The following is a 70,802-nucleotide window of genomic DNA, read 5'->3' as shown; positions in this document are numbered from 1 at the left end:
TGAACTGCGAGATCGCAGAAAAAGAGAGAATAAGCTGACTACTTACTAGAATACAGTTGTGATTTCCACATACAGAAAAAATTAGCTTACCCAAATGAGGTCTTAGTCGGAAGGCAAGTAGATTACTTAGTCAGTTTAGAATAGTCTTGAATATGTAACAAAAATTCATCTGAACCCAGAGATTAAGAAGATATATACCTTATACACAAGAGCATCAAAATCCTTGCACATAAATTTGAACAACGTTTTCGAATTCTCCGGGCCAGGAGCAGATCCAAAAAATTTGAGTAGCTCCATACAGAAAGAACTAATTGACACATCTACAACTAATAGAAGATAATATGGGAAATTAAAGAACTAGAAAAAACAATTTTGTCCCCATAGGAATATAATCCTGCAGCAATAGCTCCCGCCATTGCAAGACCAAGTACGGCTGATTTTTCACAACCACGAGCAGCCAGAAAAGCAACAGTGCTCCATAGTGTCTTATCCAGAACTGAGTCAAGGAAAGTAAGGACAACTCTTGCAAATTAAAAACATAACAATTATGAGATGATGCTGATCTTTGAAAGGTTTAACCAAGTAGCAAGGGCTAACATCTTTTATATCGATAGTCAGTACGACCATAATTATACCTGTCCTACAAAATACCTGATCCATTTTACGTCATTCCTTGATCAATGGGCCAACAGGGAAATCATAAACAAGTTTTTCCTTTAGATTCTTCAAGTCATGTTGCGTTTCTGAATGTCCTGAATCCTATAAAGAAAGGAGGCCATAAGGAAATCAGAACAGATTAGTGCTCGAAACACAATATTCACATCCACTTTTTTTTAGCTTTGAATGAATAAGTATTACTGAAAATTGTTAAAGTGGATGGTACATATGAACTTAAACTACTATGTTATGTCATTATGTAATCCGAATTAAAGACTATATCATGATAAGAAAGATTTTGCATCTGTTTTTTTTTTTTTTGAAACTTGATTGAATTCATGAAGGAAAAAATATACAAGGGAAAGAACAGGAAAAAAGAATGATAAAATAAACGACAGACCGGGGGAGTATTAACGTTGCATATTAACTAACTATACCCCCCCAACTCGAAACAAAATCAAAATAGGAGTAGGGTTTAGCCCATCCAATATGTCTACTCCAGGAAAATAGAATTCCTAGGACGTCTTCCTTATCCACTTCCATACTCTTGATCGAGTCCTTAAAAATCCCATCGTTTCTAGCCTTCCATATAGACCAGCACACAGCGTATGGAACGTTATAGTATCCCATTAACGTCCTACTCCAACGATATAGTATTTTTTTGAATTGTTACTCCAACGATATAGTATCCCATTAACGTCCTCTACTTGAACTGCACACTCCATGTTTGAATCCTTGAAGATCTTACTATTGCTATCCTTCTTTCTAGACTTGGGCCACTGTTCTATTGCATCGTGAATGATTACAGGTTGGCTCCAGGTAGTCTTCCCCAATCTAATGAAGTACTTCCGTAGGTTGTAGGCGAGTTTACAGTGGACAAACATACTAAAATAAAAGTTCACATCTAGCAACTACATAAAATCAGTATAATAACTGCAATTCTTGTTTTGGGAACGAAGCATACTCAAAATAAAAGTTGAAAACGATATGTTGGCTCAGGTACAATTTTGTTGATAAAAATAAACTAAACGAATATTCCTATAGAATTCATCTAGAACATACAAACTTCAAAAACACAATCACTAAGGAGTAAAAACTCACCTCCTCAACAGGAACTGGTTTGATTGATCAAATGTGTGATGAAATCGGTAGCAAATTCAACTCATCGTCCATAACAACACAGGCTTTGCACGACTTGTAAACAATTCCATTAATGATAATAGTTGACAGGTAATGTGCAAGAAAATCATCTGTAGAAAACAACACTTTTAACAGCGAAACAGAGAAACCTCTATATATGCTGATATACATATATTATACAACAATTTCTATAATATAATGTACGTTATATTATATAAGATCAATTAAAGCTATAACAACCTGCACATTAAAGAAACCCTCGATGTAAAAAGGCTGGATTCATGGACGAAAGTTTACGAATGTAACCACTCACTTGTATATATACCTCATTTCCTAACAATATTAATTCAAAGTTCCAAAACAGGAGTTGTTTCTTCTGCTATAAGAGTTATTGACAATTCAGCAACTATTTATAAGAAAATATTTTGAATATACACTTGATAACCTTAGATCAAAGATAACCCCCAAATACCAGGCCTACAAGAATTGTTTCGTCTGCTATTGGACCTGCATTTATGCCAGCGACCTTAAGGACTAACAGACTGCCTTTTATCGACAGTGTACCTGCCAAAATTAATGAAAAATACAAAAATAGGAACCTGTTTATTATTAGATTAACTAGGTGTAATCAGTTCTATATCTGCTCAAACTCAAGTCTCACCTTAATAGTTTCTGGGCATCTTCCATTGCAACAACAGATGAAAGAAGTGTTTTGTTCATACACCTCTTTAAAATGCTTCATGCAACTTCTTTGACAATAATACTTATAAAAAATGTTAGGAAAATTGAACCTCAGCGAACCCTTTTGGCACAAAGATGCCTCTTTTCGGTGTCATGCTTCCATCCAACACGACACGAAGTTATCCCTTCGCTCCCCCCTCTTATGTTGGTCGATCTTCTATGGAAGAACCACCCGCCCACAAGATTAAGTCATTATCAGATCCAAAATCGTTCTAAAGCCAGAAGCATACGAGAAGAAGGCATCCACACCACAGTTGTAATGGTAGGACTGTAAATGCGTTCTTCCTAGTCATATTTTAGCAAACCCCCAAACACGTGTTCTTCCTAGGCATCCGCACCAATGATAATAGCTCATGACATGCATAAGGTTGATAGAGATATATGAACTAAGAGGAAGAAAATACAAAAACCAATATCATAAAAGGGACGAAATACCTGTGACCAGAATAAAAGATACCTTAGCATATGGCGGTCTGAGATTTGTATCCATCTCTGAAGTACGGGAATGTATAAAAATATAGCTGCCAGTAAACTCTGAAGCAAGTATAACGAACTGCCGTAATACAGAAGATGGTCTTCTAGACTCTGCCCTTAACCTTTTCTGGAACTGTACGGTATGATGCCCTTTAACTTGCAAAAATATCCCTGCGAAAAAAACAAGAGAACTTTTCATGTTCCAATTATTATTCCTCTAACTAGGATAAAAATTGAAGCATGTTCAGAGAGACCCCTTCAGATACACCACGATTAACACCATAAAGTTGACCTGCTAAAACGACCCAACCACAGATATGAACGCCGCAAGTAGGCATGTCAACTGGAGAAAGTTGACTCTCTGCATGTAAAGATTTTCGTTTTTAGTTCAAAGAAGAGCGCTACCAACTGGAGAAAACAACAATCACTACATAAACATTTTCAAATTTTAACGCCAGGTTGAAATATCCTGATGCCCAACACGTCCTGAAGTTACGCGAAAGCTGCCACACCCACTAACACAAACGGATACCTAAGCTTCTGTAAAGAAAACCAAACGAGAAGAGAATCCACATAAACAGTAGCTGAAAATATAGATCATGTTTAAGTTTCTATATTGACATATCTGATACATGAATACAACTGATATTACTGTGTCACGAAAACTTCCTTGGAAGCCACACAGCTGGGGCTCTACGCTTCCGTCGAGAAGGAAATTTGATAGGGTGTATTGTTCCCCCGATGGACATAAGAAAAGCACGGATAGTTGGTCTTCGGGTAATCGATATTCCGAAATAGTATTAAAAAATACGATTGTTATTTAACGGATAAACCATCATAGGGAGTTATAAACCACAACTATGAAGAACAATATTGTGGAATCTATATAAAAAAAAAAGTGCAAACCCACTTGGGAGCAAGCCAAATAAAATCTTCTTGAATTAAGTCCAACTGGAAGATCTTGGGAAAACCAAACGAATTTGGCATGCCCGAACAATTATTCCTTCAACAAGGATAAGAATATAAAAACCGAGTTAGGAAATACAGCACCTTCTTCAAAAGATGAATTCATTACTAACTGGAAAGGATAAAATTTGGAGGCAAATTTGAACGGGCACAAAATCTTGTGTAAGGAAATGTCCTCACTAGACACCCATTTGTCCTTGAAACCAATAAAGAAATTTAGTAGTACAGTTTTCGTGGGGGCACAGGAAACACATGGACAACTGATCTACAGATATTGCATCATCCTGAAAGTATTAAGTTCAATAAATGTCATTGAGCTAAATAGGTAAACCCTCAGAGAAGTGTAAACCAAAAATAGGGAAGAGTTGTGCAATATATGGATAATAAGAAAAACTCCTCGTATCAAACCAAATCACGTCTCCTTGGAGTAAGTTCAATTTCGTTCCCCATGAAATCACAGTGACAATAGGAATAAATATTCCATCACAATAACCCCTCGAAAGGGAAAACAAAAGTTGATAGTTTTCATTTAAAAAGATCCCCCAAAAACTGAAAGGAAAAAAGCTAGACTATGCAACCACCTTCTGAAAAAGAACAAAGCCTGATTTCTTCATACAGAAGAACATTGTGACACTTATTATATCGCACATCTTTTTGAAACTTTATTTTATTTTTGAATACAATAAGAGAACTGTTACATCAAGATGAGATATTAAACAGTACAAAATGCATTGCATAACCTAGACTCCCTTCAGGTAAAGATTTATGTTTTTTATTCCAAAAGCTTCCAACGAAAACAATCTACAAACAGACACATGAAGTGTGCTCTACCAATGTAGAGTGGTAAAGCATTACGAAGATATCAAACAACACAATAAACCTTCCGATGACCAATATGCCATAAAGTTACGCGATCCATACCGATCAACAAGAATGGATTCAGAAAAATTCATGTTCAAGTTTCTATACGGACATATTTGACATAACAGATAATTAATGTACATATGAAATGTAAACCATTTTCACTTACAGTTTGAAGTAGCCATCGAAAATAGAGAAAACTAACTGATGCAGAGAAGAAGCACAAATGGAGCCAAAACAGATATATAACACAAGATAATGACATGGCACAGACAAATAAGAACCACCATGAAGAATTCCATTGTAATGGAAACTAAGTAGGTCTAAGATAAGGACCATTCAACAAACAATGTGGGTCTAAGCTAAGATCAAGCAAAATTTCAACAGTAAAACTCGCAAATAAATTGTATTACATTACTAGGTCCTATATCAACAAGACGACATCTCTGCCGCGAGAAACAAACCCTTTAGCACACCTTCAAAAGAGGAACGAAGAAAAAAAAAGAGAAAGCAAGGGTAAAGGACCTGGCTACAAGCTTCCACTCCTGCTGAGACTGGACCATAAACGAGCCTGCAGATCCTCATCACATCAAGAGAAAGAGAGAAGAAAATGGAAGAAATACCTGCTGGCCGCTGCTGGAGTTCGTTCAGTTCGTAGAGAGAGAAAGAAGGAGAAAAAAAGCCGTAACAGTTCTATTTTAACCCCAAATTCTAAATACACACCAGTGTTCTCAACTCGTACGCATCAAGGCGTACCGTCCCGACTCGTACGCTTCGGGTTAAGAATGCGTACGAGTTGAAAGTGATGGCCAAAGCGTGCGACTCGATTCGATTGGCTTACGCTCGAAGCGAAGCGCGCCTCGATGCGTCCGCTTCAGTCGCTTTTTCAAACATTGGGCCCAAAGAGACAGCCTCCTATCACAAAGATGCATGTGAAAAAGACAAAAACAAATACGTTCAAGAAGATCCGGAAGAAAGAAACAAAACCGAAGAGGGAAGTACCTCATTCACATAAACCAAATGGAACCCAGCCCTCAAATTGATCGCCACCAGGATACGAGAGAATATGTGAGTACTGCAAGTTCCTCCAGAAGTACTCAATACATTCATTGTGGCGTCACAAATCCCTGGGAACATCAGATAATTTTGATGCGTTAACTATAACTTCTCTAACAAGGATAAAAATGAAAGCACATTCAGGAACCCCCTTGACACAGTTAACTTGACGAAGTTGACCACAATCCTCCTAGCAAAACAATGAACTATGGCAGAACAAGACTAACCACCCCATCACGAGATCCCTGAGAAGAACAAAAATAAATTACGTCTTTCAATTGAAGAAGACCGCCCTGTGAAGAAAGGAAAAGAAACACTTAGAGGGAAGTTCAATCAGAAAATCCCCGTCACCCCTTCTATATCTGCACAACTAACACATCCATAAATAAAGAAGAGAACCAAATATGATTTCCTTGGAGTAAGTACAGTTCGAAGATCCTTGGGAAAATCAGATGACTTTTGCATACTCCACTTATTGCACATTTTGAGGACTGAAAAGATATATAGCAAGGATCTTAGAATATGGAAAGCTTGAAAGCAAAAATAAAATAAAAACTAATAGTACTATCTTTCCGGGAGACATGAGAGAACACAGACAATTGGTTATGGATAAGACAATTCCTGAAATTATAAAATAGAAAAAATAGCATTGATCAAAATAGATAAAAAGATAAGGCCTAAACCCTGGTAGAGAAGGATAAACCTACAATATGGAAGAGGAATGTAGTAAACCCTGTGTAAAATAGGAGATCCTCTTGAGGGAAACTAGATCAGATCTCCTTAGACTGAGGCCATCTCAAATCTGCCTACGCAAAAATAATGAATTTCACATGCTTCAATTGTTGTTCTTCTAGCAAGAACAAAGAAGTCAAAAGACAGAAAACATCTTCTAAATTGAAAATTCATCATTTGTCAAAAAGAACAGAATCTTAAAGGCCGACTAGGAATTGGAAGCAGAAAATAAGACAACAGTTTTCCTTCGTACCAACAACTAACACAGCGAAAAACCAACATGTAGGCCTTGTTAAGGGACAAAAAGGTATAGAAAGCACACTAAAAATTGGCACTTAAAAACCAAAAATTAACAGTACTATATTCCTGAGGACATGAGCAAGACAAGGACGACTGGTCTTTGCAGGTGAAGCAAGTCAAAGACGCATAGACGGGAGATACTTGGGAACATGCAAAAAAAAAAGTAGGAGTTGCAACCAAATTTAAGTTGAGACAGAAATGCCCCTTCGTCCAACTGAAATTGGAGGCAAACCCCCTTCCGTCAAAGAAGAATAATGAACATTTCTCTGCAGAGCCCAGATGTGTAAAGTGCCAAAAATAAAGAAAATGACGCAAGGGAACAAAAAAGTATAGCAAATGCCTCAATGTATGCTAGTTAAAAGCAGAACCAGACAAAAGAAATTGAGAAGGTATTGTTCCGCAGAAGGTTCAATATTTTTATGGTATTGCTCACTCCACCATACTGATACACGGGAATCTGATTTTCGGATATTGCAGGTTCCTGTGAAATATTAAATAAGATTCAATATTTTTTCATTTGGACTGAAAATTAGGAATTAAATCCGCCACAAAGAAAAGACTTTTATAAACGTCTTAAATTAGGATAACTCCTCGAAACTAAACCAGATCACGTCCCCCATAGAAAATTCGTCCAAGCTGCAAATCCCTAGGAAAATGCAATGAATTTTGGGTGCGTTACTTATCATTCCTCTGTATTGAAGGAAAAAAACAGAAGCGAGTTAAGAAAGCCCCCTTCACACAGTTAACTTTCGAAGCTGATCCCTACCATCCTAGCCAACGGATATACTCAAATGACTACTTAGAACAACTGGAAACACCCTAACGGAAGAAGAAATAGAACACTTCGTAACCCATTACCTCCCCAAATCAAGTGGCAGAAAAATACTAGCATTCCCATAACAAAGATGCCTGTGAAAAAGACGAAAACAAATATGTTCAAGAAGATCCTGAAAAAAGAAATGAAACTGACTGAAAAAGTTCAATGAGAATAACCCCATTCACAGGAAAACAAATGACCCAGTCCTCAAACTGATAACCACCAAGACACGAGAATATATTTTGAGTATTTCAAGTTCCTGAGGAAGTATTAAATAGATTCACTGTCTCGTTGCAAATCCCAGGAGAACACCCACAGGATTTAAGATCTAAATTATAACTTCTTTAAAAAGGATAAACAATTGAAAATCAAGTTCAGAAGTCCCTTCACCCGGTTAACTTGACGAAGTTGTCCACTATCCTCCTAGAAAACCAATGAACTATGGCACAATAGGCCTAACCATCGAGATCCCTGAAAAGGAGAATCAAAAATAAATTATATCTTTCAATTGAAGAGGTCACCTTGTGAAGAAAGAAAAACAAACTGAAAGAGAGAAGTTCAATCAGAAATCCCCTTCATAGAAAAAAAAAAGAACCCAGGCCTCGAAGAACACCACAAGTGCCGGTTCCTGAAAATGTAATCAATGTACTCACCCCTTATATATATATGCATAACTAAAAGTCTCATAAACAAAAATAAGTAAGTAGACTCACATGGAACAATAGAAGAAAAATTCTGCGAGGTTGATGAAAAATCAGAAACCCCCTACGAGAAAACCAAATGAAATCTCCTTGGAGTAAGTCAAATTCGAAGATTCCTGGGAAATCAATTGAATTTTGCATGCTTCAGTTTTAGTTTCTCCAACAAAAGGATAAAACGTTTTAGTCATCGCGAAGGAAAGAATTTAAGAGGCAAGTTAGGATGAAACTCCGTAGACAAACCTTGCTTCAAAGAAAATTTCTCCTCCGAGGACTTAAATAAACCAACAAATAACAAAAAAGAAGACGGCGAAGGGAATCAACGATCTTAAAATACGACAAGCTATAAACCAAAAGAAATTCAATGCTACTATCTTCCCAGGGAAATGAGAGGACCACAAACAGTTGGTTATGGATATCACAATTTTGAAAGTATAACATGGATAAAAATGTCATTGATCAAAATAGATAAAGTGATAAACCCTTGTAGAGAAGGATAGACAAACAATAGGGAAGAAGAATGTAGTACAACCTATGTGAATTGGAAAACCCTCTTGACCGCAAACAAAGTCAGATCTCCTTGGAGTAAGGCCAGATTAAAGTTGGCTACGAAAATCAAAGGAGCATGTTATTCCTCTAGCAAGAAGGAAGTCGAAAGAGAAAAACGTTTTTTAATGGGAACTTGTCAATTACTGGAAAAAACAAAAGTTTAGAGGCAAACTCGAACGATACCCCAAGCAGAAAACAAGACAACAGTTGTCCTTCGTACCGATACCTAACACAGCGGAAGACCAAACATGTTAGCCTTGGAAAGGAACAAGATGCCATAGAAAATCACTTAAACTTCACCTAAATACAGAATCCTCAGGAAAACAAAAAACCCCAGCTAGAATAATCTCTTGAGTTCTCCACGGAATGAGAAGGAAAAACAAACAGGATTTATAGCAAACCAGGTAGATGGCAAAGGGACTTGCAAATGTTCCTCATTCCAGCTTCAGGTCATGAACTACGGACAGCACCAACCGCTTCAATACATATTCCTAAAAATAAAGTCAAAAGAACTGTTGTATAACGCTTAGTGTCATTGGAGTTTGTCCAAGCGGCAATTCCCTCGAAAATGAATTTCTCATGCTTTAATTATCATTCCAATTCCTACCTCGACATAACAAACTGCATACACCACATCTGAAACAAATATTCATGTTAAGCCCCTCAGAAATTAATATCCATCTAGAATAGTTCTAACTTACATTTAAAGTAGCCAATTACAAAACAAACTAACTTATGCTAAAATAGATAATTATCAAAAGATAACCTAACTACTAGAACATCAAGCACGTGAGGACTTAATGATACAAACAAATAAATCACCACAAAGTCTTCTACTGCAGGGACACTACATGGAATCAAACATGAGCACCAGGAGAATACCAAAATAAAAACCAACAAAGAAACAAGGTTAAAGAACCTGGCACAAGTTATTATCCCGCTAAAAACGGATACAAACCTGCAAATACTCATCACAGCAGAAATCCACAAAAAAGGTCCACTAGGCAGCAAATAACTTCGAAACGGAGACAGACACTTAAGAAAGCCATCGAGCCTTATCTTCCCCAACCAATAACATAACTCAACATACACAAATATAGACAATGTTCTTTGCAGACAACCGACCAAGATGAACAAAGTCCAAAACATGTAAACAAAGAAACCTAAACTACAACAACTAATGTTTTATATTCAAATAAAACTTGGGCAAAAGACCCCTTCGTTGAATTGAAACTTGACAGATTCCCCTTTCAAAGAAGACACTGTAGCTCTCTGCATAAACATGATTTGCCATAAAATGCCAACAATGAGAAACGGGTCAAGGCAACATGTTAGAAAAAAACATAAAGCAAATTTCTCAATCTATGCTAGCTAGAGAATGCAAGAGAATAAAAGAATTTTCAGGTACTATTTCTCCCAAAGGGCATGATGGAAGAACATAACCAGATTTTCAATACTACAGATACTGAAAGAAGTGTTTGAATAAGTAATTCGGATTTAGGAAGTAACACCCCTACGAAGAAGAACTTATAAATTAGGAAAACCGCCTCTAGAGGAAAGTAAATGATGTCGAGTTTGAGTTTGTGGAAGTTGCAAATCCCAGGAAAACATCACATGAATAAGAGCAATGGAAGAAGAGGCATTCACACGGTTAACTTGACAAAGTCGACCAACCGTCCTCCTCGCAAACAGATAAACTCAAACGAGAACTTTGCAATTGAATGTTTTGTAAATTGTAACCCATTGCCTCCCCAACATTAACATTGCAGAATAGGATACTCCCGTCACAAGACCCTTGTTAGGAAAGAAAAATATTATGTCTTCCAATTCAAGAACCTTACTAAAGAAAGAAAAAAAGGATCTGAAATAAAAAAGTTAGATCAGACAAGGAATTTTCGAGAAAACAAAATAACCTCACCCTCTAAAAGAACACCGCTAGGACAGAAGAAAATACTCGAGTACTGCAGGTTTCTGACGAAGGATTAAATCATTAAATAGATTCCCCATTTCTGTATTTGCATAAACCTTCCCAAAATCAATAGTAAGGAAGAAGATTTCTATGGAACAATAGAAGATAAGAAAAAAAATCTCAGTTCACAAAGCAAGAAACTGACTCCCTAGAGCAAGAAGTCCAACTCTCACATCCCTGAGAAAAAAAATGAATTTTGCATGCTTTAATAATTCCTCGAACGATAAGATTGAAGCAGCAACCACGTTAGAAGGCAGAAAACCCCTTCTCAACACAAACAACTCTTTAGTTATCGAAACAGTCAGAATTTTAGAGCACAAGGGGACGACAGATTCTAATTAACAATGACAAAAAGACTAGATCATGTTGAAATTTCAAAACTAATATGGACCTAACTAGATTACTAGACATTGGCAATTACAAGCTCAAAACTTCACATTGCCGGAGTCAAATATGGTTGCTGCAGAGGTACAATCAAAAATACCTTGGGGGTGGCAAGTTCATGTGGAGGCACTACCACAACATTCAGTCCAACTCCTACCTCGACATAACACACTTCTTAGTGCATACACCATATCTGAAACAAATAATACATGTCAAGTCTGTCACTAAATAATATCCAACCAAAATAGTAATCACTCACAGTTTAAACTTTAAAGTAGCCAATTATAGAACAAACTAACTGATGCAGCAAAAAAAGCACAGATGAACCCAAAATAGATTAATAATAAAAGATAACAACCTAAACATGAGGCTAGTGAGGATTTTATGATACAAATATTTTTTTTAAATACTTTGAACTTTATGATACAAACGAATAAATCACCATAAATTCTTCCATTGCAGTGGCACTAAATGAAATCAAACCCGTGCACTAGGAGAAGACGAAATGAAACCAATCAGAAACCCAAAGAACCTGGGACAAGCTATTATCCCGCTAATAATGGAAGCAAGTCTGCAATACTCAACGCATCAGAAACCCACTAAAACTGGTCCACTAGACAGCATATAACTTCGCAACGGAGACAAAAACTTAAGAAAGTCATCTGGCCTTATCTTTCGGAACCAATAACTTAACTTACCACACACAATACAAGACACATACGAACAACGAATTGAGAAGAGACGTCCAATAGTTCTTTTACTCTTGGGATACGAGCCAAATATAAATAGTGGTTGTCCAAATTCTATGCCCTGAAAATAGAAGGAAGCTGTATGCTTCATGCTGAAAATAGATATGCAGCACAAAAGAAAAAATTTGAAGTTAAAACATTTCGAGTCTGAAACTAAAATCTACTGGAAACATACAACTCTCACAGCAATGAGAACAAAAACTCACCGAGATTGAGCAGGACCCATAAATAGGATGCCATGGGAACTCCAAAAGTTTCTCTTCTAGAATACGTTGTATCAACAACATCTACCATAATGCAATTCCCTCAAAATACACAATGAAAATTATGTAAATTCAACTTGAATGAGCATAAACAAAGAAGAAATAACAAATTTCCACAGAAGCAACTTGAACACCCTTCATCGATTTGAAACTTTAGACAGGTTCCCCTCTCGAAGAAGACATTACGTTTCTGTGTAAACCTGATATACCATAAAAGACCAACAATTAAAAAACAAGTCCAGGCAACATGTTAGGGACTGAAAAGATGTAAAGCAAATTTCTCCCTGAGGGCACGAAAAAGATTAGATAGGTATTAGGATTTAGGAATTAACACCCCCATGAAGAACTTATGTAATATAAATCAGGAAACCCGCGTTTGATGGAAAATAGATCATGTCCAGTTGGAGTTTGTAGAAGTTGCAATCCCACGGAAGCATCAAATGATCTGGCAAGCGTTAAATTATTTCTCTAACAAGGACAAAAAAAAGAAGTGTGTTCAGAAAACCTCCTTCACAGAGTTAACTTGACAAAGTTGACACTCATCCTTCTAGCAAACAAATAAACTCAAATGAAAACTTGGAAATTGAATGGCTCCCTAACGTTAACATGGCAAAATAGGACTTTTCCGCCCCAAGACCCCGAGAAGAACCAAAATATATTGTCTTCCAATTCAAGATCACCTTGGTAAAGAAAGAAAAGAAACTGAAAGAAAGAAAGTTAGATAAAATTAGGTATTTTCAGGAAATCAAAAGAACACCGCTAAGACACATGAGAACACTTGAGTATTGCAGTTTCCTGGAAAAGTTTAAACAGATTCACCATTTCTGTATTTGCATAACTAATACCTTCCCTAAATAAAAGTAAGGAAGGCTTCTATGGAACAATAAAGGAGAGAAACAGAAAACTCAATTCACAAAACAAGGTGATGACTCTCCAGAGCAAGTCCAATTGTCATGCCCCTGAAACAAAAAAAATTAACTTCGCGTGCTTTACCAATTCCTCGGAGAATAAAAATCAAAGAAGCACCTTAAAAGGCGAAAAGCCCCTTATCAAGATAAACAACTCATTAGTTATCGAAACAGACAGAATTTTAGAACCCAAAGGGGACTCGACGGGACAATACCTTTTAAGAAAACAAATAAACGTCTCCTTTAAACACCAATCACCCTCGAAACCGTAAAACTAAGGAGGACCTCACATGTTAAGGGAATGAAAAGATAAAGCAAGATTCTAAGACATGATATGTTAGAAACTAGAAGTTGTGAAAGATATAGAATAGTGCATTGTTCCCTGAGGACACGAAAAAGCGAACATCCTCATGGAGAATGATAAAACCAAAGATGAAGTAAGAAATCCATTTAAAATAGGTCAACCCCAGTTGGATGACAACCAAATAACTTCTCTTTGGAGTAAGTCCAATTTGAACATCCCTGAAAAAATCAAATGAGTTTTTACATGCTTCAGAATTATGGCACAATTGGCCTAAATTATAACTTCTTTAACAAGGATAACCAATTGAAAAACAAGTTCAGAAGTCCCTTCACCCGGTTAACTTGATGAAGTTGTCCACAATCCTCCTCGAAAACCAATGGACTATGGCACAATAGGCATAATCATCGAGATCCCTGGAAAGGTGAAAAAAAATTTATTATATCTTTCAATTGAAGAAGACCACCTTCTGAAGAAAAAAAAACAAACTGAAAGAGAGAAGTTCAATCAGAAAACCCCTTAAAAGAAAACAAAAGAACCCAGGCCTCGAAGAACACCACAAATGCAGGTTCCTGAAAATGTAATCAATGAACTCACCGCTTTTATATATGCATAACTAACAGTCTCATAAACAAAAATAAGGAAGTACCTTACATGGAACAATAGAAGAAAAATTCTGGGAGGTTGATGACAAATTGGAAACCCCCTACGAGAAAACCAAATGAAATCTCCTTGGATTAAGTGAAATCGAAGATTCCTGGGAAATAAATTGAATTTTGCATGCTTCAGTTTTAGTTTCTCTAACAAAAGGATAGAACTTTTTAGTCATCGAGAAGGAAAGAGTTTTAGAGGCAAGTTAAGATGAAACTCCGTACACAAAACTCTCTTCAAAGAAAATTTCTCCTCTGGGGACTTAAATAAACCAACAAATAACAAAAAAGAAGACGGCGAAGGGAATCAACAATCTTAAAATATGGCAAGCTACAAATCAAAAGAAATTAAATGGTACTATCTTCCCAGGGGAAATGAAAAGAACACGAACAGTTGGTTATGGATATCACAATTCTGAAAGTATAACATGGATAAAAATGTCATTGATCAAAATAGATAAAGTTATAAACCCTACTAGAGAAGGATAGACAAACAATAGGGAAGAAGAATGTAGTACAACCAATGTGAATTGGAAACCCCTCTTGACCGCAAACCAAGTCAAATCTCCTTGGAGTAAGGCCAGTTCAAAGTTAGCTATGAAAATCGAAGGAGCATGTTATTCCTTTAGCAAGAAGAAAGAAGAAAGTCGAAAGACAGAAAAACACTTTTTAAATGGAAAACATGTCAACTACTGGAAAAAACAAAAGTACAGAGACAAACTCGAACGATATCCCAAGCAGATGTCCTTCGTACCAATACCTAACACACCGGAAGACCAAACTTGTTAGCCTTGGAAAGGAACAAGATGGCATAGAAAATCACTAAAAATTCACATGCAAGACACAAGACTTTATAGCACAATTTACCTCGTGAAAAACACAGGATTACAAGAAGAATAGGAGTGGCTATTCCATCACGAAGATACCTCGCAAAGAAAATGCATAAACCTTCACCAACTTTTCATTAAAAAAGATCATCCTTATCCAAAGCAAGAACAAAATGAAAGAGGAAAGCTAGACTACAGAACCCCCTTTTTGAGCAAACCGAGAAAGCCCAGTCTTTCAAATAGACACCGACTTCCCTGAAAAACATCGAAGAACTTTTTATAATTTATATTGCATATTCCAGTAGTAACACAGAATAAAAAACACGAATAATGTGCTAAATATGACCAGGGTGTATTTTAGACTAAGAGCATTCAACAGACAGCGCGACACCGTCAAGTGGAATTTCTAAATGCAAATTATTTCAGTAAGTTGTCTTACTCTACCCAAGCTGAAATGGAACGGACAATTATCAATACGGTTCACAACTTCATAATATGATCTTGGTATTTCCCAGAAAAAAAGAAAAAAAACAAATTCTGTAATACCTTTGGAAGGCAGAAAAATAAACAAGGAAACTAGGGTATAGAATCCGGGCAAGAATTACGAGCTGCCGCTAAAACTGGAAAAGGAACAAGACTGCAAATACTGATAACATCACCATTTACACATCCACTAAAACTAGACCATTAATCAGCATACAACTTAGAAACAGAGTGCAACCCAAAAGGTAACCTCAATACACGATTGTAAGAACACATACAAACTCAATTCGGTGTACAGAACAATACTAGCCATCCCATAACGAAAATGCCAGCTAAAAAAACGAAACAGACCTGCAAAAGCAGAAAACAAACTCAATTCAGTGTGCAGTTGAATTCAATGTATAGTTGATTCGAATGACAATTGAAGTTTCAAAATTGCATAAATATCATAACTACAGAAGCAACCAACCGACCAAGAACGAAAATCCAGCCTCATATTATACTAAGACAATCTGTACCACCACATCTGAAACAAAAAATGTATGTTAAAACTCTTTCGAAATAAACATTCATCCAAAACAGTTTTTTCACTCAGGATTTGAAGCAGTCAATGACAAGAGTAACAAATCAGAATATCCACATGTGAGTACCTTATGATACACACAAATACTAAGCACCATAAAGGATTCGAAAAGTATAGTATCTATAGCACCAGGGTATATCTTAGATGAGGAGCATTCAACAGACGGCACGCCACCAAAATAAGATCAAGTTGACTATATCCGAACTCCATCAGTAAGTTGTATTATTGTACCGAGCTTAAATGGTCAATGTCGATTTAGTTAACATCTCCATTAAGATCTTCATTCCCTAGAAAACATATCCCCTGACACATCCAGAAGGCAGAAAATTAAACGGAAACAAGAGTAAAGGACCTGAGCACGAACTCCCGCTAAAACTGGATAAGCAACAAGCCTCCAAATACTGACACAATCATGATACACCAATCCAATAAAACTAGACCTTTAATTAGCATAAAACTTAGAAACAAGGTGCAATCAATCAGGTAACCTAAATACACATGTCGGAACAATTACGATTGCAAACTGACTGGACAAAAGAAATTTACATGGCCCTGCTCCACAGAAGGTTCAATATTTTTGATGATATTGCTCCACAAGTATACATGGGAATTTGAATATCGAACATTCCAGATTCTTGAGAAAAACTAAATAAGATTAAACATTATTGTACTTGACAGAAAATGAAACCAAGATAGAGACAAGGTTAAAGAACCTGGCGCAAGTCATTATCCCGCTAAAAATGGATACAATCCGGCAAATACTCACCACATCAGAAATCCACAAACAAAGGTTCACTGGGCAGTATATAACTTCGAAGCGGAGACAAAAACTTAAGAAAGCCATCGAGCCTTATCTTCGCCAACCAATAACATAACTCAACATACACAATTACAGGACACATACGAACAACAAATCAAGAAGAGATATCCAGATGTTCTTTTCCCCTCAGGACATGAGCCAAATATTGATTGTGGTTGTCCAAATTGTGTGCCCTGAAAGTAGAAGGAAACACACTGAAAATAGCTATACAGCACAAAAGAAAAAATTCAAAGGTTTAAGGTTTCCAATCTAAGACTAAAATCTACTGAAAACATACAAACTCTCTAAGAAATGAGAACAGAACTCAACGAGATTGGCAGAACCCATAAATAGGAGGCCACAGGAGCTCCAAATGTTTCTCTTTCTAGCTTAAGGTTAGTATGGAGTATGGACATCAGCAACCACTGTAACGCAAATCCAAAATAAAGTGAAAATTGTTTACATTCAGCTCGAGTAAGCATAAACAAAGACGAATGAACAAATTTCAACAACCAACTTTTATAGGAAACTCCCTCATGATAGGCTGAGTCATGTTTCGGAGCAGTTTCTACTCCTAAAATATGAAGGATCAAGATGAATGCTGGAAATGACTCCCTAGAATACGAAGGTTCAGCTTGAAATAGAAAACCCCCTTCAAAGAACCAAGACTCACATGTATCAAAGCCCTATAAAACAACCGACCAAGTCCAAAACATGTAAATAAAGAAACGTAAACAACATCGAATGCTTTATATTCAAATAAAACTTGGGCCAAAAGACCCCTTAGTGAATTGAAACTTGAGACAGATTCCCCTTTCAAAGAAGACACAGTAGCTCTCTGCATAGACATGATTTGCCATAAAATGCCAACAATTAGAAACGGGTCAAGGTACCATGTTAGAAAAAATACGTAAAGCAAATTTCTCAATCTATGCTAGCTAGAAAATGCAAGAGAATAAAAGAATTTCCAGGTACTATTTCTCCCAAAGGGCAAGATGGAAGAACGGAACCAGATTTTCAATACTACAGATACTGAAAGAAGTGTTTGAATAAGTAATTCGGATTTAGGAAGTAACACCCCTACGAAAAGAACTTATAAATTAGGAAAACCGCCTCTAGAGGAAAGTAAATGATGTCGAGTACTGCAGGCGTCTGACGAAGGATTAAATCATTAAATAGATTCACCATTTATGTATTGGCATAACTAAACCTTCCCAAACTCAACAGTAAGGAAGAAGATTTCTATGGAACAATAGAAGATAAGAATATAAACCTCAGTTCACAAAGCAAGAAACAGACTCCCTAGAGCAAGTCCAACTCTCACATCCCTGAGAAAAAAAAATGAATTTTGCATGCTTTAATAATTCCTCGGACGATAAGATTCAAGCAGCAACCACGTTAGAAGGCAGAAAACCCCTTCTCAACACAAACAACTCATTAGTTATCGAAACAATAAGAATTTTAGAGCAGAAATGGAACTCGATAGGACAATACCATCCAAAAACACGAATTAACGTCTCCTTAAAAGTTAAAACCCCAGTAATCCTCGAAACAGGCAAATAATACAAACAAGGACATGGACAACTGGTCTCTCGGTAGAGGATAACAATATGGTACAACTCCTCATAATAGGTCACAACTCGTTGGTCTTTGGGAACCCCTTGACGACAAGCCAAGTCACAACTCCTTGTAGCAATTCCATTTTAAAGACCCTTGGAAATGTCAAAGAAATTTCCAGGTTAAATTGTTATTCCTTTAACAAGAATAAAAATCAAATAAGCATGTGAAGAAAATAGAACACCTAGTTTAGAGGGAACTTTAGAGGCAAACTCGAAAGGAATCCCAGATAGAGAAGCCCCTCCAAAGAAACCGTATCCATTAGACACTCCTCGTCCTTGAAACCAACAAATAAACACAAGAGGTCTGCCGACTACATATGTTAGGTAATGAGAAGACATAGCATGATTCTTAGAATATGGCAAGCTAGAGACCAAAAAGGAAATTTAGTTGTACTCTTTCTCACAAACAACAATCCATGGATATGTACATATTATTGTAAAGTTTTTGATAAATCAAATGTTATCAATCAAGAAAAGGATAAACTTACGGTAGAGTTGAGTTTTACATAATCAATGTAAAATAAGAAAAACCCCTCGGGAGAAAATCAAGGTATATCTAGGATAAGTCTAGTTTACACTTCACAGGAAAACAAAATGTTAAATAAATATCGCACGCTTCAATTACTATTCCTCTAACAAGGATAAGAAATTAAAGAAGCAAGTTAAGAAGACTCATTCAGATACAACGGAATTAGCTCCTCATAGTTGACTCCAATCCTACTAGCAAACAACAAAGCAGAATAAACCACATAAGAAATTACCATGGAGGGCGAGGCGTTTGTGGAGGAGGGTTCAAAGGCTCCGGAGTCAATTTCGGAGTTTTCGTGTCTTTCATGTCTATAGAGAAGCCAATCAGGCTGCAGATTTCCTGTCGAAGATGAAGCTTGGACCAGGGGTGACTGACTTGAATATTAGTCAACTTCCGGTGGAATTAGTCAATATCGTTAATGCGGACTCTAGAGGTACAGTGAGAATGAGGAAAGGGTGGGGCTAATGAGATGATGTAATTTGACTTCCTTGCTGTTTTTTTTTATTTTTTTTTATTTCTTATTTCTTTGTACTCGTTTCGGGCTTCTCCCGCTTATAAAAATAAAAAAAAAGCAGAATAAATACTTAAAACTACTAAAAAGACCACAAAAAAATGCAAGTAGGTTTATCAAAAGCCACCGCCTTCCCCATGATAATACAGGAAGATAAAGAATAGTTGCTCCTGCTCCATATCAAAGATCCACCCTGAGAAAGAAAATGGCACAGAAATTACCAAAATTGATTATCTTGAGCAAATAAAATAAAATTCAACATGAGAGTCAGATAGAGTCAACCCCCTTCTGATAAAAGAAGAAAGCCCAATCTTCCTCACAAAGACGCTTCTTTTCCTATAGAACATCGTAGAACTTTTTACATTGCGTACTTCGAAATTAAGAAACAACTAAAAAAAATCTAAAACAAATGACGCAAGCGAGACGCCCTTCGGCCTTCACGTCAACATTTCAATTTTTGATTCCATCCCGTGAATATAATCTACACCGGCTGAGTAACAAGAAATGCATTACCAACAGGAGAAAACAACAATCAAACCAAGGACATTTACAAATATTCACTCCCAGACAGCTCTGATTCAGCAACAAGGTGACATATAGTTTCCCTCACTGCTTCAACTGACAAAGAATTTGTGCATTCCCTGAATAGCAATCAGATCAACCATAATTTAGTTCATCAGTCGACCAGCTATTGACGGTGATCCTAATGTGGATTGTATCATGAACACAACACTCATCGACATCAAATCATCTCCAAACACAGTGAGAATAATCAATTCCAACCCATCCTCAAATTGTTTGAAATACTTTTGTTAAAGATGTTGGTAAATTTTAGATGGACACTGAAACAAAGGCAGCCATCCCCATATCAACAATCCGTTAATCAGTGTGGTATTCCAATGCATTATAAAGATATCTAAGCAAAACAATAAACATTATAAACCCCAACAACCAAGATGATGTTCTAAATTTATAAAAGAAGCAATACCCAAGTTATCTCAACATATTCTATATTAACCGTGAAAACCACATGGGGACAACAGATTCTAATTAACACTAACAAAAAGACTAGATCATGTTGAAGTTTCAAAACTGATATGGACCTAACTAGATAACTAGACATCGGCAATTACAAGAACAAAACTTCAAATCGCTGGATTTAAGAATGGTTGCTGCAGAGGTAGTACCAAATGCCTTGGCGGTATCACAACAATCATTCCAACTCCTACTTCGAAATAAAACACTACATACCCACATCTGAAACACATAATTCATGTCAAGTCTTTCACCAGATAACATCTAACAAAAATAGTTCTCACTTGCAATTTAAAGTAGCCAATTGTAGAACAAACTGATGCAAAAAAAAAAAGCACAGCTGAACCCAAAATTGATATATAATAAAAAAAAATTAACAACCTAACTAGACAACAAGAAAATCAAGCACGTGAGGGCTTTGTGCTACAAACAAATAAATCACCACTAGACAGCATACAACTTCAAAATGGGGACGAGAACTTAAGAAAGTCATCTAACCTTATTTTTCGGAACCGATAACTTCACTTACCATACACAATTACAAGACACATATGAACGGCGATCGAGAAGTGATGTCTGAATGTTCTTTCCCCCTCGGGACATGAGCCAGAACAATCAATTCCAACCCATCAAATTGGTAGATATATTTTTGTTGAAGATGTTGTAGATTTTAGATGGACACTGAAATGAAGGCAGCCATCCCCATATCATCAATCCTGTAATCACAGTGTGGAATTCTAAAGCATTATAAAGATATCTAAGGAAAACGATAAACCTTCCGAACTTTCCAGAACCAAGATGATGTTCTAAAGTTATGCAAGCAGCAATGCCCGGTTATCTCACTAAATTCCATATTAACCGTGAAAACCACGAGGGGGCGACAGATTCTAATTGACAGTAACAAAAAGACTAGATCATGTTGAAGTTACAAAACTAGTATGGACCTAACGAGTTAACTAGACATCGGCAATTATAAAACATCAATTCCCTAGAGTCTAAAATGGTTGCTGTGAAGGTAGTATCGAATGCCTTGGCGGCAGGCTCATGTGGAAGAACTACCACAACAATCATTCCAGTTCCTACTTCGACATAAACACTGCATACACCACATCTGAAACAAATAATTCATGGTAAGTCAGTCACCAGATAACATCCAATGAAAATATTTCTCACATGCAATTTAAAGTAGCTATACATAGAACAAACTAACAGATGCAGAAAAGAAATACGGATGAAGCCAAAATAGACGAAGAACAAAAAATAACAACCTAACTAGATAACTATAACATCAAGCACGTGAGGACCTCAAGATACAAAAAACTAAATTACCATAACGTCATCCATTGCAGTGGCACGACATGAAATCAAATCTGGGCACCAGGAGAAGACCAAAATGAAACCAAGAAGAAAACAAGAGTGAAGAACCTGGGCACAAGCTATTATCCCGCTAATAATGGAAACAACCCCGCAAATACTCATCGCATCAGAATCCCACTACACCTGGTCCATATAACTTCAATACAGAGAGAAAAATTATATAAAGTCATGAAACATTATCTTCCAGAACCAATAACGCAACTTAATACAGAAAACTCCCTCCATATATACCGATTACCGAGCCGTTTTTCAGAGCAATTTCTAGTCCTAGAATATGAAGGATCAAGATGGGTGTTGGATAACAGACATCCCCTTAACATTTCCTGATATATTTGAGGCATCTTTTACTTGTTGGTGTAGAAAACCCCCTTCAAGAAAAAAACAAGACAGTGTAAACCTAATACACTGGTGAGAAAAGGAGAACTAGAAAGATGGTCTTCACTCCACAAAAAAAATTCAGTGGAACAAGCTAAGAGGATTCAGATAGAAGGTATACAAGAAATACGAAAGCTCCACTTTCTGTGAGGAGAGCTCTTCCAGACCCAACAGGCACACACCCTGCAAGTATAGCTAAGGAATTTTTAATATGATTAGGAAAAAAGGTGGATAGAGAGTAATCTAAGCTTTCAGAAAACCCCCTAATAAGAATTGAGGCACTGTTGTATGTAACACATTTCCCCATTAGACACTTCTCGTCCTCGAAACAAACGAACAACGCAAAAGAGGACTGCATATGTTGGGTAATGAAAAGATATCCAAAAAGGAAATTATAGATAGTACTCTTTTCCCACGAAGAAACCATCCATAATATTTGCTGATTTGCATATTAATGAAAAGCATGTAACCACTCACAGAAAAGGATAAACCTACTGTAGAGATTAATTTAGGTAATCCATGTAAACTAAGAAAATATCCTCACGAGAAAATCAAATTATATCTTCCTAGGACAAGTCTAGTTTAAAGAAGAAGGAAAAATTAAATAAATATCACATGCTTAAATTATTATTCCTCTAACAAGGATAAGATAGCAAACAAGAAAGCAGAATAAATACATAGAACTACAAAAAAGACCACAAAAGCAATAATGTTAGTAGATTTATCAAACGTGACCGCCTACCCCATGATAATACAGGAAGAACAGGAATAGCTACTCCTAGTCCGTGTCAAAGATCCTCCCTGAGAATGAAAAGGAATAATGTTAGTACATTCATCTGGTTAGTGATGTACAATTGATGCACCCGAAAGGTTGCACACCCAAGAGGAGGTATCAAGTAGGAACAACCCTTGGTTGGAGTGGTAAGAGTTATAATCTTCCACCTAGAGGTCAAGGGTTCGAGGCACACGCTGAATAATTCAAAAAAAGAAAAGGAACAAGGATAAACGGGGGGGTTTTATAATCGAAGAATCAACAAAAAAAGAAACCAAGATGAAGGTCCGGCTAGCTCCAAGCTACTGCCCCAAGCGCGTCCGTGCTATCCCTCGTGTCGTGAAGTCCCGTGCAACCCGTGCGTTGAAGAATCGAGCAGCTAAGTCCCGAACTTGCTGCCCCGTGCTGGCTGTTCGCATCCCATGGTCGGAGCTATTGTTCGAACGAGTTGCAGGACGCGTCCCTGCTGTTCCCTTGAGCGTGCCTGAGCAGCTCGTGTGTGGTCGTTCCCGTGCTCCTCTGCCTTGTTCCGAGCTGCTGTCCGGCCAAGCTTTGGCCGACCTACTTCGCTCTTTCTCTCTAGCTCTTTCAACCCTTCAAAAACTCAAACCTTAGAAACCCTCCTTTTCTCTCTCTTGCTTGGTGAAGAAGATGATGAATAGTAGATTGGATAAGATCCCTCTTTGACCCCTTTCTCTAACTTGTATCAAACCCTAGACTTAGTCTATAAGACCATTTTGAGTTGGGCCATAAAGAGGTTCCTCTAAAATCTCTACTCCTTTCTTTCTTCTTCTTTTTCTTTGTGGGCTTTTGGCTTGTCTTTGATTTCAAATTAGGAACAAAGAAGGATGCCTTCAAATAAAGACCTTGGCTTCTTTCTTTAATATATTTCTCGTCCAAACTCCGAATCGAATACCGTTTTCACCGTCGGACTCGTCATTGTCTCTACTTGTCATTTGATTTGATTTGGTATCTTTTTCTCTCGTTTTCGGCACATGAAATGATAGTGATAATTCGCCCTCTTTATTTTAAATTACATGTTTACCTCCAAAATAGGTACCTAACATGAAAAACACATAAAATATTATTTATAATACTCGAACAAAACTAATTAGACTTAGTTAGGCTCTCCAAATGAGATATTTTCGTGTCACATCAACAATACATTAACAAAAGTTTTAGGGTAAACAATCACCATGATCTTGTTTGCACGGTTTAACATTTTGTGGCCAAATTGGTTGTAGTGTTATAATTCAATCTCAAGATCTGGTCAATATACCTCCAAGGTATACCTCTAGTTGATAATCATCTTACAATCATTTACTAAATTCTTAAACAAACTTTATTTGTTGTCGAGAAATCATTATTTGTGTTTTCAATATCACATGTTCATTTGATTAATGTTTTACCAAATGACAAAAACTATTTATTATTAAGCGATTTTTTTTATGGGCTAATATAAAAGCTCATAAAATAAGCTAGATGTGTACCCACACGAGGCCAAAAACAGACTACAAAGCTCACATTTATAAGGCAAAAATGACATACCAAAGATAATTATGAGGCAAAGTTAAGTTGGTGCAACAAGTGGTCCTGATTCATTGGAGTTTTAACATTATGGTTGAATTCATTCTAAGGTTTAATTGATGACAATTATTTTGAAGACATTAAGTGGTGGATTAAATTGTAAAGTTAGTAGTTTGTGGCTAAAAAGTTATTAGGATGAATTAATGAGGTGTTAATAACAATTGATACTTAGACTATAAATAGAACATCTTTGCAAGGAAAAGGAGCAAGAGAAAGGGAATAGAAGTTTCAAAGTCTGATTTCCATTTGGAGTTCTAGTATTTTTTTCTTTTATTCTGCTGATTTATTTTCACATATGAGTAGCTAATTTCATTTGAGTTGGGGTTGTCTTAAAGCCCTAAACATGACTTCACTTTCTTAATCTATATTTGGTTTGAGTCTCATATTGTTAGATGATGTCAAATTCACTACTTTAAATTATGAAAAAAATCGGGCAACCTTGCCGTAGACCTCGCTTCCCATCAAAATAACTATGGGCTTCACCATTAACCATAATCGAGAACTTAGACGTAGTGAAACAGGCCCGTATCCATTCTATGAATATCCTTGGAAAGTGAAACTTACCAAGGAATGAGAATAGTGAAGACCAACGAACTGTGTCATACGCCTTCTTAAGGTCAATCTTAACCGTACACCTAGCCGAGACGTCTGGTCGGTGGTAATTCCGAACAATCTCATGGGCTAACATGATATTGTCCTGAATAGTACGGTCATAAATAAAGGTTGATTGGTTCGGGCTGATCATCGAATAAATAACTCCCTTCAGCCGTATAGTAAGAATCTTGGTAATGCATTCATGTAATTGTGAGAGTAAGAAATCGCGGGTCAAGAAGTCAGCTGGACCGGGTCGTTGATCGGATATCGAACCTCCACCTGTTAATAATTTTGCGGGCACCGACGACGTCTTTGGGCTCAACCTGTGACAAAAGAGATAACAACGCACGTGACCGTGAGGTCTTAGGGGACACCGGGATGGTGTCGGCCTAAGGGGGCTCCGACGGTCAAGTCAGTAAGCTTGCAAGAGAAGTAAAAGGTACGTAAACGATGTCCTTGGAAATATTACCGCTGGTTGGATAATGGTCGGAGCTTAGGCACGACTCGTAGGTGGCCGGAGCTCGCGCTTTACGGATGAATGACTTGATTGGAGAGAGAATATGACAACCTAAGATGTCTGTCCTTGAGTGAAGCAGCTCTGGAGTGGTTTGCCTTATCCAGGGGTATATATCGTAAATAAGTGGGGAGCTTTAAGGACCTGACTTTGTAAATATTCACGTGGGTGAGATAAGGAAAGCCTGACCTCTAGGAGAGATAAAGAAGCCTGCCTACTTGATTCGTCAAGAGAGATAATGGTAGGTCGCCCTTCCTTGGTTGTCAGGTCGCCCAAGAGAGAGAAAGTAATGCTCGACCTTCTTTGGTTGTCAAGTCGCCCAAGAGAGAGAAAGTAATGGTCGACCTTCCTTGGTTGATTTGTATCAAAGAGTTATAACAACCATGAGATCTCGAGGAGTTCGTCCTGAGAGTATTGGGGCATCACTTATAGATTATGCTCAGAAAGTTCTTATGAAGAAATCAAGCCGCCTTCGGAGTTCTTCGGTTCAACCAAAAGACGATATTAATGGTTCATTCGATCATGAACAAAGACTAGTAGTTGTGATTTGTGTATCTTTTATTGTTAGATCTGTTATCTATCTCTTTGGTCCCTCTTTCATCTTTCTATTTCTCTTTCTTTGTTCTCTCTGTTCTATTTCTAATTCTCTCTCCATTTTTTTTCTATAAAAGTCATGTAGAAAATAATAGATTTGATTCTTAGAACCCTCGATTTCTTTATTTTTTTTGTTTATGTAATTCTTTTTTTAGAGAGATGCGTGTGTAATTTTTTTTTTTTTGCATTGATGAGCAGGGAATAAAGGGCCCAGACCCAGAACAAGAAAAGAAAACTCAAAAACACAAGGAAAAACACAAAATCAAAACCAGGAGCAAAAGCCCACTAAACAAAAACCACTCATCAAAAACTCAACAAGCAAAATGACCCAGCAGCTACTCCCAACTCCTCCTTATCCTCACAGTGCCCTTCCTGTCCTCATTGATCAGCCTAGCTAAGTCCACAGGAATACTGTCCTTGTCTAGCTCATACTCAGAAACAGGTCTCAACTTAGCCAAAAAATCAGCCACACAGTTCAGCTCTCGAATAACATGCTTCACTGTGCATTGCTCAAACTCAGCCCAAAGACTCTTAACCTTATTCCAAACTTGCCAAGCTATCCAAGGGGGTAACTTCTCAAAGTCAGAGAGAAGCCTAAACACTGTCATAGAATCAGTAGCCACCAAAACTTTAGGAAAGTGATACTGTCTAGCAAGTCTAAGACCCAATTCAATGCCTTGAAGTTCATGAAGAACAATGGTCTGACATGGTGCTGTCCCAGCCCCTAGGCATAAGACAGATCCCTCCTCATCTCTAATCACAGCACCATAACCAGCAAAATCCCTATCTAGGGATCCATATGAGTTAAGAAGAACCCAAGAGCTAGGAGGAGGCTCCCACTTGAAACCCCTACTATGCTTTCTAGTGAGCTTAACAGACAAGTTCCACTGCTCAGCAAAGGCAATATTCTGGGCAGTAGCTTCAATCCTGCACTTCCAAGTTGCAGCTTTAATCTTCACCTCATCAACAATCATGGTATAGATGGCAGCAATAGTGAGATTTCTCTGTCTGAACACTCTATTATTCATCTCCTACCACACATGGTATAGGAAGGCACAGAAGATCACCCTTCCCATTCTGGCCATAAGGGAGTCACCTTTAAAAGCTTCAAGACACCATTCTAGCTCAGCATCCAAAGTGGCCAGACCTTGTCTATGACAACCCAGAGCTGCTAGAAGTTTACCCCAAAGAGCTTGAGCTAGAGGACATTGGAAGAACAAGTGGTCAAAAGTCAAAAAGTTAATTATTCAATTGCATCTGATAAACGCGATTAAATACAATCAAATTTGAATTCTCTCACCTACCAATTCAAAGGGTTAAGGAGAGGAAATCCCACAAAGTAATCCCATATGCTTCTCCTTTTACACTTTATGGGGACATTATTTACTTTGGGAAATCAAATCCAAGCCTAATCTTATAACTTGATTGAGAATTTCAGGAAGAAAACTGAAAAATCAAAGCACAAGAGATACAAGTCATGGTCAAAATTCGAACATGAATCTATGAAAAGACACCCACAGTTTACTTGGAAAAAAATATTATTGGATGATAGATAGAAATCTGGTTTCCTATAGGTGGACTTTATTGGGTTCACAATTTTATCTTTTTGGAAAATAAACAATTGTACTATAGGGAATGGGGGGTAATCTAATGAGATATTGGGAGAATGGTCCATTAAGCTTAAGACAGTGAGGCTTAATTGGGCTCCTCTCTCTAGAAGTCTATCTTTATCTCTCTAACTTGACAGAGACCAACTCAAACTTTGCTTTATAATTGTCTTTGTTTAGTGTTTGAGGTTGGCTTTGAGCAACAAAGCAAGGGGCCAAGACAGAGGAAGAGAGAAATCTATGCTTGAGTTATACACAAAGTGCATTGCACTAAAAAAGTCATTGGACCAAGAAAAAGATAGGCTAAGGGAAGCAACATTGGGGGAACAATAACACCCTTTTCTTATTCATCTTGTTTCTTACTACCCATTCTTTCTCCCTCACCATTGGCTTTTCTTTAGCCCTAAGTTAACTATTTGTTCCCCTCCCATCTTCTCTATTTATAAAAATTAAAGGTCTAAGTAGCATGAAAACTTGTAAAGATATTCATGAAAGAGAGCCAACTAAATCCAGCAACCGAGAGTGCTACAGTTGCTTGGAGTTTTAGTTAGAGTTTCACTCGATACATTGACAATACTATTATGTATTTTTTTTTAAAATCATTGTGATTTAAAAAAATAAGTATATGATTATAAAGATGTCATATTACTTTCTGATTGAAATTTGGAATAAGACTACGAGCCTATATGCAATTTGTAATTCTTTTTTGCTAAGCTTGATTGCTTGATGATCCCTGAAGTGTAAAAAAACCTTACAAAAATTCCAAAAGAAAATTATGAATAAATTCAGTTTAATTTATTAATATTTTTAATTATTTTTGTGAGGGTAAGAATTTGCGGGTCAAGAAGTCAGCTGGACCGGGTTGTTGACCGGAAGTCGAACCTCCACTTGTTAATATTTTTGCGGGCACCGACGACGTCTTTGGGCTTAACCTGTGGCAAAAGAGAGAACAACACACGTGACCGTAAGATCTTAGAGGACGCCGGGATGGTGCCAGCCTAAGGGGGCTACGACAGTCAAGTCAGCAAACTTGGCAAATAATGAATAGGAATTATAAACCAGAGTTTGAGCTATCGAGTTAAATACGTTTCTTGAGCAAGACGGTTGTGAGGGTAGGAAATCGCGGGTCAAGAAGTTAGCTGGACCGGGGCGTTGACTGGATGTCGAACCTCCACCTGTTAATAATTTTGCAGGCACCGACGACGTCTTTGGGCTTAACCTGTGACAAAAGAGACAATACCACATGTGATCGTGAGGTCTTAGGGGACACCGGGATGGTGCCGGCCTAAGGGAGCTCCGACGGTCAAGTCAGTAAGCTTGCAAGAGAAGTAAAGTGTACGTGGATATTAGCCCTGGAATGTTACCGTTGGTTGGATAATGGTTGGAGCCTAGGCACGACTCGTAGAGTGGCCGGAGCTCGCACTCTACGGATGACTAACTTAATTGGAGAGAGAATAACGGCCTATGAGGTCTGTCTTTAAATGAAGCAGCCCTGGAGTGGTTTGCCTTGTCCAGGGGTGTGTATCATAAATAAATGGGAAGCTTTAAGGACCTGGCCTTGTAAAAATTAACGTGGGTGAGATGAAAGCCTGACCTCCATGAGAGATAAAGTAGTCTGCCTTCCTTGGTTGTCAGGTCGTCCAGGAGAGAGAAACGTAGGTCGACCTTACTTGGATGTCAGGTCGTCCAGAAGAGAGAAACGTAGGTCGACCCTTGAGAAAGCCTTGTTTTTGGAAGGGTCCCGCACTTGACAGGGGTCCTGCACTTGGAAGGGTCCTGCACCCGGATGTTAGATTGTAATTGTATTTAGGTGAGAGGAAGGAAGCTCGATGGTTGCTCAGATGCTTACTCTGTATGAGAGAGAAATTGGATGTTTGTATTGAATCTGTACTCGATGTGTTTGCCCGGAATCAAATGATCCACCGCTTTAGATGGGAATTGGATGAGGCTTTTGTGAGCTGTATTTCGTAATCACCAGATGATGCTAAACAAGTAGTCAGTGAATTCCCTCAGGATCAGATGGTCGAGTGTATTAGCCCAGAATTCGATGATATTAGAGTGCTTGATAGTGATATCAGTGGAATATGAGTACGTTCGACGATAACCAGATGATCGAGTGTTTTTGTCCCCAATTCGATGATCTGCATCATTCTTGGTTCCGTCATTTTATAGTGTCTTGAGTAGACCGTTGCCTGATGATAGTTGTCATCCTTAATGGTTGTAGCGCATGGGTTGTCACCATTAATACGGCCTTCGTAACCTCTGAACGGACATATCCGGGATATTGTCTTTATGAATGACGGTAACGTCTCTCCAACGGATACAAGATGGCAGGTTCGCTGTGGAGATGAGGGATGACCTCTTTATCCAGAGCTGGAAGTGGTTCACATATTTCAGCCTGGTGAGGAGGCGAGGGCGGACCTCTTCCTCCGGAGCTGGAAGTGCTTCTACACTTTGGCGTTGCTTCGGGGTGTCCGAAGATAAATGGGTCTGGCCCATTAGTCATTGATTCATGGGCTTGGTCACCGTCTAGGCCCATAAATCATGGATTTCTAAGAACGCTCCTGGTGACGTATTTTGGCCCATACAATTTGTCCCCCACTCTCATGGCTTATATGTCGGGTGCTATTCATGCAGATTTTCTAATCGAGGCAGGCTCGTGAGGCGGGACTCTTGAGGTAGGACTCGTGATGCAGGACTACATATCCAGGCGAGGTATTTACCGGGTAGTCATATACTTTTTAATGAGGTAGGCTCATGAGGCAAGACTACATATCCAGGCAAGGTATTTACCGGGTAGTCCTGACATATACTTTAATGAGGCGGGCTCATGAAGCAGGACTGTCAATCAAGGCAGTCCTGACATAAATTTTTAATGAGACGGGCTCACGAAGCAGGACTCATGAGGCGGGCTCATGAGGCAGGACTACATATCCAGGCAAGGTATTCACCGGGTAGTCATATACTTTTTAATGAGGCAGGTCCGGAGCTCCTGACGAGGCGAACCTAGTGCTCTTGTCGAGGCACGTTGTGATGTTATCAAGGCAAGGCTTATGTGCACTTGACGAGAGGGTAGGACTACCGATTAAGGCAGGGTGTCTGCCTGTAGTCCTGACCTAAATTCTTTAAAGAGGCAGATCCGGAGCTCTTGGCGAGGCGGACCTAGTGCTCTTGGCGAGGCACGTGATGCAGGGCTGTCGATCAAGGCAAGGCTTATACACCGAGTGCACTTGACGCAGACTTAGTGAAAGCTACTCAAATCGAGGCAGGATTGTAGAGTAGAGCTACTGACCGAGGCATGGCTTAAAAGCCGAGTGCTTATCGATCGTAGACTTTTAATGAAGCCTGCTGTAATCAAGGAAGGCTTGCGAAGCAGGGTTACAAATCAAGGCAAGGCTTATACGCCGAGTGCTTCTGATCGTAAACTTTTAATGAGGCGGAGCTGGTGTGCTGATCGAGGCACGGGCAAGCTTGTCGATTCAAGGCAAGGCGAGTTTGCCGAGTGCTCTTGGTGTGGACTTAGCTGATTTTCCAGGGTGTAGCTCCGCCGATGAATGCCTCATATCCATAAGGGTAAGGGTATTACTCTTTACAGACACATATTGTTTGCCTCTTTTATCCAAAGGGTAAGGGTATTACCCTTCACAGATAATTTATATTATACCTGCATTGTGTTTGGCATGGCCAAAGCTCGTAACGTTTTGGAGAAGCGTGGTTGCCTTGTTTGAATACTCGAGTCAGTGTATGTTGAGTGTCATAACGCATTTGAAATCCGTGGAGGATGACTGTCCATCTGTCCCCTAGTCTGAGCTTAGAGCTTGAGAAGGTCTAGGGTTAGACTAAGTTTTGTGGCGTTGAAGCCCTTAGTCTGCTTTGCATAGACAAAATATGACTTGAATTGAAACATCATCGTTTTTTAAATAATGTTGTATTACAAGAGAAATATTCATGCGATACGAGCAGTGTCGTTTTAGTAAAGATCTTTTGACATCAAGACTTTTACATGTAGGGACGCGAGTAAAACCGAAGTCTGAAGCAGTGCAGAGCTGGCTTGCAGAACTGAGCTGACTTTGGGCGGAGTTAGGGTCTGAAGCAGCGCAGAGCTGGCTTGCAGAGTTGGGCTGACTTTTGGGCAGAGTTAGGGTCTGAAGCAGTGCGGAGCTGGCTTGCATATCTGGGCAGTGTGCATAACCGGAGTCTGAAATAGTGCGGAACTAGCTTGCAGAGCTGGTTGTCTTCAAGTGGGGTAGATGCGGAGTTGTGTTTATCCTTGTTTGTCTCTTGGAGAGATAAAGTGATGTCGCCGACTTTTGTTTGGCAAAGTTGTTGTTGTTTCCTTCCGCTTGTCCCCCAGTCGGAGCCTGGCTTGCCTGCACACCCCTTAGTGGGGGGGGGGGGGGGGGGGGGGTCGTCGATGGCATAGCCATCGACCTTCCGGCGCCCAAGTCAGTAGGTGATATAAAAGATAAATGACAACTTAGTGAAATTGGGTTGGAAATAATACCGTTTTAGGTGTCTTGCATTCCAACTGTTGTTGATGTCCAGACCTTCCTGTGAGCGGAGCTTGTATGCTCCCTGTCCCACTACTTGGGTGATGAGATAAGGCCCTTCCCGAGTGGGAGCTAGTTTGCCTGCTCCTGTCTGCTTGGTGTTCTGAAAGACCTTTCGAAGTACCCAATCCCCAACTTTGAAGGATCTGATTCAGACATTTTTGTTATAGTGAGAGGCTGCTCTCTGCTGGTAGACGGAGTTTCTGATAGCTGCCTTGTCTCTTAGTTCATCAATTGTGTCGAGGTTATGGTTAAGCTCGACCCAATTGCTTTCTTCTTCAGTCCACAGATACCGTGCGGTAGGGACTCCTGTTTCAGCTGGGATTACAGCTTCGGAACCATAAGCTAATGAGAAAGGGGTTTCACCTGTTGGCGTGCGTACGGTTGTTCGATAAGGCCATAGTACTGCCGGTAGTTGATCTGCCCATGCTCCTTTAGCTTTTTTTAATTTATTTTTCAGAGAGTTCATGATCGTCTTGTTTGATGATTCATCTTGGTTGTTAGCTTGAGGATACCTTGGGGTTGAAAAACTGAGTTTTATACCCCCAGTCCTTGCAAAAGTCTTGGAAAGCGAAACTTATAAATTGGGATCCGTTGTCAGTGACGATATCTTTGGGTACTCCGAACCTGCAACTTATATGCTTCCACACAAAACTCATAACCTCTTTGTCTTTTATTTGGTGGAAGGCCTCGGCTTCGATCCACTTGGAAAAATAGTCGGTCATGGCCAACATGTACACACGTTGGCCTGGGGCAGTGGGAAGTTTCCCCACTATGTCCATGCCCCATTTCATGAAAGGCCAAGGTGATAATATGAAATTTAATTTTTCTGGGGGTAGGTGAGAAGTTTGGGCGAACCTTTGGCATTTGTCACATCGTTTGGCATGATCAACTGAATCAGCCCTCATGGTCGGCCAGTAGTAGCCGACAGTCAGAGCCCTATTGGCTAGGCTACGACCACCAGAGTGGTTGCCGCATTCTCCCTCGTGTAATTCTTTGAAGACATATTTACCTTCTTCAGGAGTGATGCATTTGAGGTAAGGGTCTGAATACAACCTCCTGAGTAATTAACCGTCGAGTATACAAAATCTCGCAGCCTCCTTTCAGTCTTCTCGCTTCATTTTTGTCCGAGGGAAGCTCGTCGTTGGTCAGGTACTTTATGACAGGGGTCATTCAGGTGTCAGTTGTATCTGTAGTTGCTACTTCTGGTTGTGGATTCTTCCAGACGGCTAGCCACTGGAGCAGGACCAGGGGTATGTTCCGAGCTACCTTTGTTTGGATGGACGAGCCAAGATTCGCCAAAGCATCCGCATGTCCGTTTTCAGCTCTGGGTACCTGTTCATACTTAACTTCGTGGAAATATTTTTGCATTTCCCTGACACGTTCCAAGTATGCTGTCATCCTAGCATCTTTGGCTTGGTACATACCTTGAAGTTAGTTGACCACCAACTGAGAGTCAGACCTTACATCAAGAATCTGTATTTTCAATTCTTTAGCCACGGTCAGACCTGCAATTAAAGCTTCGTATTATGCTTCGTTATTAGTTGCTTTAAGTTCGCACCTGATTGCTTGCTGGACTATGTCCCCCTGTGGGGAGGTCAGGATGACACCCAGGCCAGCTTCGTTCATGTTGCTTGACCCATCCACGGACAAGGTCCACTTTTGACGGTCAGGTTCGGTGAGGCAAAATAGCTCTTTCTGGGCCTACACTAGAGAGTCAGGAGTAAAATCGGCAACGAAGTCAGCTAATACTTGGGATTTGATCGCCGTCCTTGGTTGGTACGTGATGTCGTGCTCGTTAAGTTCGACAAACCATTTAGTCAAGCGTCCAGACATGTCTGGCTTGTGCAAGACATTCTTTATCGGGAAGGCAGTGACGACCACAGTAGAATGACATTGGAAGTACGATCTCAACTTTCTAGCGGCTGTCACCAGAGCTAATGCCAGCTTTTTTAGTTGATTGTACCGAGTCTCGACATCGAGTAAAGACTTGCTGACGTAGTAAACTGGCAGTTGCTCACCGTCCTCTTCTCTTACCAAGACAGAACTAACAGTTGTTTCAGATACTGCTAAATAAATGTAAAGGTGCTCACCTGACGTAGGTTTTGAAAGCGATGGAGGCGAAGTGAGGTACTGTTTTAGTTGTTGAAGTGCGTCCTCGCAAGCTGGTGTCCAATTGAAGTCCTTGGGTTTCTTTAGAGTAGCAAAGAAGAGGTGACATTTCTCGGATGACCGAGAGATGAACCAGCTCAGGGCCGCTACTCTTCCCGCCAACTTTTGCACGTCTTTCACATACTTGGTAGAAGGGATGTTTACTACTGACTGTATCTGGTCTGGATTTGCCTCGATCCCTCTGTATGTGACTACATACCCTAGGAACTTCCCTGAAGATATACCAAATGAACATTTGTTTGGATTTAATTTCATGGTGTACCTTTTTAGGACCTCAAAGGCCTGCTGCAAGTGGTTGATGTGTTGTGCAACTTCCAAGGATTTAACCAGCATATCATCTATATATACCTCCATTGTGTTGCCGAGCATATTAGCGAACATTTTGTTGACTAATCTTTGGTAAGTAGCTCCTGCATTCTTTAGTCCGAATGGCATAACTTTATAACAGAAGATGCCTCTCTCTGTTATGAAAGAGGTATTTTCTTGATCTTCGGGGTGCATAAGGATTTGATTGTACCCCGAAAAGGCATCCATGAAGCTGAGAAGCTCATGGCCGGCAGTTGCATCTACTAGCATGTCTATATGGAGTAAAGGGAATGAGTCTTTTGGGCATGCCTTGTTCAGATCAGTGAAGTCGATGCACACCCTCCATTTCCCATTTTTCTTTTTTACGACCACCACATTGGCTAACCAGTCAGGGTAGTGGACTTCCCTGGCAGACCCTATGTCTAGTAGCTTTTCTACTTCTTCGTTGGTTACCTTATTACGTTCAGGTGCAAACCTTCGCCTCTTTTGCCAAACAAGCGGGTGGTCGGGGTCGACTCACAGTCTGTGCGTTGCAATGGACGGGTCTATGCCTGTCATGTTGGCATGTGACCAAGCAAAATAGTCGTGTTGTGTAGTGAGGAAGTATATCAATTCTTTTCTAAGAGCAGGATTCAAATTAGACCCTAATTGTAGTTTATGGTCAGAGTAGTCTGGATGGATTTGTACTTCATCCAGCTCCTCTATGCTAGGTTGGTCAGGGTCAGCACTGTGTGGTTGCTTGATCTGTAATTGCTATAAAGGGGTCTTAGGAGATTTCATTGTATTTCTATAACAATTACGGGAGGCCCCTTGGTCTCCCTTAAACTCTCTAACTTCCCAGAGTGTAGGGAATCCGTACTACCTGATGGAATGTTGAGGGCACTGCTCTCATTGCGTGGATCCACGGTCTGCCTAGGATCATGTTGTAGGCCGACGGAGAGTCCAACACCACGAATGTGGTCGGCAAGTTGAGTCCTCTCGCATAGACAGGTGGAAATACTTCCCTCAAGGTCTGCTTCTGTTCACCACTTCTCGCGGACAAGTCCCCACGGGACAGGAACTTGGCTACAAAGGCAGTAAAACTGAAACTGCAGATTGGCCATATAACTTCTACGTGTGGGTGTAGTAAACCTGCTTCGAGAAGAAACCAAATCTAGAAAGATACTCTTTGCGGCAATACAAGAAATTCAATTAGCTTGTAGAATAAAAACCCAAAGAAAGCAAAAGTTCCAGACCAATTTAAGGAAGAAATTCGAACACAATACTTTTTAACAGGAGAGCGCGTCCATACTACAACAGGCGCCAAATCTAAAAAAGTCAAGGAATTTTAAACACGGTGGGAAAATTGGACGAATTGTAAACTAAACTTTCAGCAGAGCAAGAAGTAGAAAACCCCCTTGACATTAAACAGGCTCTGCTTCAATCCAAGTCCTAGTATACCAAATGCCAGCGATCATCTGAATTTCGACCAGTAAAATCACGCAAATGGCATCGTTATATCCAACTGGATCTTGTAGTCGTCGAAACGGACATAACCTAAACACAAAAACATTCTCCCATGGAACAAGGACAGAAGACTCCCTCGAAAAGAAGAGCCACACCAGTTCTTCAAGGGTTAAATCCCAATTACCATGGGAAAATGAGGAAGGGACGTTCAGAGGAAGAACAAAAGTGAAACTACAAAAGGGTTAAGTTTTTAAGGGGTCAATCAAAACGTAACTGTTTCCTGAATTGTTGCGGCCCGGTACAGAGTGCTAAAACCTCCAACCTATGAACTAAAGAACCAAGAGAGCATATAAACCTCCTTAACAACAATTAGATCGCTTCTCCGAGTAGATCCTATAATCTGTACGTAAGTAATACAAATAAGAGATCAAGATTAATTTATCCCCTTGAAATGTGGAAAATGTAACCAGACTCAGCGGAAGAAAAGAGAAACTGAAGCGACAATATTAACACAGCCAATCAAAAAAACAAAGCAGATTTCAGAGTGGGAGTTGAAGTGTCACCCTTTTCTACATCTAGAGAAAGCCATCGAGCCTTATCTTCGCCAACCAATAACATAACTCAACATACACAATTACAGGACACATACGAACAGCAAATCGAGAAGAGATATCCAATGTTCTTTTCCCTTCAGGACATGAGCCAAATATAGATTGTGGTTGTCCAAATTGTGTGCCCTGAAAGTAGAAGGAAACTGTACGATTCATGCTGAAAATAGCTATGCGGCACAAAAGAAAAATCCGAAGGTATAAGGTTTCCAATCTACGACTAAAATCTACCGCAAACATACAAACTCTCTAAGAAATGAGAACAGAACTGAACGAGATTGAGCAGAACCCACAAATAGGAGGCCACAGGAGCTCCAAATGTTTCTCTTTCTAGCTTAAGGTTAGTATGGACACCAACAACCACTGTCATGCAAATCCCAAAATGAAGTGAACATTTTTTACATTCAGCTTGAATATGCATAAACAAAGACGAATTAACAAATTTCAACAACCAACTTATATAGGAAACTCCCTCCTGATAGGTTGAGTCATGTTTCGGAGCAGTTTCTACTCCTAATTGGAGGATCAAGATGAGTGCTGGAAATGACTCCCTAGAGTACGAAGGATTAGTTGAAATAGAAAACTCCCTTCAAAGAACCAAGACTCCACATGTTTAGGAGCAGTTTCTACTCCTAATTGAAGGATCAAGATGAGTGCTGGAAATGACTCCCTAGAGTACGAAGGATCAGTTGAAATAGAAAACCCCCTTCAAAGAACCAAGACTCCACATGTATCAAAGCCCTATAGAAAACCCCCTTCAAAGAACCAAGACTCCACAGGTATATCTAGGATAAGTCTAGTTTCCACTTCACAGGAAAACAAAATGTTAAATAAATATCGCACGCTTCAATTACTATTCCTCTAACAAGGATAAGAAATTAAAGAAGCAAGTTAAGAAGACTCATTCAGATACAACGGAATTAGCTCCTCATAGTTGAATCCAATCCTCCTAGCAAACAACAAAGCAGAATAAATACATAAAACTATTAAAAAGACCACAAAAAAATGCAAGTAGGTTTATCAAAAGCCACCGCCTTCCCCATGATAATACAGGAAGATAAAGAATAGCTGCTCCTGCTCCATATGAAAGATCCACCCTGAGAAAGAAAATGGCACAGAAATTACCAAAATTGATTATCTTGAGCAAATAAAATAAAATTCAACATGAGAGTCAGATTTTTTTTTGAAACTTTGATTGAATTTATAAAGAGAAAAAACTATTTATAAAGAGACAATCCCCTACTAATAAAAGAAGAAAGCCCAATCTTCCTCACAAAGACGCTTCTTTTCCTATAGAACATCGTAGAACTTTTTACAATGCTTCGTAATTAAGAAACAACAAAAAAATCTAGAACAAATGACGCAAGCGAGACACCCTTCGGCCTTCATGTCAACATTTCAATTTTTTTATTCCATCCCGTGAATATAATCTACACCGGCTGAGTAACAAGAAATGCATTACCAACAGGAGAAAACAACAATCAAACCAAGGACATTTACAAATATTCACTCCCAGACAGCTCTGATTCAGCAACAAGGTGACATATAGTTTCCCTCACTGCTTGAACTGACAAAGAATTTGTGCATTCCCTGCATAGCAATCAGATCAACCATAATTTAGTTCATCAGTCGACCAACTATTGACGGTGATCAATTCCAACCCATCCTCAAATTGGTTGAAATACTTTGTTAAAGATGTTGGTAAATTTTAGATGGACACTGAAACAAAGGCAGTCATCCCCATATCAACAATCCGTTAATCAGTGTGGTATTCCAATGCATTATAAAGATATCTAAGCAAAACAATAAACATTATGAACCCCAACAACCAAGATAATGTTCTAAATTTATAAAATAAGCAATACCCAAGTTATCTCAACATATTCTATATTAACCGTGAAAACCACATGGGGACAACATATTCTAATTAACACTAACAAAAAGACTGGATCATGTTGAAGTTTCAAAACTGATATGGACCTAACTAGATAACTAGACACCGGCAATTACAAGAACAAAACTTCAAATCGCTGGATTTAAGAATGGTTGCTGCAGAGGTAGTACCAAATGCCTTGGCGGTATCACAACAATCATTCCAACTCCTACTTCAAATAAAACACTACATACCCACATCTGAAACACATAATTCATGTCAAGTCTTTCACCAGATAACATCTAACAAAAATAGTTCTCACTTGCAATTTAAAGTAGCCAATTGTAGAACAAACTGATGCAAAAAAAAAAAGCACAGCTGAACCCAAAATTGATATATAATAAAAAAAAAATTAACAACCTAACAAGACAACAAGAAAATCAAGCACGTGAGGGCTTTGTGCTACAAACAAATAAATCACCACTAGACAGCATACAACTTCAAAACGGGGACGAGAACTTAAGAAAGTCATCTAACCTTATTTTTCGGAACCGATAACTTCACTTACCATACACAATTATAAGACACATATGAATGGCGATCGAGAAGTGATGTCTGAATGTTCTTTTCCCCTCGGGACATGAGCCAGAACAATCAATTCCAACCCATCAAATTGGTAGATATATTTTTGTTGAAGATGCTGTAGATTTTAGATGGACACTGAAATGAAGGCAGCCATCCCCATATCATCAATCCTGTAATCACAGTGTGGAATTCTAAAGCATTATAAAGATATCTAAGAAAAACGATAAACCTTCCGAACTTTCCAGAACCAAGATGATGTTCTAAAGTTATGCAAGCAGCAACGCCCGGTTATCTCACTAAATTCCATATGAACCCTGAAAACCACGAGGGGGCGACAGATTCTAATTGACAGTAACAAAAAGACTAGATCATGTTGAAGTTACAAAACTGGTATGGACCTAACTAGTTAACTAGACATCGACAATTATAAAACATCAATTCCCTAGAGTCTAAAATGGTTGCTGTGAAGGTAGTATCGAATGCCTTGGCGGCAGGCTCATGTGGAAGAACTACCACAACAATCATTCCAGTTCCTACTTCGACATAAACACTGCATACACCACATCTGAAACAAATAATTCATGGTAAGTCAGTCACCAGATAACATCCAATGAAAATATTTCTCACATGCAATTTAAAGTAGCTTATAGAACAAACTAACAGATGCAGAAAAGAAGTTTGGATGAAGCCAAAATAGACGAAGAACAAAAAATAACAACCTAACTAGATAACTATAACATCAAGCACGTGAGGACCTCAAGATACAAAAAAGTAAATTACCATAACGTCATCCATTGCAGTGGCACGACATGAAATCAAATCTGGGCACCAGGAGAAGACCAAAATGAAACCAAGAAGGAAACAAGAGTGAAGAACCTGGGCACAAGCTATTATCCCGCTAATAATGGAAACAACCCCGAAAATACTCATCGCATCAGAATCCCACTACACCTGGTCCATATAACTTCAATACAGAGAGAAAAATTAAATAAAGTCATGCAACATTATCTTCCAGAACCAATAACGCAACTTAATACAGAAAACTCCCTCCATACATACCGATTACTGAGTCGTTTTTCAGAGCAATTTCTAGTCCTAGAATATAAAGGATCAAGATGGGTGTTGGATAGCAGACATCCATTAACATTTCCTGAAATAATTTGAGGCATCTTTTACTTGTTGGTGTAGAAAACCCCCTTCAAGAAAAAAACAAGACAGTGTAAACCTAATACACTTGTGAGAAAAGGAGAACTAGAAAGATGGTCTTCACTCAACAAAAAAAATTCAGTGGAACAAGCTAAGAGGATTCAGATAGATGGTATACAAGAAATACGAAAGCTCCACTTTTTGTGAGGAGAGCTCTTCCAGACCCAACAGTCACACACCCTGCAAGTATAGCTAAGGAATTTTTAATATGATTAGGAAAAAAGGTGGACAGAGAGTAATCTAAGCTTTCAGAAAACCCCTAATAAGAATTGAGGCACTGTTGTATGTAACACATTTCCCCATATAGAGATATATTCCACATGAACCGTCTCCATTAGACACTTCTCGTCCTCGAAACAAACGAACAACGCAAAAGAGGACTGCATATGTTAGGTAATGAAAAGATATCCAAAAAGGAAATTATAGATAGTACTCTTTTCCCACGAAGAAACTATCTATAATATTTGCTGATTTGCATATTAATGGAAAGCATGTAAACACTCACAGAAAAGGATAAACCTACTGTAGAGATTAGTTTAAGTGATCCATGTAAACTAAGAAAATATCCTCACGAGAAAATCAAATTATCTTCCTAGGACAAGTCTAGTTTAAAGGAGAAGGAAAAATTAAATAAATATCACATGCTTAAATTATTATTCCTCTAACAAGGATAAAATAGCAAACAAGAAAGCAGAATAAACATAGAACTACAAAAAAAGACCACAAAAGCAATAATGTTAGTAGATTTATCAAACGCGACCGCCTACCCCGTGATAATACAGGAAGAACAGGAATAGCTACTCCTAGTCCGTGTCAAAGATCCTCCCTGAGAAAGAAAATGGAACAGAAGTAGATCATCGCAGAGGAAAGAAACTAAAGGAGAAAATATGAACTAGACAGCCGCCTTTTGATAAGGAAAGAAAGCCCAATCTGCCTCACAAAGACGATGCCTTTCCTATAGAACATCAAACTTTATTACATTGCATATTTCAGTATTAAGGAAGAAATCCTTTCTTATAGAACATCATAGAACTTTCTATATCCCATATAACATGAAAAACACATAAAATATTATTTATAATACTCGAAACAATCTAATCAGACTTAGTTAGGCTCTCCAAATGAGATATTTTCGTGTCACATCAACAATACATTTGTATCTAGAGCTTTTAATTACTTTACCATAAGTCAAGATTCCAAACTATCATCAATCTTAACTCTGTAAGTTCTGTCCTTTTAGCATATGTTTTCTGCAGCATCCTTAATTTTAACATAAAATCAATAAAATGGCCTTAGCTGCTCTGGTACCTGGCCTGCCTTGATTCCTCTCCCTAACAATTTGCATTCGCAACACAAGATACTTCTAACTGAAAATTCAAAAGCAACCGTATCAACTTCAGTCTGGTATCAGATGCCTAAGGAACTAGTAAATCTACTCACTTTGTTCTTTAAGGTAGATCCAGTTTAAGCTATCACTTCAATTGTTTGTTCCACAACTGCACAACCTACATTAATTTTTAAGGGAAGACCCCATTAGTTATAACAACATTTACACAAAGAAATGTTTTAAGTTAACTCAGACTATTTTCGACCGTTCAATAGCCTGATCCTTCTTATCCAGCTTCTTATTCCCACCATCAATAAGCTCTTCACTAGACATTGCTAAAAAAAAAAGTGGATTGAAATTAGAACGTATTCCTGAAGCATAAAGCTTCTCCAAGCCAGTCTAGGGAACTCTCTCTTATTTACAGCGAAGACAACCAGTGAGCAATTTCCTTCATCAAATCAAACCTAATGGATCAAGTCTGATTCACTTAGATAAAACTGTAAAACACATTAACTTTGTCGCCAAATGTGTATTGGAGTTGCTTGTGTCGCCTAAAATGGTTCATCAAGAATTATCCATTTTTTTTGCTCCTCAAGTTTGGATTGCTATAGAATAAAGGACACAAAATAGTAAATTTTATAAGTATAAAAATTAAATTAAAAATTAGAGAAATCGCACAAGATCAAGTTAATTTAATCAACCAGATCCTAAGTTCTTAATAATATTGAATGAAAAAGAAGGCATTAAATGTTTGAGGTTGTTATTTGATGTGTAGTGACAGTGACTGATCAAATCTCACCTGACGCGATTTGAATATTTTCCTGGATTGTAGGTTCACTACCTCCCCTGCTCCCATATCAAAGACCTCACGCTCTTAAGGTCAATGTTAGCCGTATACGTGCAGTATCACCAAATTGATCGGAAGTAGTAGACCAAAAATAAATAGATGCAAGGACTGCAGGTTATGCAATAACTAACCATAGTGAAAGACGACAGATAACAGTAATCAAACGAAATTATAATGGAGCTAGCTTTATGGACTGATTGAAGCCCATATGGTAAACAAGCTTCAAACCTTAAACCATGTAAGTCCTTGTATTTAGATCTAAGAATCTAAAATTCTTATTGCCTTTTTAAGTAGCCCAACTTGTATACGCTCTTACCAGTGCAGCGGCTCTTGCACAAGTTAACATGACATAGAAACAACTAGTCAGTACCCAACTTGTTTACGCTCTTACCAGTGCAGCGGCTCTTGCACAAGTTAACAATATCATGACATAGAAACAACTAGTCAGTACCCAACTTGTATACGCTCTTACCAGTGCAGCGGCTCTTGCACAAGTTAACAATATCATGACATTGAAACAACTAGCCAATACACCACATGGAAATTGGATCTCCTCCAATTAGGTAACCCACAACAGCCCCCGCATCTTGAAATTCCCAAATTTAAAATCCTCCTTCCTTTTTGCGGGCTCGGTCCCAGCAAGTACCAGTACCAAACATCGGATAGGTGGAGTTAAAAATGGTTGTTAGAGAGGTAATATCAAAGAGCTCAATCTCTTACAGCCAATGTTACCGGGTACGTGCCAATCCATATCACCAAATTGATCAGAACATGTAAATAAATAAATAAAATTACAAGCAAAGACTTCAGGTTATGCCGTAACTACACAAAGTAAAAGATGACAGATAGCAGTAATCAAACAAACTTATAATCAAGCCAGCTTCATGAAACGGTCCATATGCTAAATAAGCTTTAAACCTTAAACCATGTAAGACTTTCTATATACATCTAAGAATCTGAAAGTCCTCTGACCTTTTCGCGTATCCAACTTGTACACGCTCTTATCAGTGCAGCCGCTCTTGCGCTAGTTAACATTTTTTCTCGTGTCGTACTGGAAGTATGGTAATGTCATAGATACAACTAGTCAGAACCCAAATAACTGATGCATAAAGCCATAAACATGTAGCATCATATAGATATAAAATGAAAAGGTATCCCAGAGCATACAAGATGCACCAGTGCTGGCAAAGTACTTTTAGTTGCCACAAGACTCGTCTTATATTGGAAAGATAACTAGAAGGAAAATTACTATTTGAAGCCATAAGGTCATGAAAAAGCTGAATAGTACTTACAAGTTACAACGAAAGGCAACCTCGTCCTTGTTGGCCGAGGTCGACGATTCTTCTTTCATCATGATTCAAGAGCGCAAACTGGAAATATGCAATTAAATCGTATGATTTTTCATGAACTTGATTTTGATTAACGCTTGAAATTCTTGAAAGCATTTCTTACTTGCAATTGTTGTCATTTCTTCTTCCGTCGACAAAACGACTGATTGAAAATCTCAATCAAGATTAACCAGGATCAATTTGTTACAATAATTGTTAAGACACAAACAGATATGAACTGAACTCTGCAACTTCCAGAAGTTCAATCACATAATGAGTTCTTAATAACTGAAAGTTCATTGCAATGGTGAAACTTTTAGAAGAAATGCGACTTAATCAATTAAAGAGATACTCATGTGAACTGAATTAACCTTTAAATATAGAACTATCTCTGATGACAAAGATAGTAAAGAGACAAGGGCCAAATGGTGGTTTTATTCTTACAGAACACATAAGTTCCGAAGTCCAATTTATTCCTAAATCCTAATTGAACAACAGGACCCAGACTTAGAAGGCCCATTATTAACGAGGCCTTCTTCCCTGACTGCCTTCCAAAACGATTGCATTACCAATAAATTGAAGGTTTTTGTCACACTATGCTCTAATTACTAAGGAGCTACATCAACAGAAATGCTTCCCATTAATGATTAGGTATTTGAACTGAAATCAGAAAAATTACCTGGAGTGCCATTTTAAACATCCATTTTGCCGACGCTTTTTCTTCTTTTTTGAAACCTAGAGGCTAGAAACCCTCTATATCCTGTTATATACAGAAAATTCAAGTTGTGTATAGAACAAAAATCTGTGGTAAAACTTGAAATACTAAAACGATGAAACACAATTCTAACACAAATCAAATTCTAGAAACAGTACCTTCCAAGTATTTAGGCACAACAGTCCCTAATCCAATCGAGCAGCCTTCTCATGCAGAAAATAGACCTAATTACCTCTAAAATATGAAAGATCAAAGACTTCAAGAAGTATTTGATGTCATAAATAAGGAACAGATTAATTCAAAGACTTCAAGAAGTATTTGATGTCTAAACAAATTACTTTTTGAAGGCATAAGGGCATGAAAGAGCGACCTGAATTCTTGCTGGCCGAGGTCGTTGATTCTTCTTTCATCGATCGATCGACCATCTTTATGAAGATGCGAACTGAAATTTGCACTTGATTTTGATTATAATGCTTTAAATTCTCGGAAGTATGTCCCAGTTTCCATTGTAGTCATTTCCTCTTCCACCGATCGACAATCTCGATCAAGATTCACCAGGTTCAATTTCTTACAGATATGAAGTGATCTCTGCAACTTGAATCGCATTAGTTCTTCATAATTTGGATTTTGGCTGTAATAGTGTACATTTTTAGACGAACTGTGACTTAATCGATATGATAGATCGTCAAGTTCAACTAAATGTTCAAAGGAACTCCATCAACCTTTAATTGAAGAACTACATCTGATGGTGAAGCTTGTTAAACATATATGACTTGCGTACGTTCCAGAGAACTTCAAACACCCCGCTTACGCTCCCATTTTCACTGTAAACTCCTCCAACTGCTTCATCTGTTGGTGTTAATCTTATCCAGCTTCTGGAAGTAAGTATGTACAAAGTGACAAGTTAAACTTGATCACTTTTTTTACTTTTCATGGATTCATGAATCATCAACATATCAGTTCCCTGTAGAGGAAGTGCGTTTTTCTAATATTTTATCATGGATTTTTGAATCATCAACTTACCACTTCACAATGTCAAGAGGGATCTCTTAGACAGTTGGCAAGCATTAAAACTAAACCCTCTCTTTGATTCCTAACAGTGTCTTTTTGTGATCACCAATGTGGACTAGAACCATTAGTGGTTAAGAAAGACTGGTGTCCAATGGTGGTCTTTAGTCTTACAGGACTTGTACATCCAAAATGCCACTTTCATCCTGACTGAACAACAAGACCCGCACATTTAAAATGCAATTTACTAATTTCATGCCCTGAAGGCTGAAGCTACTTATGACTTTGTTTCATATGGTCATACCTATCCAGTTGCTCCCTTTGTGCAGGAATCTGACATAGTTCTTCTCATAGAGTGCTGATAAAAGTATTCTGGTTCAAGCGAATTACTCTTTTAAACCCTAAAAACCAACAATATCCTGTCATATACAATTTTCGATCATGAATAAAATCTTTACTGCAAGGTATTAACATGAAGTAAGTAAAACAGAGAAATGATCAAATTTAAGGTTTTCAAGATGCTCAAACAAAATTCACAATTGGAGATATAAAAGGACAATATATATATATATATATATATATATATATATATATATATATGTTTAAACCTATATATATATATATATATAGGTTTAAACATATATAATATATATATATATATATATATATAGGTTTAAACATATATATAATATATATATATATAGGTATTAACATATATATAATTTAAGGTTTAAACATATATATATATATATATATATAGGTTTAAACATATATATATATATATATATATATATATATATATATATATATAATTTAAGGTTTAAACATATAATATATATATATATAGGTTTAAACATATATAAATATTATATATGTTTAAACCTATATAATATTTTCCTGGATTGTAGGTTCACTACCTCCCCTGCTCCCATATCAAAGACCTCACGCTCTTAAGGTCAATGTTAGCCGTATACGTGCAGTATTACCAAATTGATCGGAAGTAGTAGACCAAAAATAAATAGATGCAAGGACTGCAGGTTATGCAATAACTAACCATAGTGAAAGACGACAGATAGCAGTAATCAAACGAAATTATAATGGAGCTAGCGTTATGGACTGATTGAAGCCCATATGGTAAACAAGCTTCAAACCTTAAACCATGTAAGTCCTTGTATTTAGATCTAAGAATCTAAAATTCTTATTGCCTTTTTAAGTAGCCCAACTTGTATACGCTCTTACCAGTGCAGCGGCTCTTGCACAAGTTAACATGACATAGAAACAACTAGTCAGTACCCAACTTGTTTACGCTCTTACCAGTGCAGCGGCTCTTGCACAAGTTAACAATATCATGACATATATATATATATATTATATATGTTTAAACCTATATTATATTATATAGGTTTAAACCTATATAATATATATATATATTATATATGTTTAAATCTATATATATATATATTATATATGTTTAAACATATATATATATATATATATATTATATATGTTTAAACCTATATATATATATATTGTCCTTTTATATCTCCAATTGTGAATTTTGTTTGAGCATCTTGAAAACCTTAAATTTGATCATTTCTCTGTTTTACTTACTTCATGTTAATACCTTGCAGTAAAGATTTTATTCATGATCGAAAATTGTATATGACAAGATATTGTTGGTTTCTAGGGTTTAAAAGAGTAATTCGCTTGAACCAGAATACTTTTATCAGCACTCTATGAGAAGAACTATGTCAGATTCCTGCACAAAGGGAGCAACTGGATAGGTATGACCATATGAAACAAAGTCATAAGTAGCTTCAGCCTTCAGGGCATGAAATTAGTAAATTGCATTTTAAATGTGCGGGTCTTGTTGTTCAGTCAGGATGAAAGTGGCATTTTGGATGTACAAGTCCTGTAAGACTAAAGACCACCATTGGACACCAGTCTTTCTTAACCACTAATGGTTCTAGTCCACATTGGTGATCACAAAAAGACACTGTTAGGAATCAAAGAGAGGGTTTAGTTTTAATGCTTGCCAACTGTCTAAGAGATCCCTCTTGACATTGTGAAGTGGTAAGTTGATGATTCAAAAATCCATGATAAAATATTAGAAAAACGCACTTCCTCTACAGGGAACTGATATGTTGATGATTCATGAATCCATGAAAAGTAAAAAAAGTGATCAAGTTTAACTTGTCACTTTGTACATACTTACTTCCAGAAGCTGGATAAGATTAACACCAACAGATGAAGCAGTTAGAGGAGTTTACAGTGAAAATGGGAGCGTAAGCGGGGTGTTTGAAGTTCTCTGGAACGTACGCAAGTCATATATGTTTAACAAGCTTCACCATCAGATGTAGTTCTTCAATTAAAGGTTGATGGAGTTCCTTTGAACATTTAGTTGAACTTGACGATCTATCATATCGATTAAGTCACAGTTCGTCTAAAAATGTACACTATTACAGCCAAAATCCAAATTATGAAGAACTAATGCGATTCAAGTTGCAGAGATCACTTCATATCTGTAAGAAATTGAACCTGGTGAATCTTGATCGAGATTGTCGATCGGTGGAAGAGGAAATGACTACAATGGAAACTGGGACATACTTCCGAGAATTTAAAGCATTATAATCAAAATCAAGTGCAAATTTCAGTTCGCATTCTCGCACCTTCATAAAGATGGTCGATCGATCGATGAAAGAAGAATCAACGACCTCGGCCAGCAAGAATCCAGGTCGCTCTTTCATGCCCTTATGCCTTCAAAAAGTAATTTGTTTAGACATCAAATACTTCTTGAAGTCTTTGAATTAATCTGTTCCTTATTTATGACATCAAATACTTCTTGAAGTCTTTGATCTTTCACATTTTAGAGGTAATTAGGGCTTGATTGTTTAAATTGTTTTTTTGTTTTTTTTTTTTTTGCTTTTTGCTTGTTTCTATGTTTGGGTCTGGGCCCTAAAATCCCTTCTCATCAATGCAAAAAAAAAGAGTCTCCTTAAGAGCCAAGGCAGAATTCAAATCACAGAGCAAACACTAACAAATCATCAGCAAAAGCCAAATGGGTAATAAGAGGCTGTGTGCATTTAGGGTGCAGGCCAAACCTTCCCCCATCCACCATCTTTACCAAAAGCACATTAAACACCTCCATGACAAGGACAAAGAGGTAGGGTGACATGGGACAACCTTGTCTCAACCCTCTTCTGCCCTTAAAATATCCATAAGAGCTACCATTGACCATAATAGAGAATCTAGAGGTAGAAATACAAGTAAAAATCCATTGTCTAAACTTAGGAGGAAAACCCATTAGCTCCATAATCATAATCTTCGAATCTTTCTTCAGTGTTCTTCGCGTTCTTCGTATGTTGGAAAAAACACTTATATTTTCGATCTTTCCCAACAACAATTGTAGTATGTTTTCCACATTTTGATCTTATGGTAGTGTAGGGTTCCACCAAATTATGTTTCTTGCTTGCCATGTTAGTATAGTGAACTTGACATATGCATGCCAGAAAATGTGTAACGACGGGGTATAATCATGCTAGCCCCCCTTATCCTCCATAACTCTCTTGCTCAAATCAGGAGGTAACTTAGTAGGATCAAACTCAACTTCACCAAGAGGCTGCATCTTAGCAAGGAGATCAGTTGCCTGGTTGACTTCCCTGTAAACATGCTTAACACAACAGCAATGAAGATATAGCCAGAGCCTCTTAATTGACAACTACACAGACCAAGCATTCCATGGAGGAAGATTCTCAAAGCTAGGAAGAAGTAAAAAGACAGCCATGGAATCTGTAGCAATCATGACCTTCTCAAATTTATAGGCCTTAGCCAATCTCAGCCCCATCTCCACACCACAGCCAGAAATGCCAAAACAGAAATGCCAGGACTAGAGCCAGCCCCCAAAGCCACCACAGCACCATCTGCATTCCTAAGAATAGCACCATAGCCAGTAGCATCTCTAGCTAAGGAGCCATCTGAACTAAGGAGAACCCATCCATGAGGAGGAGGAACCCACTTGCAGCCTCTGAATTTGGGTCTGAACAGGACCACATTAAGATTCCAGCTTGAAACAAGAGTGAAGTTTTGTACATTATCCTCCTACCTATCTTTCCATGCTGCCATCTTAAGCTTAACCTCATCAATGATCAAAAAGAAGACCACAACAACAGTTCTAGCTTTGTTTCTAAAAAGTCTATTATTCCTTTCCTGCCAAATATGATAGAAAAAGCTATTCATAACAAGTCTGCCCATTCTAGCAACAAGAGAACCACCACTGAAATGGGCAACACACCAATCAATCTCAGCCTCAATAGAAGAAAAGACTGTCTAATAAAACCCAAAGCAGCCAACAATTGGAGCCAAAGTTCCTGAGCATACTTACACTCAAAAAACAGATGCAGATCAGTTTCAATGAAACCACCACAAATGCCACAATTAAGTTCCACATTCATTCCCCAAAAGTGTAACTTTTCCCTGGTCTTGAGCCCTCCATTCAACACAAGCCAAGTGATGAAACAGTGCTTAGGAATGCACTGAGGAGCCCACAACAACTTACTCCAACCCACCTCCTGGCTCCTATGCCTGAGGGCCTCATAAGTATCTTTGAGAGAATAAATCCCTCTAGAGTTCACCCTCCAAACAACCTTGTCCTGATCAGCAACCTGCAAATGGACCTCAGGGAGTCTAGAGAAGACAGTAGGTAACTCATAATATAAAAATTCAGGGACAAACCATTCCCCATCTCTAATAAACCCAGAAACCTTGGCATCCAAATGCAAGAAGGAACTATATCTGAACTGAGGTCCAAACAGGTGAATGAGGGGGCCAAGGAGATGCCAAGAATCTGTCCAGAAAGAGGTAGCCTCCCCATCACCAAGAATATGCACCAAAAACTTTTGTGCACACTTCCTACCCTCAAGAATCCTCCTCCAGCACCAAGAGCAATCTTGTGGAGCATCCATGAGCTAGAAATTATGCTGCTTTATGAGATTATGTTGAATCCATCTCACCCAAAGAGTCTCTTTATGGGTGACAATATCCCAAATGTGTCTTTAGTTGAAAGCTAGGTTGAGAGTCTCAAGGTCCCTGATTCCCAACCCACCCTCACCCTTAGCAAGGCACATGGTCTTCCACTTGACTGTCTTCCTTTCGGAGCTTAATTCATTCCAGTCCATATGAACTTATTGAGGATGCTGTTAATTTCCTTATACACCCTCTTAGGTAAAACAAACACAGACATCCAATAAATGAGCATACTGTTAAGCACAACATGTCCAATAAAGGAATAAGAGGTCTTAATGACCCTCTCCGTACGAAGAGTTTAATGATTAATCTCGCATGTTAGAATGTGAGAGGTCTTAATGACCCTCTCCGTACGAAGAGTGTTAGAGATTTTGTGAGATTGAACCGTATTGGGTTGTGTGGTTTTTTGGAAACTCATGTCCAAGAAAGGAATAAGACTCGTATTCAGCGTAGTCTTAATTCTGACTGGACCTTTATTGATAATTACGTGGTTGTTCCGAATGGACGGATTTGGATTGGATGGGACCCGAGTAGGGTTGATTTCACTGTGTCTCATGTTGGAGGACAAGTAATTGCAGGTGGAGTTCGGTTTCCAGATGGTTCGGGTTTTCTTTTGGCAGTGGTGTATGGAAGTAATAGCACTGTTCCTCGCCGGGAACTCTGGAGGGACCTTGAGTTTCTTATGATGGGTTCTGAGGCCAATATAGTTCATCGGGTCCGTTGTGGCTAAGTATCTTGCTTATTAGATTCCTCAACCCCAGTGACATATTTTCTTATGTTCTGGCTCTATTGCAAGTAACTATGTTATTTATTGTTTTCCCATCTCATCCCCTTTTAGAGCTTTTTGTATAGACGATAGCGGTATATGAGAAACACAATCTTTTTCATCTTCATTTTCATCTTGATATTTCTTAGGTATCTCTTGATTTTCATGTTACGTTTTTTATGTTTTGTAAATCTAAGCGATTGAGTTGCCCCATGACTTAAGTATTAAATTGATTTTATCTTAGTATCACTCCTGATATAACTACGTAATTAAAGATACCTTCTCAAACTAATATAGTTTGTTAACTAATACTCCCTCCGTCCCAAATTGAATGACCTAATTTCTATTTTGGATTGTCTCATTTTAGTGTCCTATTTCTAAAAATAAAGAAAAGAACTTTTCTCTTTTTCCAATAATACCCATAACTATCAATTTAATGACAACTTTAGTTAAAAGTAAATTAATTTTTTTCGTTGTAAATTATAAAAATTAGTGAGGATAAAATTGGAAAAACCATGTTATTTTTTAAAGTCAAACTTTAATCTAATGATGGACCCTTAAAAAGTCGGGGTTTCAAAATAGGTCATTCATTTTGGGACTGTGGGAGTAACTCTTTTTAGTAAGCATACAAGCTTTTGCGTGTTATTTTTAAGAAGTTGTTCAGTTTACCCCCCCAGGTGTAACTTTGTAATTGTTAATATCCCTCAAACTAATAGATTCCGTTAATCCGTTATATACGTCATTTTATGCTTCATTATGTTTTAATAATCTTGTTAAATACAATTGCCTCCTATTTTTATCATTTCCATGGATTTGTAAAATTTTGACACTAACCGAAAAATTTCTATGAGATTTGATGAGTTTTTTTAAGTGCTCTATCGGTGGAGAAACATATGGGCATGGTATCAATGAAATAGAAAACGCTGCTGTGCAACGGATTGGTTTAAAATTAGAAGAGTATACGTGGGAGTTGGGAACCTTTTGTAAAAATAAATAAAATTTACGTTTCTTTGTCCCATTATCCAACTTTTTACAGGTAACAAGATCAGCTAACGCCATTCACGAGAAAGGTTTCAGTTTTGATGATGTTAGGCTTCGCTGGTTGGAGGAATTAGCCTAACTCTGATGCCTGTAAGGTAATTTAATGGATGCTTATGTGATTAGAATGTGAATTTTTTGTTTTCATCCCTACTAGTTAGATGTTGGTTGTCACTTTAAAAATAACTGCAGGATGATGTTTTTTTTTCTAGAAAATACGTTGCCAAGGTCAATTTCTTTGATTTAAAGGTTTTTTCATTCATGAGATGGGTTACATTGTTCGCTTTTTTGAAACTTCCACGTCAAATGCATTAAGAAATGTACATTTTCCCCTACACGGTATCGTTCTAATGATGAAAAGTTAGTGTTACAATTACAATATATGTGAAGTTGATAGTATTTAATATAAGTAATCAATGATGAGACATGTGACGCTTTTGCTGATGTCGATTTTTGGCTTTCGGTTAAATCAGCATGAAAAGGGAGTTGATGCATGACAGCCTCCGTTATGATCGAATATTCCGTCTTGATTTAGAATGTTATTATATGAGTCCAATGAAGAGTTGTAGTTGAGTTCTTCAATATCAAACTCTTCCATTAATGAAGTCTCTTGACCACCAAGCTCCCCCATTAATGTACCTTCCTCATTGTTAGGTTCTTCCAATACTAATGTTTCTAGTAGGTGATTGTGAGTTTATTGTTCATAGTTGTGGTGGTGATTGTTGGGGTGGTGGAAGGAGTTGGTGGTGGGATTTAGGAATGAAGGAAATAAAATATCTTCTACTCTATAATCAATTTTTTTTCCAATTTGATCCTTATCAAAAATTGATTTTAGTCCCTATGTGCTCTGTAAATAGCAAAACCTTATTTACAGAGAAAGTGAAAAAGTTTCATCTTTAGGACTTTGTAAATAGCCAAAGTAGCTCTGTAAATAGTTTTGACAAAATTTTTTCTTCTCCAAACCCGGTTTTTTACCGAAAAATCGTTTTTTAGATAACTTAATTTCCTGAAAGCATTTTTTACGTTATGAAGACCGTTTTCCCCGAATTGTGATTTTCGAAAATAAAAATTGATTTTTGTAAAAAAAAAAGGTTCATGAAATCTCGGTTACCGAAAAAAATCATTTGGGGAAAAAGGGTTTTCGAGGAAAAAACAGCTTCTGGAGAAAACTATTTTGAAAAAAAAAAAAAATTGTTTGCGAAAAAATTGGAAAAACAACTCTCGAAAAAAATTTATGAAGAAAACGGAGGGTTCTCGAATAAAACGATATTTGAAAGGGTTATTTTCCTAATAGCCCCCAACTTTGTGACCGGTTTCCTGCCTAGCCGCCTACTTTGTCAAAAATACCCAGATGGCCCCTTTTTCAGATTCCGTTATAACACTGTTAACTAGTCATCACCTCTCTCTCATCCAACTCATCGTCTCTCTCTGCCACCTCATCTTCTCGCCACCTCATCATCTTCCCCGCGAAGGTCGCCGACCGACCAATTTCCGGCCAGCGACCTTCAAACATTATAAAAAAAAATTAAAACTTTCCTCTCTCACAAAAAAAATTATTTTTTTAAAAAAAAAAACCCCTCCCCTCTCTCTCTCTAGATCTGGTGATGACTAGTTAACGGTGTTATAACAGAATCTGAAAAAGGGGGTCATCTGGGTATTTTTGACAAAGTAGGGGGCTAGGCAGGAAACCGGTCACAAAGTTGGGGGTTATTAGGGAAATAACCCTATTTGAAAAAACGAGTTTCGAGAACAAGGGTTCTTCAATATTTTTTTTAGAGATGCATTTAAAAATACTCAAAAATAATAAAACATAGGATTCTTATTAGTTGTCAAACAAACCAAAAGATATTAGAAATATTTCCTATTTGGCCCCCTACTTTGTGACCAACTTCCTATATGGCCCCCTATTTTTCGTAAATTAAAATTTGGCCCCCCTATTATTAACACCGTTAGTTAACTTTAGTTGTTAATTTTTTTGTTTCCATAATTGCCCTTATTATAAAAGCGATTTTGACAATTCAAATATGGCCCCCTTTTAATTGTGGGTTGATTTCCAAAAAATCAACTTAGTTAGAAAAAATTAAGGGGCCAAACTGAAATTTGTTTAAAAAACATTAAAACCACTTATCTCATCTCCATCTCATTACACTCTGGTCCACGTCATCACTAAACAGCCACTTCATCATCTTCTCCGGTGATGGTCGCCGGCCGGCAACAATTTTCAGCGACCACCAAATTAAGAAAAACTTAAATTTCTTTGTCTCTCTTCTTCTTCTCCCTCTACTGTATCTTTCTTCTTCTCTCTATCTCTAATCTCTCTCTATATCTCTCTCTCTTTCTCTTTTTATCTACCCCTCTCTCCCTCTTTCTACCTATCTCTGGCGAAGGGGAGCATCACCTTCGCAGGAGGGTCTGGTTTCCAGACCTTCATGGTTTCCAGACGAGGAAGGTCTGCTCGCCAGACCTTCATCTGGATCGGTCGAATCTGGAACTCCAAGACCAGACCTTCAAAAGTTTTGAAGGTCTGGTCGAGGTCTGGATTCCAGACCTTCAAAAGGTTTGAAGGTATGGTCGATACCAGACCTTCACGATCTGACACAAAACCCTCCAGCGAAAGGGAACAACCCTTTCGTCGGAGATATAGAGAGGGAGAGTAGAAAGAGAAGAAACAAGAGAGAAGAAAGAAGAGAGAGAGAAGAAGAAGAAGAGAGATATGTTCGAAAAAAGAAGAAGAAGAGAGAAGGGAAAAAAAATTTGATAGTCACCGAAAATTGTTGCCGGTCGTTGACTGATGGGCCTAAAAGGTTACCCTAAAAGGTCTCCACCCGCAAGTATACGGGTGCCAAGTACACCCAGTAAGACCGGGAACGATCCATGAAGATAGGAAGGTGATTCAGATATCGAGAGAGTCTAGCCCACCGGTCTAGGTGTCACTGACTAACTTAGACTAAAAAACAGAAAGATGATAATTGGGTTTTTGAGTAGTTTATAATAAAGAAACAAATAAAACGGAATAATTTGAAAATGAGAGGTAAGAGTGAATCAGGAGAAGAGTCGAGCAAGAATAGAGTGAGGAGGATACTTATTCGATCCATAAAATCGACAATGACTAGTACTAATGATCTATAAGCATGCAAGTTAGTTAACTTCACCCACATTGACAATCATAAGCATAGTATGTCAAGCCAAGCATAGTCGATCAAAAGTCACTAAGCATCGACTATCAAACTAATAACATAATATCAAATGAGTTGACGATGATCAAAGTATGACACTCCTAAGCATAGTACGTCAAACTAAGTATAACCGATCAAAAATCACTAAGAATCGGTATCAAATTAAGTACGAACTATCAAATGATATGTCAATAGACGATTACGAACGAGGCTTCTAATTCATAAAATCAGACAAAGTCAATCAAACTAACATATTACACACAATAGTCTTTTCATCACAAATCAATTCATGCTTCACGAGCATCCGAATACAAAAGTTAGTTAGACATGGCGATACAAATTAATAAACGGGAAGAAAATAAAGAAAGACATGAGTTAACGTGAAAATCTCCCTATTCCGATGAGGCGCAAGACTAAGATCGACGGATAATTTAAGTCTTTAAGTGCTGCCGATCTCCCTGTAGCAGAATGTAGGAGTCCCTTTAACAGAGTACAATAGGTGTCCTCTCAGCCGAACTTCACCTCCCCTTAACAGTCAGTCTTCTTCTTCCTCTCAACTAAAAATCCACCATGAAAGCTCACCAAAGCTTTCCCTCTCTAAGAGTTTCACACCAAATCACAAGAAAAAAAACAAGAGTATCAAGGGAAAATGATCTATAATAAAACCCCTAAGGATTCCAACCAAAATGATGGCCGGAATCACCACAAATAGCTCCGGCCAATTAGATGAAATCCGGCTAGAAATTCTGCTGCTCCCGAGCTGCTATGAGGTTCGGCCAGTGATGAGAACCCGAGCTGCTGTCCCGTGCTCTTCACAAACGATCTCGAGCTGTTCTTCAAGAGGAACCGAGTTATTGTTCAACCCGAGCTGCAGCTGCTGTTCTTGCTGCTAATGTTGCGGCTAAGAACTGAAAAAGCTTCAATGGTGGCTGCTCTGATTTCCCGACCTGCTGCTATGGTGTAAACGAGTCTGCTGCTACCTCTGATTTGCCCTCCCTTAGTCTGCCGGCCAAGCTCTGGTCGGCCTAGTGTATTGGCCGGCCAAGCTTTGGCCGGCTTCTTCTTGTTGTCCCCTTTCTCTCTTTAAGGTTGTGTTTGATATGCATTTTCTCTGGGGAAAAGAGAAATATATTCTTTAAGATTTGAATTTTCTACGTGTTTGACGGGTAATTAAGGGAAAGGAAAAATGCTAATCACGTGACTTTTTTTTCGCTATTTTCCTCGAAAGAGGAGAATCTTTTACCCAACTTTTATTGGAGAAACTTTTTCTCCTCCGTGGTACACCTACGTGATGGCCTTACTACTCCAATGTGATCAGGAATCACCCGGGTCATATCTCTCTCATTCCATCTCTACCCAATTAGTTTTTCATCCCTACTTCTTCATTGACAACCACACCAAAACCAGTATCTCTTTTCTCTCCTCTAAAACCCCATAACCTAGTTTCACCCTTACCCACTCGCCACTCCTCCCTTCATATCTCAAAGCTATCATTTCTCTAAACTCAAGCGTTCTTTAGCAACCTATTAGTACCCTCCTCTGGTTAACTCCTCTCTATATGGAACAACAAAAACATTTGCTATTAACTTGGATGATGTCTGATTGAAGTTAATAACAACTGTGAAAACCTTTGTTCTTTTGAATTTGAAGATGAAAATGAATCGTTGAAGCTTTAACCATGTTCTTCCTAATGTCTTATCCGTTTTTTGGTCGTCTCACTTTCTCATTTCAATAATTTTCTTTCGACAACTGCCAACACAATTACAAATTCAGAATTTGGTGCGAAAGTGGAAAGTGGGTTACGAGGCTCTGGTTGTTCAGATAAAGTTATCGTTTTTACTGTAGCTATAATTCTAGTAATGGAGCTTTATGGTACAATTCCTGCAGGTTACTGGTTGAAGCTTAATCATGTTCTTCCTAATGGCTTTTATCCGTTTTTTGGTCGTCTCACTTTCTCATTTCAATAATTTTCTTTCGACACTCTGTGCATTTTTGTGTAATTCATGTGATGAATTTTCGTGTCCACCAAAAATATGATCATGGAGTTTTGTTTTTTTCATAAATCTTCTGTTTTCATGTGTTGTGATATTCACAATCGTGTTTTTAAATCTGATGTTAGTTAAAAGACAAATATCTTCTCGTTGTAAAACAAACAGTGGAAGATATAGAAATAGGAAAACAAAATATTTTTACCATAATGAACCAAACGGTCGAAAAATAAAATTGATGCCCAGAGAAAGTATTTCTCGGAGTAAACAATTATCGGGGTAAATATTTCTCTATTATTTTTTCCTCTCCCCAAGTTGCTGTCAAACACAACCTAAGTTTCAAACCCCCCAAAACCCTACCTTAATGTAGAAGATCCTCCCCTAAGTCTGACCAAAATCTCTTTTAATTCAAAACCCTTAACTTGGTCTTCTTGGTTAGACTTGGTCTTCATAAAAGAAAGGTGCCCATAGAATTTTCTTTATGTTCCTTCTTCTTTTGACTCTAAGTTTTGGGCTTGGATTTGGGCCGTGACAAAGAAACCAAAGTGGGTGCCCTCATCATTCTCTACATCCTCTAACTTTTAGCAAAGACCGAAATACCCTCGACTTCTTTTTTATCATAACTTTTCCGCCCGAATTCCGATTCGACTTCCGTCTTCACCGTTGGACTCACCATAGACTCCACTTGCCATCTAACCTCTGATTTTCACAAAATTACCAAAATACCCCTGGTACTCTTTCCTTCCAGTCTCTTCCACATGAGACGAAAATGTGATAAATGCTCTCTTTTATTCTGAATTAAGTGTCAAACTCCAAATAAGGTACCTACTAAGAAAAACACAGAAATAATTAGAAATAAAACCCGAAACGAACTAACTCATCCAAGTTAAGTAATCCAAATGTGGCATTTTAACGCCACATCAGCGACCATCACCGAAGAAGATGATGAAGTGGCGGTTTAGTGATGACGTGGACCAGAGTGTGATGAGATGGAGGTGAGAGAAGTGGTTTTAGTGTTTTTTAAACAATTTCATTTTAGCCCCCTATTTTTTTTAACTAAGTTGACTTTTTTTTTGGAAACTAACCCACAATTAAAAGGGGCCAAATTTGAATTGTCAAAATCACTTTTATAACAAGGGAAATTATGGAAACAAAAAAATTAACAACTAAAGTTAACTAACGGTGTTAATAATAGGGGGCCAAATTTGAATTTACGAAAAATAAAGGGCCATAAAGGAAGCTGGTCACAAAGTAGGGGGTCAAATAGGAAATATCTGAAAAATATTACTTGCATTCTTGAATCCGTGGAATCATGAATTCGAAGGATTTATGAATACGCGGATTCATAATTCCGTCATCCAAATACATTAGTGAATAAATATGGCCGCGACTTTGGGGAATAAAGAAAAATCTCCGGAGCATAAAAACTTAGTCGGTCAAAATTGACTTTAAGAACGTATTTGTTTTTTAGTCTAGAAATATACTTATTGAACTTTGCCTCCTAACCTCCATCTCCTTCTCTCTTCCCCTCTCTTGCTCATCCTTCTTTCTTTAAGAAATCAAATTTCATCATAATCTTTCTCCTCCTCTCTCTTCATCTTGTTCTTTTGTAAGAAAATAACTAAGAGAAATATATATGTATATATATATAAGAGAAAGATATCATAATTAAACAAACAGGTTATGATTCAAACTATTAAACAACTAATAGTTAATTGTAGAAACAAGGAAAATCTGAAAGAAAATTGCTCTCAAACCTAATATCAAAATCAAGTTGAAAACATTCTCTGCTACAACACATAACTCATAATCAAAACTGGTGGCTTGCCGTGCAAAATGGAATTTTGAAATGGATCTAGAGAGAGAAAGAGTGGGAGATAGAGAAAAACCTTTCAATTTTGTTGGAACAACATAATATTAGTGGAATTTTGAATTTTTGAATCTCATTCTTTATTGGAGGAATCTCTTTTAGGGTTCGTGGATCTTCAAAGTAGTTGCTTCGACATAGTGATTTGAGTAAAAGCTAATTGGGAAATATGTTTTGGCGAATATAATTAAAGTCTAAATCCAAAGCCGAAAACAATTAAAGTCTAAATCCAAAGCATTGATATATTAAAGTTTCAACAATTGACTATCACTTTATAAGTATACACAATCAAAGAACTAAACTTAAGTATAGTGTATCAAATCGAAAGCATAGTCAATGAAGAAATCTATCGAAACTAAGAATTCAATATTCCTACATTTAAACCACATTAAGATATTAAAGCATGAAGAAGATCAAAATCACACGTCAAAACTTCATCACAAATCCTAGCAAGAGATTTAGCTACTCATGTTCATAAAATTTATCAAAGAAAATTCCATTATACGAATTAAGAGCTAAAGAGAAGTAAGAGAGACATCACCAAATAATATAATAGACCTTCTTAACAATGATGAAGATGGATTAATGAGGGGACTCCCTTTCCTTTGTTATTTTATGCAACAGTAAACACCTTCTCCGCTCTCTCTATACTGTTATATCTCTCTCTCATTCTCAATTTTTCTTCTCTCTAAATTGTTCTCTATTTCAATACAATTCTATCTTTAACTCTGTTTTGAAGAAGAAGAAAAGAAAGACATCAATGGTTTAGAGAGACAAAGAAAATTTGACACTTCTTTAAAATTTATCATTCAACATGGTTATAGATGATTGCCCACTATAACTTCCTCTCTCTTCTCTCTACAATGTATTCTCTCAAACTCTAATGTAACAGTAAAAGAAGAAGATAACTCCTCTTTGAATTCTACCTCTCTCTAAAAATTATGTTAAATCTCTATGTTCTTCTTATTCTTCTCTCTCTCTCTCTCTCTCTAAATTATCATGGAAGCCCAGAGAAGAAGAACAAATTGAGATTTTGTTTCGACTGAAGAGAAAATAAGAAGATGATGCTCCCTCCAAAGATGATATCTTCCAAGCCGAACAGAGTTCTCTGTTATATATGAGAAGAAATCTCAAAACCATTCGCCCCCCCTCTCTCTGATATTTAATGAAATCTTTCTAAGAGTTTCTGTTAATGGGAGAAAATCAATCTTCTCTCTTTCTTTCCTGTTCAGAAACGATTCTCTCTCTCTCATTTCTATTCTTCCTTTTGAAATCTTCCCTGATCTTTGTCCCTGTTTAAGTTAGAGAGAGAAAATATCTTCTCTCTTTCTTTCTTGTTCAGAAACGTTTATCTCTCTTAATATAACGAAACTCTCCTTCCTGATTCATCTCTCATCTTCCATTTCCAATCCTCTCTTTTCTCTTTGTAGAAAATAAAATCTCCAGCTTTCCTTTCCTTCATTGGGATCTCGTTTCTACTGTTATGGTTCTTTTAAATTTAGAGGTAAGTAAAAGAAAGGGGGAGAATAAATATGTTTCCTTAATCTTGGGAGACAATTGAGTTGTCGATTGGCAATAAGGTACTGATAAGGTGCTTCACGATGTAGTAAAGGAAGTCAAGGTGCAGGTCCCTGATGAAGACATGTGGGCGGGATGAACTTATGACCGTTGAATCCGATAGATTGCGCTCGAATACAAAGTAACATGACGCTCCAGAATGCACTGCATCTTAGACTTCTAATAACCCCTCGCACAAATCATCAGAGCAACTGCTCGAGATGAACTAACTAGCTCGAGATGAACTAACTAGCTCAAGTTAAGAGATTTTGATGGGACATTCGTATGAAATATGACAAAATTCGGGTAACTATCTCTATTCCAAATATGAAATTCGAGTACTAAAATAATTCGGCAGCACCTCGTCTATATTTGGACACCCCGAAATAGTCTACAATCTCCTAAACATGTTTCTGAACACAAATCATTCGAAGAAATTGAATAATAATCGTCTAAATAGCTCCAAATTCTGAACCCAAATGAAATTAGTATAACTATACAATTATCGATATAACCATCAATAAAACCATCAAATTTGGACGAAATTGAAAATTCCGAACCGCTAAATATGTAGAACAAGTCGAATGAAATTACCTGGAAGAAATTTCACTGAATTCCCACCACCCATCGCGAAGAAGTCAGCCGAAGAGATTCATAACTTATGTAACCCTTATAACTAAGTCGATTTCTCAATTCTCTGTCTCACTCTCTCGGCTTCTTTGTGTGCAAATGACATATGGTAAAGTGGTGTCCACACATAAAATAACTAATTTTCTCCAAAAGGCGTCACCATGCATGTCAGACGCATAAACTGGTTGGATACAAATGGGGTGCCACATGTCACATTACAAAGTGTCCATAGATTTAATTTACAAAGTGGTGCATAAGTCCCACCAATATTTGTACCCAATTAATTCAATTTCTACTAATTACCATTTAATCTCTAATTTGACTTTTTCTAAATGCCAAACAATCCCTCTTCTAACCGTTGTCTTTTATATATTTTACTGAAAACCATGGGATGTTACATAATATTACTTTTCATTTATATACGTTGGGAAGAAGAAATTAAAACTACAACAGAGGAATAAAAGAAAAAAGGGAATATAGGATATATATATATATATATATATATATATATATATAAAGATCGAGGAGGAGGTGTTGGATCGAAGTCTCAGATTGCTTCGATTGATTGTAAACGGATCAATGATGGCATAGAGAAAAATTTGCAAAATCATCACCATCCACTTCAAAGGGAGCAGTTACTGACGATCTCTGGTTACTTCAACACTTCGCAGCTTTATCAAGGATGATCAATCTACATTTAGGGTCTTTCAATATTATTATATTGTCGACATTTAGGGTCTTTTCATTCTCGATCTTAAGGATATCTTTTGTCGACCTTTAGGGTCTTTTCTTTGAGTCCATGTCTTGTCACTTCCTTTCCCTTCATGAGACACTTTACAATCGAAAGTTCTCTGTAAAGTTAGGGCCCAAATAACTTTCCAAAATGTTCTTCAAGGACAATTTTAATGACCCTCACATTTTCAAGGTCAAAATTGCCCTTTGTCTAATAAAAACTACCCAAACAACCAATTTGAAATCAAAACCAGGAAATAGTTACCTCTTTCTCAAAAACAACGAACCAGAAAAAATGGGGGATATTGGCGATTTTCACCCAACGTGGTTGAACTGGATTTCGTGGTTTTGTGATCAACAATCTATTTTAGGATTTTATGATTGAATCTCTTTAGTTGTTTAGAGTTTTGAGTTAGTTTTTTCTTAAGAATTCTAATGAGAAAAAGTTGTAATTCTCTTTCATAATTTGCTAGGGCTTCAAAAGGTTTATGTACTTTCAATGGAAGGATAATCTCAAAGTATTTCAAGGTATAATCTAATAGAAAGAGCTGCAGATTAAGTTTAAAAGCAAGTCTTTAATTTAGTTAAATCTCTATTAACCTCATTTCGGGCGAATTGTTTGAATAATTTTAATTTCTTTTTATTTTGTTTATGTTGGATAGATGTGATTAACTTTCATTGTTCAGTAATTAATATTTATGCACACTAACTGTTTGATAAAAATACTGAATGAAGATTGAATTGTTTGAGAACCTGACCATATGCAACCTTAAATCTTGTTCTTGGTAGGTGATACAGTTTGCAAATCATATTGCAAATCAGTTTGCAAACCAGTTTGGAAACCATATTGTAAATCAGTTTGCAAACCATATTGCAAATCAGTTTGCCAACCATATTGTAAATCAGATGCAAACTAGTTTGCAAATCAGTTTGCAAACCATATATGCAAATAAGTATGGAAACCATATTATAAAGCAGTTTGCAAACTGAGTTGCAAACTATTGCAAATCAGTTTGCATACCATATTGTAAACCACTGCATACCAGATTGAAAAGGCATAAAAAATATTCAGAATCCTTTTGCAACTTGGATGGAAATTACTTTTGGAAACTTGTATATCCTTCAATTCAAAGAAACTCAATTTGTGTACACAATGTATGTTTAATTTTGATGAATTACACCATATTTGTATTACGTATTATTTTACGGGGGTTCGGGGGCGTAGCCTCCGTTCTTTTTTGTAGAAATTTTAAAAACAATTAATTAATAGAATAAAAAAATGAAGAATTTATCTTTCGAGAATGATTCAATCTTTCGTTCATCCTGCATCTATTGAAAAATATTTAAAGAAATATGTGAGTATGTTGTGAATATTTTGAAAAAATTAATTGAAACTGACTTGTTTGCAAACAACAATGCAAACCACTGTAAACCATAATGCAAACTACTGCAAATGAATTTGCGAACCACGGCAAAGCAGAATGCAAATCACTGCATACTAGATTGCAAAGTCACGAAATAAATTTAAAATCATTTTGCAACTTAAATGTTAATACTTGCACATCTTTTAATTCAAACTATTTGTATTACGTGTTATTTACGGGGGTTCGGGGGCGTAGCACCCGTTCTTTTTGTAGAAGTTTTAAAAACATTAATTGAATAAAGAGAATGAAGAATTAATCTTTCAAAAAATATTCAATCTTTTGATTTTAATCTTTCGTTCATTTATTGAAAAAGACTTAACGAAACATATTGTGATATTTAAAAAAGAAAAAAAAAATTGAAACTAATTTGCAAAGACATGCAAACCAATGCAAATCAGTTTGCAGACCACTACAAATTGGTTTGCAAATCAGTTTGCAAACCACTGCAAATTGGTTTGCAACTTGGTTTGCAAATCAATTAATAGAATAAAAAAAATGAAGAATTAATCTTTCGAAAAGAATTTAATATTTCGTTCATCTTGCATCTATTGAAAAAGATTTAAAGAAACATGTGAGGATGTTGTGAATATTTTGTAAAAAATAAATCGAAACTGATTTGTTTGCAAATAACATTGGAAACCACTGCAAACCAGAATGCAAACTACTTCAAATTAGTTTTCAAACCACTGCAAATCAGTTTGCAAACCACGGCAAACGAGATTCTAAAGTCACCAAATAAATTTAGAATCCTTTTGCAATTTAGATGTTAATACTTGCATATCCTTCATTTCAAAGGAACTCAATTTATGTACACCATGTATGTTACATTTTGATGAATTACAAACTATTTGTATTACGTGTTATTTACGAGGGTTCGGGGCGTAACCCCCCGTTCTTTTTTAAACAAGATTAATATAATAAAAAATGTGAAGAACTTATCTTTCTAAAATAATTTAATCTTTCGTTCATCCTGTATCTATTGAAAAAGATTTAAAGAAACATGTGAATATGTTGTGAAAATTTTGAAAATAAATAAATAAAACTGATTTGCAAAGACATGCAAATCAGTTTGCAAACCACTGCAAATCATATTGCAAATCAGTTTGCAAACCACGGTGCAAATCAGTTTGCAAACCACCTGTGCAAATCAATTTGCAAACCACTGTGCAAATCAGTTTGCAAAATATTAAGATTAAAAAAACGATCAAAGAACAAAATATTCAGAAACACATTCATCAAAATATTTAGAGCAGAAACTATATTCAAACGTTTCTTTTATTGAATCCAACAATACTTTTCATCTAAAACAATTTCAGCAACTATCTTTCCTTTAAGTTTCTCAATCTCATTAGGTTCAACCTCAATTTATTCAAAATCTCTGTCCTTCTGTACATTCGAAATGAATTTCCATACGTATAAACCACAATCAAATCTGTAAAGAAAAAGACAAGTCATTAGCTAGCCACTGCCAATTTTCAATTCCTAGGGAAGCATACATACCAATGAAGCATAAACAATGATGAAACATACACATAATGGAGCTAATACATCAGGTAAATTGTTTTCTAGTTGATAATATAAGTTAGAACAGTACCATATATCATAAGTTCTAAATTCCACTTCATGCATATTCATATAGTCAAACAGTAAAATCCATAATTCCTCCTCAATCAAACAGTAAAATCCACAACTAACTCATTCTCCTAAATACTAAAGAACGTGACATTGCAGTCAAGTATCGACAACCCAAGAAACCTGTTTATGCGTTCGGGACATTGCAACCCATATCGTAAGTTAAGCTAATAATCCTTCCTTAACTCTGAAACTGAAATATGAAAGCTAATAAAATCAATACGAACCCTTACAATCGTGAACAATAAAGACCAATTTCTAACGAAATTGAAACTAAACTAATAAAACCAAAGGTTTAGCATGTAACTAAAAAAACAATTGAGTGGAGCATTTCTACAAACAGGCAGTTAGCAAGATGTGAATAAACTCAAATGCATGGATAACAACTAACCTATTTGAAACTGAAAATGATTACACTACTACATGATTTGGAAAATTAGAGCCCAAATTTGGAAGCTAATAAAACCAATACGAACCTTACAATCGTGAACGAGAAAGACCAATTTCTAGCCAAACTGAAACTAAACTACTACAACCAAAGGTTTAGCATGTAACTAAAAAACCAATTGAGTAGAGCTTTTCTACAAACAGATAATGAGCAAGATGTGAATAAATTCACACACATGGATAACAACTAACCTATTTACAATTGAAAATGATTACACTACTACTACCAAATGATTTGGAGACTTAGAGCCCAGAAATATGAAGTACTTGGATGAAGGTAGAGCAAAAATTTACTCAAGCAATAAAAACTGAAGAAGAAATTGATGGTTGACAATACAAATTAAGCTCGCAAGAATTCATGAACCCTAAAACTAGATGAATTTAGAGAAGAATCATACACTCACCAGAACTAAACTTAGTGAAGAAATTGTATGAAGTTAGAGACAAAAATCGATTGTTGTCTTCGCGCCTCCGAAACCCCTAGTTTTTCTGGCAATCTGGTTAGAGAGAGAAAGACGAGATAGAGAAAAAGGAGAAAATTAAGAATTAAAAGTTTTTTAATAAGGTTATTTTAGTCTTTTCCATGTATTTGATTATTTACAAAAATACCCCAGGGAGCTGAAGCCTACAAAAAGTTGATAGATTCTTTTTAACAAAAGCCCCAATTTTTTAGGGTGTTTTGGCCAAATTTCCCTAAGAATTATCTACCATGTAATTTTGTGATCGTTATCACTTACGAATAATATATAGTTTTCTAAAAAAAAAAAAAAAAACGTAGATCGTAGTTGATTTCTCAAAAAAAAAATTCTGCTTGAAGTAGACTTCCCTGTAGAATACTGTGAAACTTATCATACTGCATATTTGAGATTTCAGTATTGACAATGAATTGAAAAACCTCTAACGCATTGCATATTTCCCAATAGAAGTGTGCTACCAATTGGAAAAGAAAGACAACAATCACTTCAAAGACATTATCAAATTTTAGCTCCATGTTGCAGTATACAGGTTCAAGCAGACCACGTAAAGAAAAAAAGAAAAAGAAACGGAAAGCAGAAAGTTCAATCAACAAAACCCCTTCACAGAAAATAAAATAACCCTGTCCTCAAAAATGGAAAACCACGATGACACGAGAATAGGTACTGCAAGTTCCCGAAAAAGTATTCAATAAATTTACCATTCCTATATTTGTATAACTAACACCTTCGTAAACAAACAATAAGACAGAGAACTTCAAGAGAACAATAAGAGATAAAGAAAACCCTCAATTTTCAAAACAAGGTTATTCCTCCCTGGAGAAAGTTCTGTTCTCCAAAATAAAAAAAACAAATTAAAATAGCCCTTTCACAAAACAACGTAATGTGTCCGTGAAATGAGTCCAATTCTTACATCCCTGTGAAAAAAGTCAAAAACAAATGGACTTTTTGATGCTTATATAACTACCCTTCCAAGAAGGAAAATATTTGAAAAAGCAAGTGACAAAACCCCCCTTCCAAGTAAACAATGCATTAGTAATTGGAAAGGAGGGAACCCCAAGAGGCAAATTTGAATGAAAATTTGACATGAAGATCTCTTCAAAGAATACAAATTAACGTCTCCTCTAAATACCAATCTTCCTCAAATCGAAAAAGAAAGATTTCATCCCATGTTAAGGAATAAAAACAAACTTAGGTAGCCAATATATGGACAACTAAATTTTTTATATGGAGAAAAGTATATGGAGGTGGAAAAATAATTAAAACTTTTTAATGGGGGACAACCAAAAGAATCTCCATCTCTCTCTACCTCTAACCCGTGCACAACACCTCTCTTCGTCTTTCTCCCTTTCCTTGTAAAAGCATCTCCATCTCCATCTCTCTCTTAGTTCATTAAAAAGTTCCTTCACTCCCTCTATTCAAAATCAAAGTTAACCTACTTAGCCATTTTTCCCTTCTTTCTCTATGCCCATCTCTTATTCCAAGAGGAAGTTTATTTATGTTCTTCATTTACTTTCTCTCTAGAAAGAATGGAAGAGGAAACGGTGATGATGTCCCCAACCCTTGAAATGTTAATTAAGACAAAGATTTGTTCACCGTGAAAGAACCCTATAACATGAACTAAAGCTGAAATCAGAATTTGCACCCGACAAAAACAAATAATATGATGACAATTAAGAGATGTTAAACCTGAAATTTCATCAAATCTCTTTCAAAATAGACGCATTACTCCTCCCCCTCCATCATTGTTTCGAGTTTTTGAAATTTCGAATTGAAAGTAGTCGACGGTAGGTGGTGATGGTCGTTTGAAGGTGGTGGTGATTCGGTGAATATCAAGAGGCATATTTGGTCCCCAATTAAAGGTATCTGATTATTTTTACGCCCAAGATTTTTGTCCATCTAAGAGTTTCGTTTGTCCGTATATTGGCAACCCAAACTTAATAGTTTATTGTTTCCCCAAGGGGCTTGAGAAAAACACGGATAGTTGAGTATTTGGTTCCTAAATGATGAAAACAGGAAACTCCCCTCGGTGGGAGCTAAATAAAATCTCCTGGGAGTATCTGATTTGTATATTTCCCTTGAAAAATCAAATGAATTTTGCATACACAAATTATTATTCCTTTAACATGGATAAAAATCAAAGAAGCAAGTAAAGAAAACACCTACTCGTCACCAAAAAATAACGCAATGGAGGACTGCGCGGAGTGGAAAAGTATTGCAAGATTCTAAAATAATGGCACACTAGAAAAAACCAAAAATATATTAGTAATGTTTCCCCGAGGGGCCTTGAAACACATGAACTGCTGCGCCAATCAATAGATTAAAAGTTATCAACATAAATAGGTAAACCCCGATGCAGAAGGGTAAACCAACGATATGGGAGGGCTTTAGGCAACCTATAGAAACCAAAGCAATATAATTAACACAAACAGATACCTAAACTTCTGTGAAGAAAAATCCAAAGCAATTTTTTTTTCGAAATTAACAAAAAAAGTAAATGATGTTTAAGTTTGTATATCTGACATATCCAAATACATTAACACAGCTGATCTTACCTTTTGCCCTAAAGCTTCCTCCCAAGCGATGCAATTGGGGCTCAACTGGAAGAAATTTCCCCCTGAAGAGCAATAAAATCAATATTGAAACCACCACCAGATCAACTATTGAAGGTGATTCTGATGTGGATCTTATCATGCATATAGACATGATAAGGTCGCCATAGAATCATTCTCTAATGCAATTAAAAGTAATTATTAAAGAAGAAATAACCCCCTTCCATTTCAATTAGGAAAACCTCATTGAGAGCAAACTGGATTACATCTTGTTGGAGTGAGTGATCAGTCCAATTTGAGGATCCTTGGAATAAAACAAACGAATTTTGCATGTGTATCACACCTCATTTCTTCTAACAAGGATAAAAGTTAAAGAAGCAAGTTAAAAAAGACCCCTTCGGCTGAATCTCGTGGGAGTCGGTCCAATCTATAGTGCATTGCATAAGCAAGACTCCCTTCAGGTAAAGATTTTCGCTTTTGGTTTCAAAAGCTTCCTATGAAAACAACCTAAAGATTTAGACCTTGTCGACACCAAGTGTACTACCAACAAGAGAAAACAACGATCACTTTAATCACAATGTAGAGTTGTAAAGCATTATAAGGATATCAAACCAACACAATAAACCTTAGAATGACCAAGATGTCGTAAAGTTACGCAAAAAGAGCCATACCCATCACCACGAGCGGATTCAGAAAAAGTCACGTTCATGTTTCTAAACCGACATATCAAACATCATCATAGTGATCTTACTGTTTTCCACCAAAGCATTGTCGGAAACCACACAACTAAGGCTCAACTTTTTTTTTAAAGATTTGAATTGATAATGAAAAAGACGATGTGTACAAAAACTTGGGAATTGGCTAGGAGGTTTATATGTTAACTCACTCCAGTTCAAAATAAAATCCAAATAAGAGAAAGCCTTAGCCCATTGCAAGTTCCTACTCCAGTGAAATAAGAGGCCTTGAATGTCCTCAACCTCTAGCATGCTATTCTCATTACACTCTTTGAAGGTCCTGTTATTTCTAAACTTACAAACAGACCACACTATTGCACTTGGAGTGAGCTTCCACAAATCCTTCTTATGTTTTTTTGGTCCGATCCTGCTCCATTGGTGTATGACCTGCACTACAGCCAGTTTAAAGTAGCCACTGAAAATAAAGAAGACTAACTGATCCAGAGAAGAAGCACACACCGAGCTAAAACAAATAAATAACACAAGATAAACATAGCAGCGTAACTATAAGTGAGTTCATGGTACACAGCGCACACAAATAATAACCACCATGAAGCCTTCCCTTGCAATGGCAGTGAAGTACATCTATGGCAAGGACCATTCAACAAACAGCATAGGTCTCAGATAAGACGAAAATGAATTTCTTCGCAAATAAGTTGTATTATAGTACTAGGTCAAACCGGCCCTTATCATCACGAAGGAATCTTTTTTTTTTGTTGAAAGGCATTAAGAAGGAATCTAAACCACGAGAAAAAAAACCCTCTAGCACCTT

The 70,802-nt window shown here is 37.3% G+C and overlaps 4 long non-coding RNA genes across 4 annotated transcripts; all 4 read right to left on the bottom strand.

Moving 5' to 3' along the window:
- Positions 1 to 10,491: 10,491 nt before the first annotated feature.
- LOC147537977 (uncharacterized) lies at positions 10,492 to 12,487 on the bottom strand. Its single transcript, XR_015226359.1, has 3 exons — positions 12,300 to 12,487; positions 11,445 to 12,185; positions 10,492 to 10,785 (listed from the first exon to the last, which is right to left on the bottom strand). It is a non-coding gene; the product is annotated as an uncharacterized LOC147537977 (long non-coding RNA).
- Positions 12,488 to 13,075: 588 nt separating this feature from the next.
- LOC147537976 (uncharacterized) lies at positions 13,076 to 15,297 on the bottom strand. The gene is made up of 3 exons (XR_015226361.1): positions 15,083 to 15,297; positions 13,901 to 14,975; positions 13,076 to 13,786 (listed from the first exon to the last, which is right to left on the bottom strand). It is a non-coding gene; the product is annotated as an uncharacterized LOC147537976 (long non-coding RNA).
- Positions 15,298 to 19,514: 4,217 nt separating this feature from the next.
- On the bottom strand, positions 19,515 to 22,261 carry LOC147537975 (uncharacterized). The gene is made up of 4 exons (XR_015226360.1): positions 21,931 to 22,261; positions 21,131 to 21,317; positions 19,849 to 20,207; positions 19,515 to 19,759 (listed from the first exon to the last, which is right to left on the bottom strand). It is a non-coding gene; the product is annotated as an uncharacterized LOC147537975 (long non-coding RNA).
- A 23,166-nt stretch (positions 22,262 to 45,427) lies between these two features.
- LOC147537974 (uncharacterized) lies at positions 45,428 to 46,098 on the bottom strand. The gene is made up of 3 exons (XR_015226123.1): positions 46,008 to 46,098; positions 45,707 to 45,948; positions 45,428 to 45,572 (listed from the first exon to the last, which is right to left on the bottom strand). It is a non-coding gene; the product is annotated as an uncharacterized LOC147537974 (long non-coding RNA).
- Between the last annotated feature and the right edge of the window lie 24,704 nt (positions 46,099 to 70,802).

This window comes from Eschscholzia californica, unplaced genomic scaffold (assembly GCF_041429995.1).
Source record: "Eschscholzia californica isolate CP2 unplaced genomic scaffold, dmEscCali1.0.p SCAF_5, whole genome shotgun sequence".
Classification (NCBI taxonomy): domain Eukaryota; kingdom Viridiplantae; phylum Streptophyta; class Magnoliopsida; order Ranunculales; family Papaveraceae; genus Eschscholzia; species Eschscholzia californica.
This window is presented reverse-complemented; position numbering and strand designations above follow the sequence as displayed.